The sequence below is a fragment of the Miscanthus floridulus genome, chromosome 9, assembly GCF_019320115.1.
Source record: "Miscanthus floridulus cultivar M001 chromosome 9, ASM1932011v1, whole genome shotgun sequence".
Classification (NCBI taxonomy): Eukaryota; Viridiplantae; Streptophyta; class Magnoliopsida; order Poales; family Poaceae; genus Miscanthus; species Miscanthus floridulus.
This window is the reverse complement of record NC_089588.1, coordinates 105,682,411-105,751,986: the sequence shown is the minus strand read 5'-3', so window position 1 is coordinate 105,751,986 and position 69,576 is coordinate 105,682,411. Positions and strand designations below refer to the sequence as shown.

The 69,576-nt window shown below is 45.4% G+C and overlaps 2 protein-coding genes, 1 non-coding gene and 2 pseudogenes across 3 annotated transcripts; 4 read left to right on the top strand and 1 right to left on the bottom strand.

Moving 5' to 3' along the window:
• Positions 1–18,615: 18,615 nt before the first annotated feature.
• On the bottom strand, positions 18,616–20,992 carry LOC136480497 (uncharacterized). Its single transcript, XM_066478023.1, has 2 exons — positions 20,759–20,992; positions 18,616–18,852 (listed from the first exon to the last, which is right to left on the bottom strand). Exons 1-2 carry the CDS (start codon positions 20,990–20,992, stop codon positions 18,616–18,618), a joined length of 471 nt encoding a protein of 156 aa, XP_066334120.1.
• Positions 20,993–22,613: 1,621 nt separating this feature from the next.
• LOC136480496 (vegetative cell wall protein gp1-like) lies at positions 22,614–23,222 on the top strand. Its single transcript, XM_066478022.1, has one exon. The coding sequence runs from the start codon at positions 22,614–22,616 to the stop codon at positions 23,220–23,222; it is 609 nt and encodes a 202-aa protein (XP_066334119.1).
• A 1,987-nt stretch (positions 23,223–25,209) lies between these two features.
• Positions 25,210–25,291, top strand: LOC136484546 (small nucleolar RNA Z196/R39/R59 family). The gene has a single exon (XR_010766062.1). It is a non-coding gene; the product is annotated as a small nucleolar RNA Z196/R39/R59 family (small nucleolar RNA).
• Positions 25,292–25,350: 59 nt separating this feature from the next.
• Positions 25,351–25,498, top strand: LOC136484633 (small nucleolar RNA F1/F2/snoR5a; annotated as a pseudogene).
• Positions 25,499–29,150: 3,652 nt separating this feature from the next.
• Positions 29,151–34,331, top strand: LOC136480495 (F-box/kelch-repeat protein At1g26930-like; annotated as a pseudogene).
• The last annotated feature ends 35,245 nt before the right edge of the window (positions 34,332–69,576 follow it).

Sequence of the window (69,576 nt, the reverse complement as noted above, 5' to 3'; positions counted from 1 at the left end):
CGGGCCAGGGGGTCACGCCCGGGGCATGGCCTTGTCCCCTTGGCGCCGCGCCCACGCAACCACGCACGGCCGTTGGATGAGATGCACGCCTCCGATCCTCTCCAATCTCCAGCCGTCGAACGTCGGGCTCCTTGGCCGAGCTCGGCTATAAGAGCCCCCGATCCCGGTTGCCCTAGCGCTCATCCCATCGCCCCGCCGCCACTTGGTGGCCAACCACTTCACACCGAGAGTAGAAGGCTGAGGAGGAGTTCGAGAGAGGAGAACGGAGCCACTGCCGGAAGGAGGACCGGGAGCACACCAGAGTTCGGAGCACCGCCGCGGATCAAACCGGAGCGGACCACATTGCACGGCACTGCTTCCGGAGCTACACGGACGCAACTCGTCACTGCACCGCCATCCTCTCTTCCACAGCACCCACGGTGAGCCCCCGATTCTTCCCCTGCTCACCGCCAGACCTTGCTACTTCGGCCATGGCGCTCCATACCGTGAGCGCGTAGGCCAAGGTCATCCCCGGTCTCTAGGCACACAAGCACAGCACACCCACACGCACGTCGCGATCACCCCCGAGCCCTTGGACGCTGTAGACCTCTCCAAGTCCCACGAACGCCGTAGCCGAGCACGCATGTCATGATCACGACGCCGCCGTCATGGCGCAGCCACCACCGGAGCACCAGACCACCTCCGAGCACCAGACCACCTCCGAGCACCAGACCACCGGTCCGAGCACCAGACCACTAGTCCGAGCACCATACCACCAGTCCGAGCACCGGACCACCAGTCCGAGCACCCGACCACCGGTCCGAGCACCAGACCATCGGCCAGAGCACCGACCACCGTGGGCAGTACTGCTGGGAGCGCCTGGCGCCTCCTTGACTTGCCCGTCCTGTTCGCTAAAGCCACAGGTAACTCACGCGCATGCTGTGACCGCCCCGCTGGAGCCCCATAGTGACCCGCGCGCCTCGCCGTCGTCACCATGTCGCCGTGGCCGCCGGGAAGACCCTACCAGCCACCTGGAAACCGGAAGTCCTGCCCTGAGCTCTGGACGCCCTCGCCGCGTCCACACGGATCCGTAGGAGCCTACACCCCCCACTGTGACGCCCCTCCAAGGCCATAGCCCCCACACTGACGCCACCGACGTGATGGGAAGACCGCCGCCGTGGCCAAAGCCACCGGAGGCCCTGGAGGACCCCTTGACCTGCCCAACATGCCCGCTGGAGCATTGTGGCGCCCACGCGCACCATAGAACCAGCCAATGCCGCTGCACCCGCGCCATTTCTGCATGCTGGTTGTGCTCGAGTCGCCATTCACCGTGACCAGTGACTTAGGAAGCACCATCCGTCGCCCTGACCCCACCGTTACAGTCGCCATGGCGCGGGGAGGCTTTTCCCCACCTCAATTGGATGCCTGAGCCATTGCGGGAGCTCGCCGGTGAGCACGTCGCCGGTGGGAGCGCGCCGTGGAAGAAACAGAGAAGGGGCGAGTTGAGCAGCGCAGCCCTGCACTCGGTGCACATGAGCCAAGCCAAGGGGAAATGGCAATGGACTCGGTCCACCATGGACCCTGCTTTGGGTCCATGGACCGTGAACCACGATCACGCCCACAGCCTGGAAGCAAAGCCTAGTAGGAGCCCATGGCGGTGACGTGGCAGCGTCACAGCTTGCCACGTGTCCGGCCCGGCCCGGCCCACACCGGCCCAACACGAGCCCACCAAAGCCCGTTTGAGACCTGGCCTGTATTGACCATTAACCGGTCAAGATTGACCGTTGACCTGGCCCCACATGTCAGTGACACGGACACTCTGGACCCACACATCAGACGCTGACGTCAGCTGGGCCCCACCTATCAGTACCAGAACCGGGAAGATGACGTCATGCTGACGTCATCATGCCACGTGGACCAGTCACAAGCGTGACACGTGTCAGCCCCGAATTAATTCAGCCTTTTTCCATTTTCAGAAATGAATTAAACTTCAGAAATTCATAACTAATTCATACGACCTCAGAAAAATATGAAACCAGGACCAAAATTCATCTATAATCAAGCTCTACGCAATAAACCCATGTTTGAATGCATTTGGCTCTTTTGAATTTCCATTGCTTCTTTGTGCTATTCTATAGACGTCGCTAACGCGACTATTATACGAACGATGCAGACTCGGAGGAGAACCTGATGGACGAGGACCGTGAGTACCATGAGGAGAACGGAGACGGCTACACTGAAGGTGCCACATCCCACCCAATCTTGTAGCACCTATTACGCATGGCTAACATAGAACTGCTATCGCTTTACTTACTGCTACAATCATATTATGTTAGGACTTGCATGGTAGTATGCTTGCTTGATGGCCTTTACCTTGACGCAACCTTACCCCTGCATACCCTGTTATTAGGCTAGACACACGTTTACTGCTATATTTCAAATGCTTATACTTCTACTATGCTTATACTACATTAATGTGTGGTGGAAACGGGTGTTATCTGGATTACGGGGAGAGTGCTGCGTGTGTGACTTGGGTGTGTGGAGGGTGAGGGTTGTGTCGACCAAGTTGGAGTATACGACGAGCTTGGGGCAAGTCTTGCCGTGGGGTGCTACCTGGGCGCCCCTGAAATGGATACTTGTGTTGGGTAAATGTTATATGAGATGGTTCTGGGTGTGAACCTATGATGGGAGGAGCCCGGGATGGAGGTGCTGTGGTGGCACGATAAATGGAAACCCTGATGAAGACATTCTAGCTTGGTCAACCCTAAGGACTTACTAGTACTCAGATTCACCGGGAAGCCTTACGTACCACTCGCCCTATATGGTGCGGGACGGCTGGACTACTTGGTAGGATATTGCCACTACTGCTAGGTTGATAGCGGACAGTGTAAGGAGGTACGGGGCACGGAGGATTTCCCCCACACCCTTCCGAGACTTCATGGAGACCTTGTGGACCCGGCTCATGACTCACAGTTTCAGCCACCCTAGACTGGACTTGGGGTGTACTAGGGCTGAATGGTAGAGTGGCATTATCCTAAGCTAGCAAGCGGCCGGAATCAGCCCAGTTGACGACGGTCAGCGAGGAAGGCAGATCTTGTGGTTATGTAAAACCTCTGCAGAGTGTATGGTTGATCGAGCGATACATGCGCCGACTTGTCGGCTATGGACCTTTCCTGGGTTTCGCTTAAACTAGATAGTGAGATGAGTCCTTCTCTTCTTCCCCTGGGAGTGAGTGCTCGGTCGTAGCCAGGGGCTACGGGCCTTGAGACAGTGCCGAGAGGGAGTTGGCCTATCGACTGAGCGATGGTATGGTTATGGTATGGTGATGGTGTGGAGATGATGGTAAATCGATCCCAGGATCGAAACCCGGCTCGGAAAAGGGAATGAGGTGGAGTGTGTGTGAGAATGGTGTTAAAACTTGACAAACTATTATTATTTACTTGATATGCTAATGCTTAGGAAACCCCAGCTTTATAGGTTCCTTTGACTATGTCCAACTTGCATCCAATTTCCACAAAGCAATGCTCATACGGATGGGAGTGGCCAGTACAAATCGTACTGATAAATTTTGGCACATAGGTTCTGCTGAGGAGTATAGCTCCAAGGAGTTTGACGGATAAGGGGTTCGTGCCTACGCTTGAGTTTGGCGATCTTATCTTCAAGCTGTTCTGAATGAATGCTACTTTTGATTCCGCCAATGCGGCGATGTAATAAATTATGTAATTCTGCACTATTTGTACTTTGATGTTATCGTTGTATGGATGTGATATTCGACTGGAATTTGGGTAATATGATCTACAACAGTCTTATTACACATCAACGCTGTGGATTTCCCTTCACGGAAATCGAGGTCGTTTCAGTTGGTATCAGAGCCATACTTGACCATAGGACGAAACCCTTAGAAATGGACGATAGAATAGGACGTGAATAGCCCTTCTTTTGGTTATATACCGACCCTGCATTTACTTTTGTGCAAGGCTTATCTAAAATGGACCTGCTAACACCTATCCCTTAAAACATGCAGATGGCAACGAACGTCGACTGGCCGCCTCTAGGACCGCTACCTCTGGACCACGCCAAGCTTACCTTCGACCTACGTGAGCTCGGGGGTTTTGCACAGACCCTCTGCCGAGTTCTCGTCACGTTAGGTGTCCCCGACGAGCTTGTCAAGGTCACCTGCACCGGGAAGCCAGCTCAGGAAGGAGGAATCAAAGGACCGATTGTCACCTCAGTCGAGTTCCCAGCAAACACTACCTTACCTTCTGTCCCAGCTTCCACCGAGTTGACTATAGAGGACACAGTCGAGGAGGGACTGCGAGCTATCTCACGCAAGGCACTTCGCAGAGTGATGAGGGACCACTACGAGCACCTGAAGATGACAGAGTTCCGTCTACTTCCCCAGGCCCTCGACCTCAGCCTTACCCCTAGTGAGCAGAGTTTCGTAGCAGGCAGAGTTATCCTTGCTGAGGAGGATAGATGCCTTCGTGTCTTAGTTATTCACCTACTAGAGCAGGATAGGTACGTGACCCAGCTAGAGCAGAGGAGACGTCAGGACCAGGCCCTTCAGTGGGAGTACTAGGAGCGAGACTCGCAGGGAGCATAGGAGCGAGCTAGTCTACTAGAGATAGTTGCCAAGCTACAGGATGAGCTCAACCATCATGAGGAAGTCCACAGAGCCGAGGTCGCTGACTTATAGGACAAAGCAGTCGACCTAGGCAACAGGAACTGCTACCTCAACAGCAAGGTATTGGAGTTGCAGAGAGAGTTGGACGACAAGAAGGCCGAGTTCAACCGTAGAGGAGACAGAGAGAGATCCAAGGGGATAGATATGCTGAAAATCCAATCCTAGAACAAGACCATGACTCAAGATCTAGAGGAGTTTAGGAAGAAGGCCGTTCATAACCAGGGTCACCTGATCGAGGCACTCAGGCAGACCGAGTACCTACAGGACAAGTGTGAGAGGACATGGCAGGCTTGGCAGAAGTCTGACAGGAAGCGCCTCAGGGAGATGAAGGGTATGTGGGATCAGCTACCCAAGGAGATTCGCAGCAAGACAAAGCCTATGATAGAGGAGTTTGAGTTAGCCCCGACTCACCTCAACCTAGACGCATGCCCTACCCTACCTGGAGCCAAGCCTACTGAGGAGCTCGCCGAGGCCTTGAAGTACATGTCCTGACTTCACAAGTCTAACGAGGAGATCGAGATCAAGAACAGTCGTATCCCAGCTGCGGTGTACGAGTTAGAGTAGATGACCCTGCGTGGTCATGAGTCATGTCAGTAGCTTCCATAAGTTGTACCCCATGATGTACCCCTTATGAGATGTAATATGAGACATTATGCGTAGTACGATTCTCGCACATCTTCAAGTGTAGCTACTGGAGATGATGCTATGTAATAAAACCCATGTAATGAATGTTTTGGATCTTATTGCATCTTATGGATCTTATTGCTTCTTTGTAATGAGTGTTGGATAGTATAAATGTTTTTCTTTAAATCGTCAAAATCATGTAATCATATCAAATTATAAGCACTCATGGCACAAGCACTAAAGGTTCTCTATGATCCGTGTTGCAGATGCCGAACCGCCGATCCAATCGCCTAATGAACCGTGGACGTGCGCCCACCCCTGAACCAGTGGAACCAAATGGGGAACGTGGTGGCAACAACCGTGGCCGTGGTCATGGCCGTGGACGTGGAGGTATACCCTTCCACCTGGAGAATACCCCGCTGCCTGAGGAGAACATTCCGCCACCACCACCACTGAACCTAGCAGAAGTGATGGCACAACAGACCCAGCTTCTTGCAGCTCTTATTGAAGGAGCAAACCGTCGCCAGGGAGGTCAGCAGTATGACTTCCAAAGGAAGCTGGAAGGATTCCTGAAGCTAAGACCACCTACCTATGATGGCACCAACCCTGACCCGCTTGTAGCCGATGACTGGCTCAAAGAGATGGAGAAGAAGCTTGACCTAACTACTTTCATCGATGATGAGTGTGTTGGAGCTACCACACACCAGCTCATAGGTGCAGCACGTGCCTGGTGGGACAGTTTCAGTGATTCCCATGAGGACCCTGCCAACATCTCGTGGGATGAGTTCGCCGAAGCATTTATTGAGTATCACATTCCCAAAGGTATCATGGAGGCCAAAGCTGAGGAGTTCCGCAACATCAAGATGGGAAAGGATAGGGTGATTGAGTACACTACTCGTTTCACCAACCTTCTGCGATATGCACCTTCCTATGTGGTGAACTCTGAGAAGGAGAAGCTATACTATTACCACAAGGGACTGAACCCACACATCAAGCTGAAGTTTGGCGGTATTGAGAGTAACACGTTGCGTGCTCTGGTGGATCGCTGCATCCAGATTGAGAAGGACCGTGCTGAAGCTGGAGAAGAGTACAGGGAGAGGAAGCATAAACCTGAGGAATCTCTCCGTGGTCGTGATCGTAAGAGGTTCCGCAGAGATGCACCATTTAGGGAACGCTCTCGCCACAACAGGGATGACAACCCTGGATCGAGTAGGGGAAGTGGAGGCTACACCGCCAAATACTCCTGCCCTGCTCAGGAGCGATACACTCGAGACCACTACACTCAGGACTGTTTCAACCGTCCCCCCTCAGCGAATGAACGCCCAGCATAGAACCGCTCCGCGCCAAGCACTGGAAACTGGAAGGCACCCGCGCCAACCCCTACAGGCGGTACGCCTTTCACCTGCTTTGCTTGTGGCCAACCAGGTCACAAAGCCACTGAGTGCCCTCAGAACTCAGCTGCTCAGAGTCTCAGATCAAGGGATCTGCTACCCGTGGACGTCTCAACCATCTGGACGCCGAGGAAGCACAGGCTGCCCCTGACGTGGTGTATGGTATGTTTTTAGTTAATGGCAATACTGTATCAGTTCTATTTGACTTAGGAGCAACTTGTTCTTACATATCATCCAAGTTTGCACGAGAGCATGACCTGCCTGTAACCCCACGTGAAAAGCCTATCATCACCAGCTCGCCTTTAGGAGACCTAAAATGCACCCACATCTATAAGGGAGTGAGTCTTACCATTGAGGGTCTTATCTTTAAAGCCGACCTAACCTTGTTACCTTCCACCAACCTAGATGTCATCTTAGGTATGGATTGGTTAACCCTTCACCGAGGTATCATATCATGTTCACCTAGATACGTCCAAGTGACCCACCCATCAGGCCAAGTCAGTAGATGTGAACCCCAGTCCGGAAAGTCCACCTCTATCTTGTGTGCCCTTAAAGCGAGTTCAGAATCGCAAAAAGAGGAGAAGACAGTTCATGATGTGCTGGTGGTCAGAGACTATCCCAATGTATTCCCTGAAGAATTACCGGGTATGCCACCAGACCGTGATGTAGAGTTCATCATTGATCTCTTGCCAGGAACAGGATCCATTGCCAAGAGACCCTATCGCATGTCAGTTGATGAACTGGCCGAGCTCAAGAAACAGCTTGATGAGCTCATCTTGAAGGGATATATCAGGCCCAGCGCTTCACCCTAGGGATCCCCTGTTCTGTTTGTTAAGAAGAAGGATGGCTCAATGAGAATGTGCATTGATTATCGGAACTTGAACGCAGTCACCATCAAGAACAAGTACCCCCTGCCAAGGATTGATGATCTGCTAGATCAGCTTTGAGGTGCCAAGTATTTCTCCAAGATTGATCTCAGATCTGGCTATCATTAGATGAAGATTCGGGAGAGTGACATCCCGAAGATAGCTTTTGTGACTAGGTATGGGCAGTTTGAGTTCACCGTGGTGTCCTTTGGACTCACGAATGCTCCCGCATACTTCATGAACATGATGAATAAGGTTTTCATGGATGATCTGGATAAGTTCGTGGTGGTATTCATTAATGACATCCTTGTCTATTCATCCACCGCTGATGAACACGAACATCATCTGAGAACGGTGCTTGAGAAACTAGCCCAACATCAGCTCTACACAAAGTTCAGCAAATGCGAGTTTTGGCTACAGGAAGTTGCCTTCCTAGGCCATGTACTATCAGCTGAAGGTGTTATAGTTGACCCAGCTAAGATTGAAGCTGTGAAAGAGTGGGAACAACCCCGTAATGTGACAGAAGTCAGAAGTTTCTTGGGATTGACTGGATATTATCGCCGATTCATTGAGAACTTCTCCAAGATAGCCCGTCCAATGACCAACCTTCTGAAGAAGACTAAGGAGTTTGAATGGACGCCCGAGTGCGAACAAAGCTTCCAGGAATTGAAATAGAAGCTTACCACAACTCCTGTGCTAGCATTGCCTGATATCAGCAAAGATTTCGTGGTCTATTGCGATGCATCCCGTCAAGGACTTGGTTGTGTACTGATGCAAGATGGTAGAGTGATAGCCTATGCTTCTCGACAGTTGAAAGAACACGAGAACCGTTACCCAACTCATGATCTTGAATTAGCAGCAGTTGTGCACGCCTTGAAGATCTGGAGACACTACTTGATAGGCAACAAGTGTGATATCTATACAGACCACAAGAGCTTGAAGTACTTTTTCACTCAGGAAGATCTAAATATGAGGCAACGCCGATGGCTAGAATTGATCAAGGATTATGACCTGGAAATTCACTATCATCCGGGAAAAGCTAATGTAGTCGCAGATGCTCTCAGTCGCAAGAGTTACTGTCACACTTTGATCACTGAATCCGTACCACCTGAGCTCAAAGAAGAGATTGATGATTTTCAACTAGAGATACTACCGCATAGCTTGTTGAATGAGCTCCGCATATAGTATGATCTCACAGATCGCATCCGTCAAGCTCAGAAAAGTTGTGAAGAGATTGAGTATCTCCGTGGTCTGATGAAACTAGGCTACAAGACCAACCACCAAGAAGATGAACAAGGAACCATCTGGTTCAAGAACAGAATCTGTGTTCCATCTGACCGAGCACTACGAGAGGAAATTCTGTCAGAAGCTCATGATTCCAAGTACTGTATTCACCCTGGAGGTTCAAAGATGTATCAAGACCTGAAGAAACACTTCTGGTGGAAAGGTATGAAGATAGACATTGCAGGACATGTGGCACGTTGTGACACCTGCAATAGAGTCAAGGCTGAACATCAAAGGCCTGCAGGTTTGCTAAAGCCTCTTGACGTTCCCGAGTGGAAATGGGAGAGCATATCCATGGATTTCATAGTTAGATTGCCCTGATCACAGAAAGGCAATGATTCCATCTGGGTGATTATTGACCGTTTGACCAAGATTGCTCACTTTGTACCAGTTAAGACCAAGACCAATGCAGAAAAATTAGCAGATCTATATGTTGAGCATATTCTCAGACTGCATGGAGCTCCCTCAAGTATCGTATCTGATCGTGGCCCTTAGTTTGTGTCCCGATTCTAGGAAGCTCTGCACAAGTCCATTGGAACCAAACTTGATTTTAGTACCGCTTATCACCCATAGACTGATGGACAGACAGAACGAGTAAATCAGATCTTAGAAGACATGCTTCGTGCTAGTGTACTGAATTATGGCTCTGATTGAGAGAAATGCCTACCTTATGCAGAGTTCTCTTACAATAACAGCTACCAAGCCAGTATCAAGATGTCGCCATTTGAAGCTTTGTATGGCAGACCTTGTAAGACACCTTTGATGTGGTCCCAACCAGGAGAAAGATCGTTCTTTGACTCCGCCAAGATTCAAGATGCCGAAGAAGGAGTTGCTCAAGTGAAGGAGAACTTGAGAATTGCTCAAAGTCGATACAAGAGCTATGCTGACAAAAGGAGAATAGAACTTGAGTTCAATGTGGGAGACTTCATCTATCTCAAGATATCCCTGTTACGTGGAACCGTCAGATTCCATGTGAAAGGAAAGCTTGCCCCTAGATTTGTTGGCCCATACAAGATTTGCAAGAGGATTGGGAAGCTCGCCTACAAACTTGAGCTACCTGAGGAATTGGCGGGTGTACATCCCGTATTTCATATTTCATAACTACGCAAGTGTTTGAGAGTGCCCGATGAAGTAGTTCCAACAGATACACTTGACGTTCAAGATACACTTGAGTATAAAGAACATCCTATCAGAATTCTGGGCAGAGATACCAAAGAAACCCGAAGCAAGACTATTCCTATGTGCAAAATCCAATGGAGCAATCACACTGAGAGAGAAGCAACATGGGAGAAAGAGTATGACCTTCGGCTACACTATCCTTATCTTTTTGAAGAGTATGTTATGCTTTAATCTCGAGGACAAGATTCTGTTAAGGGGGTAGGACTGTAACAACCCAAAAATCCATACACTAAAAATGCCAACTACAAAAAAAAAATTTCTGAAAAACTCCCATGTGTTGATGACTGTCATGTATAGAAACCCAACATAAGAGATGCATTAGGTCTAACCCCAACCTAAGTCATAACACATAAGCATGACATGTCATTAGTTAATTATGTTTAGTTAAATTCTAACAAATAAAGTATTGCATACATTGTTAATTCAAAATGTGATTTGGATTTCCATTTGAGTTATGATATGCTTAAAAACTCCAATAAATTAGGTGCACCAATTTGGAATTCAAGATTCTAGAACCAAATTCGAATTCAAACAAAAGAGAAGAAATGAATAACAAAATAGAAAAAGAAGAGAAATGATGTAGGCCTCGCAAGCTGCCTCGGCCTGCTCGGCCCATGCCAGCCAGCCAGCCCAACCAGCCCGCCAACCCTTCCCGTCTTCCCAGCACGCGCGCGGCCCACAAGCCAGCCCAGCGCGTCGCCCACGCCCGCGCACCCGTCTGCCTCACTCGCAGCCACTGCCTGCTAGACCCCGCATGTCAGCCACCCCCGTCTATAGTGTTGTCTTCCTCACCCACGCCTCAACCGCCTACGCGACCGGCGCCCGACAGCGGTGGCAGGGGTGGGCCAGGGGGTCACGCCCGAGGCATGGCCTTGTCCCCTTGGCGCCGCGCCCACGCAACCACGCACGGCCGTTGGATGAGATGCATGCCTCCGATCCTCCCCAATCTCCAGCCGTCGAACGTCGGGCTCCATGGCCAAGCTCGGCTATAAGAGCCCCCAATCCCGGTTGCCCTAGAGCTCATCCCATCGCCCTGCCGCCACTTGGTGGCCAACCACTTCACACCGAGAGTAGAAGGCTGAGGAGGAGTTCGAGAGAGGAGAACGGAGCCACTGTCGGAAGGAGGACCGGGAGCACACCAGAGTTCGGAGCACCGCCACGGATCAAACCGGAGCGGACCACACTGCACGGCACTGCTTCCGGAGCTACACGGCCGCAACTCGTCACTGCACCGCCATCCTCTCTTCCACAGCACCCACGGTGAGCCCCCGATTCTTCCCCTGCTCACCACCGGACCTTGCTACTTCAGCCATGGCACTCCATACCGTGAGCGCGTAGGCCAAGGCCATCCCCGGTCTCTAGGCACACAAGCACAGCACACCCACGCGCACGTCACGACCACCCCCGAGCCCTTGGACGCTGTAGACCTCTCCAAGTCCCACGGACACCATAGCCGAGCACGCATGTCATGATCACGACACCACCGTCATGGCGTAGCCACCACCGGAGCACCAAACCACCTCCGAGCACCAGACCACCTCCGAGCACCAGACCACCGGTCCGAGCACCAGACCACCAGTCCGAGCACTCGACCACCGGTCCGAGCACCAGACCACCAGCCAGAGCACTGACCACCGTGGCCAGTACTGCTGGGAGCACCTGGCACCTCCTTGACTCGCCCGTCCTGTTCGCTGAAGCCACGGGTAACTCACACGCACGCCGTGACCGCCCCGCTGGAGCCCCATAGTGACCCGCGCGCCTCGTCGTCGTCATTATGTCGCCGTGGCCGCTGGGAAGACCCTACCGGCCACCTAGAAACTAGAAGTCCTGCCCTGAGCCCTAGACACCCTTGCCGCGTCCACACGGATCCGTAGGAGCCTACACCCCGCACTGTGATGCACCTCCAAGGCCATAGCCCCCACACCGACGCCGCCGACATGATCGGAAGACCGCCGCCGTGGCCAAAGCCACCGGAGGCCCTAGAGGACCCCTCGACCTGCCCAACATGCCCGCTGGAGCATTGTGGCGCCCACGCGCACCACAGAACCGGCCAATGCCGCTGCACCCGTGCCATTTCCGCACGCTGGTTGTGCTCGAGCCGCCGTTCGCCATGACCAGTGACTTAGGAAGCACCATCCATCGCCCTGACCCCACCGTTGCAGTCGCCATGGCGCTGGGAGGCTTTTCCCCACCTCAATTGGATGCCTGAGCCGTTGCGGGAGCTCGCCGGTGAGCACGTCGCCGGCGGGAGCGCGCCGTGGAAGAAACAGAGGAGAAGGGGCGAGTTGAGCAGCGCAGCCCTGCACCCGGTGCACATGAGCCAAGCCAAGGGGAAATGGTAATGGACTCGGTCCACCATGGACCGTGAACCACGATCACACCCACAGCCTGGAAGCAAAGCCCAGTAGGAGCCCACGGCGGTAACGTGGCAGCGTCACAGCTTGCCACGTGTCCGGCCCGGCCCGGCCCACACCGGCCCAACACGAGCCCACCAAGGCCTGTTTGAGACCCGGCCTATATTGACCATTGACCGGTCAACGTTGACCTGGCCCCACATGTCAGTGACACGGACACTCTAGACCCACACATCAGACGCTGACGTCATACTGACGTCAGCTGGGCCCCACCTATCAGTACCAGAACCGGGACGATGATGTCATGCTGACGTCATCATGCCACGTGGACCAGTCACAAGCGTGACACGTGTCAGCCCCGAATTAATTCAGCCTTTTTCCATTTTCAGAAATGAATTAAACTTCGGAAATTCATAACTAATTCATACGACCTCAGAAAAATACGAAACCAGGATCAAAATTCATCTATAATCAAGCTCTACGCAATAAACCCATGTTTGAATGCATTTGGCTCTTATGAATTTCCATTGCTTCTTTGTGCTATTCTATAGACATCGCTAACGCGACTATAATACGAACGATGCAGACTCGGAGGAGAACCTGACGGACGAGGACCGTGAGTACCGTGAGGAGAACGGAGACGACTACACTGAAAGTGCCACATCCCACCCAATCTTGTAGCACCTATTACGCATGGCTAACATAGAACTGCTATCGCTTTACTTACTACTACAATCATATTATGTTAGGACTTGCATGGTAGTATGCTTGCTTGATGGCCTTTACCTTGACGCAACCTTACCCCTGCATACCCTGTTATTAGGCTAGACACATGCTTACTGCTATATTTCAAATGCTTATACTTCTACTACGCTTATACTACATTAATTCGTGGTGGAAACGGGTGTTATCTGGATTACGGGGAGAGTGTTGCGTGTGTGACTTGGGTGTGTGGAGGGTGAGGGTTGTGTCGACCAAATTGGAGTATACGACAAGCCTAGGGCAAGTCTTGCCGTGGGGTGCTACCTGGGCACCCCTGGAATGGATACATGTGGTGGGTAAATGGTATATGAGATGGTCCTGGGTGTGAACCTGTGATGGGAGGAGCCTGGGATGGAGGTGCTTTGGTGGCACGGTAAATGGAAACCATGATGAAGACATTCTAGCTTGGTCAACCATAAGGACTTACTAGTACTCAGATTCACCGGGAAGCCTTACGTACCACTCGCCCTATATGGTGCGGGGCGGCCGGACTATTTGGTAGGATATTGCCACTACTGCTAGGTTGATAGCGGACAGTGTAAGGAGGTACGGGGTGCGGAGGATTTCCCCCACACCCTTCCGAGACTTCATGGAGACCTTGTGGACCCGGCTCATGACTCACAGTTTCAGCCACCCCAGACTGCACTTGGGGTGTACCAGGGCTGAATGGTAGAGTGGCATTATCCTAAGCTAGCAAGCGGCCAAAATCAGCCCAGTTGACGACAGTCAGCGAGGAAGGTGGATCTTGTGGTTATGTAAAACCTCTGCAGAGTGTATGGTTGATCGATCGATACATGCGCTGACTTGTCGGCTATGGACCTTTCCTGGGTTTCGCTTAAACTAGATAGTGAGATGAGTCCTTCTCTTCTTCCCCTGGGAGTGAGTGCTCGGTCGTAGCCAGGGGCTACGGGCCTTGAGACAGTGCCGAGAGGGAGTTGGCCTATCGACTGAGCGATGGTATGGTTATAGTATGGTGATGGTGTGGAAATGATGGTAAATCGATCCCAGGATCGAAACCCGGCTCGGAAAAGGGAATGGGGTGGAGTGTGTGTGAGAATGGTGTTAAAACTTGACAAACTATTATTATTTGCTTGATATGCTAATGCTTAGGAAACCCCAGCTTTATAGGTTCCTTTGACTATGTCCAACTTGCATCCAATTTCCACAAAGCAATGCTCATAGGGATGGGAGTGGCCAGTACAAATCGTACTGATAAATTTTGGCACACAGGTTCTGCTGAGGAGTATAGCTCCGAGGAGTTTGACGGATAAGGGGTTTGTGCCTACGCTCGAGTTTGGCGATCTTATCTTCAAGCTGTTCTGAATGAATGCTACTTTTGATTCCGCTAATGCGGCGATGTAATAAATTATGTAATTCCGCACTATTTGTACTCTGATGTTATCGTTGTATGGATGCGATATTCGACTGGAATTTGGGTAATATGATCTACAACGGTCTTATTACACATCGACGCTGTGGATTTCCCTTCGTAGAAATCGGGGTCGTTTCACCAGGAAGGCGCTAGTCCTTGCGCCGTCGTCTCCGACGCAGCCGGCATGACAGGAGAAGGAGGCAAGGAAGGTGCTGGTCCTTGCACCGTCGTCTCCATGGATGACGCAGCCGGCACGAGAGGAAGGAGGCCAGGAAGGTGCTAGTCCTTGCGCCACCGTCTCCATAGACGACGCAGCCGGCATGATAGGAGGAGGCCAGGAAGATAATTTGTCACCATCCCTTGCACTAAAGTGTTCAGTGTCAAAACAACTTCTTGTTCAGTTGGAGAAAGCCATCGATAATTTGGATTTGGATGTGGATAATTCTCTAAGCGAGGAGCAAGAAAAAATATATGAGGTTCCTTTAGTTTCGACTAACTGTGACACAGACACATTGAAAGGACCAATATCATTTAGAGTTCCTCGGGTCGTAAAAAGCGTAAAGACTAAACGGCTCCAAAGCGCAGTTGAAAAGAACAAGGAAGAAGAAGAGAAGTGCAAAGAAAAAAGGTGTTTCTCCTACCCATTGTTAGCTCCTTTTGTTTCTGTCATGACTACTTCTGAACTGATTTTTTTAATTTCATTATATATATACATATATATATATATCTGCCTATAGGAAAAACTCCAATTGATGTTGTAGAAAATACAGATGGTGCTGATCCAGATCACCTGATCCTAAGACATGACTTATTTTTCCATTCCTTTTTTTCTTAACTTACTTCGTGGCAATTTTTATGTACAGTTTCATATTCTTTGACACAGGGACTTCAACCTGCTGCTATCGACATATCTCATCCTTTGATCCAAGAAGAGTATGCTAATGCCACAATGCCAGACTTTCAAATTTATGGGAATTCTTCTACAATGGACGCTCCTTATATCCAAGGAGGATATACAAATCTCTTATTTGGAGTTGATGAAGCTGCTACAATGCATTCAACTGCTAGGAAATTACATTTTAGTGGAGTGTCAAATCATGAAAATAAGTAACATATCTGTGTTGCTTTGTAAAAAATTATGGAATGTTAGTACTGAATTGTTTATGTTTGTTTCCAGTAATGCTACAGCTTTGAACTGTTTTTGTATCAGTAATGTCAGTCTTGTATCTATTTCACAAATCAATATCACATTCCAGACTTGACAATCCAGACTTGAAAACCATTCAACATGGCATGTGTATTTCACATTCAGAAGAACTACATTGCACACCAATCATGTCAGACCATTTACAGATAGGTCATTTGACACAACAGGTATCAACACTGATCCTATCAGTGCAAATCTATATCTATTTTGCACCATATTTACAGATATGAGATATCTCTATTTGACACAACAGTTATCAACACTGAGACCTTGCAAACCTCTCTGTATACAGAACCTGACTCCCTTGTGCTCTGTCCAAGTATACCAGTTCAGTAAGAGAAGCTGGGAAGATATTGGGAATTCCAGATATTGAGCTCTCATACAATTATTCTTGTTCAGTTATACACCCGGAAAGACTTCCTCCCTCTGTACAAAAACTCTCCACTGCTCCCTTGTGCTTATAGCAACATTTTCTCAAGCTATCAAATTGACAGCTTTTTTTTTTTACAAAAATAACTGTTGCATAAATCTTAGTACTACTAGTACTATCCATTATTTGCATCACCAGTCTTCGATTGAGGGCAGGCCAATTCTTCTTTGGATTGAAATCTCAGACTGAATCAATCTTACTGCTACTAGAACAGCTGCACGGAGACTGAATCGCTATGATTCAGTTTAAGTCACCTGCAGTTTTGAAACAAAATTTCAGAAATCCATCAGCTAACATGTAGAATCGAACTAAATGGAAGCAGCGGAGGTAGTCGGAGAGGACTAAACAAGATGGATCCAAACGCTGCTCCAAACGACGTACGCGACGGGAGCGGATGCAGAGGCAGCGGCGACGTACGGGAGCAGATACTGCGACGGCGGCGGCGACACGAGCGGATCCTGCGGCGGCGACGGAGGCCGTGCACGCCGCGTGCTCTGCGTAGGAGCCGAACCCCGTAGGACTGGTGAAGCCGAGCGTGATTTGAGGATGGAGCCAAGCTGAGCGTGGGACAGGAGGAGACGGCTTCCTGGTCGTTGCGAGCCGAAGAGTTGACGAAGCCAAGCCGAGCGTCCGAATTTTTTTTTGTTTTTTAGCCCTTTTTTTTAAAAAAAAATTTCACAAATATGCCCTTGTAGGTATGATTTCAAAATCTGAACCCTTAGCTCGACACGGAGTAATGGGTGTCGAGCTTATATGTCTCGACGCCATAGATTTTGACGCCTAGGTCTTGGGCTCGACGGGGATATGGCGGTGACTTGGCAGGCAACTTGGCGCCATAGATCTTGGCGCCGAGCTTGGCGCCGTAGATCTTGACGCCGAGCTTGGCCTTGGGGTTATTGGCGCCAAGCTTGGCGCCGTGGTTATTGGCGCCGATGTGGTGTTTTAACCCCGCGTCCAATATTCCTGCCCGAGTCTTCTTCATCTTCTGTCTCCTCTCTCTCGGGTTTTTTCTTTCTCCACTTTGCCCTACCTCACGAATCGGCATATTGGACTTTGGAAACTTTGATTTGATCCGTAGATCTTCGAGGGCAAGGTATCCTTGCTCCCTCCTAGTTTTTTTTTTCAAATCAATTCGGTATATATTAGTCGGATTTTTTAACTTAAGAATCGTCATTACTTATGGTTTCATGCACTTTTAATATTTATATTATACAACCGTATGATATCAAGGCGTGGAAAAGCTACCAAACCAAGGTAACCTCAGCGTACGTTGTTATGATATGGGTTCATTGTTGTGGATCAAATAGGAAACCCTAGGTGTAGGGTTTAATGTTAATTGCTTTCGGTTCTTAGAACAAAAATGGCTAAATTGTAGTTATGGCCGGATGACCGAAAATACCTTCGACCCATTGCTTCTGCTTAGTGGTGTTCTAGTGGTCATGTGCTTTTGCGGCGATCCTTGCAAGGTAGCCAAGTCTGATGAAGAGGACATGTATAGACAAAGGTATTGGATATGTTCCAATTTTGCGTTTGAGCCTACACTTCGTTAGCGTCGCATTAACAAGATGGTGAGGAATTGATATTTATGTCATATGACATCTTGCATGATTTTTTTTGTTTTGTAACAATTGCATTTTTTGCAAATCCCTCCACCGCTCTATAATTTTGAGCGGTGGATCGACACTGAGATCAAGCCTGAAGACAAGGAATAGATGCAGAACTGTTGCGGTGGGAGGCAGAGGACAAGGAGATGATGAAGAAGAAACGTGGAGAGGAGGCTGCAAAAAAGGAGCATAAGGAAGAGAAGGAAAGGAGGCGTATTGCTGCGTACAGGGAGGAGATGGAGAAGAAGCTTGAGCGTGCACGCTGAGCGAAAGCAGCGATGGAGAAGAATTCCGATGCCTTGAGGAAGGAAAAGTGGCCTCGTTGCACTCAGTAGTCTCCATTACTTGCTAGTTCTATGGTTTATTCATAAACAATGTTGTTTACTGTTGGACTTTTTATTGTGTTGTCATGTAATGCACTTTAAGTATGGGCATGCTTAGGTCATGTACTACGTTATTTAGTTTGTCGGCACATACTTCTAGTATTATTGTGTTGTTTAATGTGTTATAGTATTGGACTTTTTATTATGTAGTTGTTTTCATTATTTTTGGTCATAATATTCAGTTTAATATTGCAGACGTAATGAAATGTGATCACGTGCTGCAAACAAAACCTAACGAAGTAGGGCATTATATAATTCAACACACAAAACACATAAAATGGCATGTGAGAACATGTACCGAACTAGGGTACGGAGGTCCTGAGCTAAACCTAACATGCCTTAGGTAATTGAAGCGAACAACAAGCACACGAAATGGCATGTGAGAACATGTACCAAATAAGGGTACATAGTTTTTTAGACTATACCTAATATGCCTTAGGTAATTAAATCAAACAACAAACATATGGATGTGCCATGTGAATAAGATAGGGTCATCCTAGTAGTGTGACCACATAGCAAATTGTGTTGCACCTTCTCCACAGTAGCCTTCCATTGTTGGTGGTGGTGGTGGTGGCGGGGGTGATGGTGGAGGCACCTTGTTCTTGAGATTAGGGCAGGTGCAATATGGATCATTGCAGAGTACCTCCTGTGAACTTGCACCATTGTTTTTGTCGTCATCTTCATCTTCCGTGTACCCTCTGCTAACTTCCCTTTGTAGATCGAAGATTTGGTCCTAGAGGTAGTAGATGTACAAGTAATTGACACAATTACAAGCATAAATTGAGACATGCATAATTAATAGAAATGAATACGACAAATATGAAATAATAAAAATAACCAATAGTCGCACCTCACTAATCTGCCAATGGCAAGTGCGTGAATTGTGGCCCAGTCTACCGCACTTGCCGCACTCGTATTGCTTGGGGTCAGTAAGAAATGGGGTTTCTCTCCCACGCCTCGTTCTTCCGGGTATTTGATCCATAACCATCATGTGCCTCGTCCTCTTCCTTGATCCACACTTGTTCCAATGGTAAGCTGGATCATCAATGTACTTTGGCCCATCATATGGAGGCCATTCTCCAGGGTCCCGGAAAGGCACGAAGCGGGGGCTCCATGTGTGCACAAGCGTGTCGACACTGAACTCGTGAGGTATCCTGCTCTCGATATTAAAGTTGCGATGCCTAGCTGCTGCCACCAAATGAGAACATAGAATGTGGTAATGCCTTGGTTTACCACAAGTGCATGCGAAATCTTGGAGGATTACCACATGCATCCTCGACTCTCGGACCTCATCGTCGGACGTTGTACCGCCCCTATGCTCAACCTGATAAGTCCCTATGGCGTGGTCAAAACATGTAACCTCATGTGTGCCGGCCCTTTCATTTTTTCTTCTCTAGGTGTGCCTTTGGTTTCGGAGCCCATATCTCGCTATCACTCCGCAACTTCAATGTATGGGTGTGTCTAACGTTGAACCAGGCAACAAGCTTGTAGAAGGTGAATTGAACGATTGCATTCACGAGAATACCACGTATCCCAAATAGCAACTTATTGAATGACTCCGCCATGTTGCTGCACTGAAACTCATACCTCCATCCACCGGTGTTGTGAGCTCTTGTTCATTTCTTCAAATCCATCATCAAACCTGTGAGCCATTGTCTACCTTCTACATTTGATGCGGTTCTGACCTGCTCCAACTTTGGAACTGGCACTTCATAGCCGATCTCACATAGTTCTCCCACTGGTCAGCACACCCAATTGGGATCATCTTCCTTAGGATGTTGGGAGGGGAATCTAGGTGAAGTACACCCTCCACTGCGATGCCATCATCATCATCAGCTTTATGGCAATGTAGCTCCTCCCGAGCCCTCATAACCAACTCACTAAATGAAGGCTTCTTATTGAATAACACAGGCATGCTTTGCATCTCAACAAACTCAACATATCTATAGTGATCTCTTTCCATGGTACCTCCATGATATATGCTCACTAGGTTGTCCATCTAGTTCATACACATAAAGACGCACAATTCCTTTAGTCCAATATAAATGAAGCATACTAAGTACAAGGCCTCTAGTATGTAATAACTAACTAAATATATACTATCAATTCACTACTCACTACTAAGTACTACTAACTAACTATGTCAAGTAACTATCTAACTAACTATGTAACTAAGTAGATAACTATTTAACTAACTATCTTACTAACTATATAACTATGTAACTAACTATATATCTAACTATGTAAAGTATCCATCAATCAACCTATCAATCTAAATATCTTTCTACCTATCTAAATCACTACCACACTAACCAACTAATAACCACTGTTAAATAACAAAATTTAAAAACTAATGTACCTCGAGTGCAAGGGAGGCACACCTAGTCGACAAGAGGCAGAGACGGCTGACGGGGAATATGTCGTGCGCCCACGCGTGCACCCGGCCGGCACCCGGAGTCACCAAGCTGGCAAACGGCACCCGCTGCCCTTGTGGAGCGGGCAAGGGAGGGCGATGCAGCAGGGTCCAGCGCGGTCACGACCATCCAGGTTCGACGACAGGTAGGGCGGCGCAACAGTCGTGGGTGGGGCACGGCGCCTCGTGTCTCGACGTGCGGGTGGGGATGGGCATGGCTGGGTACTCCCAGCCGGCGCGGCGCGGCACGACGCGCGGGGCTTGGCGGCTTGAGGCTCGCGGGGCGGGACGCGGCTCGCCGACGAGTGGGATGGGGCACGACCCGGGGCGCGCAGCTGGCCGGCGCGTGGGATAGGGCGTGGGCCGCGGCGACCACGCGTGGCGGGGCGCGGGACGGGGCGCGCGGGACGGCATGGGGGACGGGGCGGGGCGGGCTCGAGCATGCAGCCGACCGGGGCATGGGACGGGGTGGGGCTGGGCGCGGCTGGTCTCACCTACCCGCTCGGAGCGGCTGGTGCTCGGGGCGGGCTCACCTACACGCTCGGAACGGCGCGCCGTGCGGGGACAGGGCGTGGGCCGCGGCGGCCGTGTGGATCGGGGCGCGGGACGGGGCGTGGCGGGGCGCGGCTGCCCATGGCGCCGGTGTGTGGGGTGGGCTCGGGCGCGCGGCTGGCCGGGGCACGGGACGGGCAGGGCGGGGCGTGGCGGGCCGCGGCGCCAATGCTCGGGGTGGGCTCGCCTACCGGCGCGGAGCGGCGCGGCGCGCGGGAATGGGCGGGCTGGCCGCGGCGTCGGAGACAGAGGCGTGAGAGAGAACGGGAGAGGAAGAGAGGAGAGGAAGGAGGAGAGAAAGAAAACCGCCCCACCTGTAAGGCCAGAACGGTGCCAAAATATTTGGCGCCCGGCTTGGCGCTAAGATCTGTGGCGCCAAGGTGCCTGCCTGGTCACCGCCACGGTTTCATTGACGCCTATGTGGCCCCAAAACCTAGGCGCCATATGCACTGGCGCCGAGACGTGTAAGCTCGGCGCCAATTACTCCGGCGCCGAGTTAAAGGTCCAGATTTTGAAATTATACCTTGAGGGACATATTTGTGAAAAAATTTCAAAAAAAAGGACAAAAAAAAATCGGGCCGACCGTCCTTCGCCGCGAGCGTCTGATGCGTCGGGCGCCGACGTGTTGTACCCGTCGCTGAGGCTGCGTATGCAGGGGATGCAGATTGAAGACGCCATGCAGCGAATTTTTTTATCCAGATGGAGTGCAAACCTCATAGTGTTGAGGTGTTTGCATTAGACTTCAGCACAAGCCCTTGTGGAGTCACTCAGATTTATAACTTCCATGGCGACTGTATCTTTGTCCAGAAAAGTGGTTGCAGTCCCTTTTCTGTTGGTTTGCGTGTTGGGGTTCAAGGTGACCTTATCTACTTTTCTGATGGATACATCGACGATCGTTTTCCATATGTGTACAGCATGAGAGATGATGGTACAGTGAAGCGTTTTGCTGCCGGTCTACCTCTACCCAACTCAGTGGTACTAGAGGGGGCACTACTAGAAACTCGAATTGCCCTGTGGGTGACAAATTTTTCTGTACGTTTTTTTTGTACACACAGAAAAATTACGATTATTTTGTCGGTTCTAAAATATCCCGACAGAAAAATACGAAAACCCACAGAATAATTGTATGATTTTTCTGTGCGTGACAATATACACACAAAAAAATCAGGATTCACAGAAAAATACAATTTATTCTGTCGGTTCTTTAAAAACGCACAGAAAAATATATGCACGCACAGAAAAATATAAACACACATAGGATAAATTAAAAAACAAACAAGTCCTAACCCTAACTTGCCGGCCGCCGCCCCCAAACACCCTCGCACGCATGCACTCGTGGACTCGCCTGCTCGGCTCTCCTCACACACGCACGCACACGCTGCACCGCCGTCGCAGCTACGCACGCACGCCCGCCCCGCCGCCTTCTTCTTCCCTGGCGGGCGGCCGCCCATCCCCTCCCCCTTCTTCACCCGGCCCCAGCGCCCCTCCTCCCCCGCCGGCGCCCCGCCCCTCCCCTATCCTCATCCCCGATGGGCGGCCACCCCTCCCCTCCCCCTTCTTCACTCGGCCGGATCCGGCCCTCCCTTTCCCGGATCTGGCTGGTGGCTGCGGTGGTGGTGGTGGTGGACGGCGGCTGGGCATGGTGGTGGTGGTGGCCCTCCCCTCCCCCTTCTTCTCCCCCTCCGGCTCCCCTCCTCTCCCCCTTCTTCTTCCCCGGCGGGTGCCCCTCCCCTCCCCCCTTCTTCACTCGACCGGATCCGACCCTCCCTCTCCTGGATCTAGCCGGTGGCGTGCGGCCGGCGCCTCCCCTCCTCCCGCCGGCGGCCGGCACCTCCCCTCCTCCCGCTAGCTGCCGCCCCCTCCCCTCCCTCTCTTCCCCGGCACCTTCCTCACCAGCGGCGCCCCTCCACCGGATCTGCCGCCCCGCCCCTCCCTTCCCCCAGATTCGCCGCCCCGCCCCTCCCCTCCCTCACCGGCGGCGTCCTCCCCCAAATCCACCGCCCCCTCCCTCCCCTCCCTTACCGGCGGCGCCCCTCCCCCGGATCCGCAAGGAGGCCCGAACGCGCAGCGCGGGCGTGGTGGTGGTGGGCTGGTGGGTGCGTGAGGGCGCGGCCGGGCGTGCGCGGCACGAGCAATAGTCTTCGGCGGCGCGTGGGGCCGCTGGCCGCGGCGGCCGCTAGGTGCAAGGTGGCTGCAACATCGTGTGGGGAAGCAGGGCGCATGGGGTCATTGGGTGCACCGCCAGCGGGCTAAGAATGCTCAGATATCCTACATCAAGAACGCCGCCGTCTCCCCTGTGTCTCGCTCATCTTCTCCGCTCCGTCCCGGCCGCCAAGAACGCCTCCACCGACAACCTCCTGGCTGGCTTCGTCCCCGGTGACCGCTCTCTCCCTGGCCACAGAGAAGGTCGTGACCGACAACTCCATCCCCCGCAGCCAGGTGATGTCTCTTCTCTTTCAGTTTCCTCCTATCCTCTGCCATGTCGACTGATGCTTGCTTGTTCACTTATTCCCTAGATTCCCAAGGTTAAAATCTGTTCTTTGGGTGTGCATGACCACAGATCCGCTTCCCCTCATTCTTTTCCCCATGATCTGCTCAATGTTTGGCTTCCAAGTGCTCCTGTTGTGGTAAAAGAAAATGAATAGATCCCCTCGTTTCCTCTCTCACTAGAAGTCAACATTGCATACTTGTCAATGATATCACGTCAGTTAATTTGAGCATACTTGTTACTGCCAATGATGTTTTGGAAAAGCTATGCTGCGATGATTATTTGCTTCCTTTTCCTCTAAGGCATGGGAATTATATTGTGATTCTTATTTACTTTCTTATTTGCTGAGGCTTTGGGAATTATGCTACGATGAATTACATTTTCCCTATAAATGAGGCTTTGTGCATATGCAGTGGGCTGAGGCTTTCTTATTTGCTGAGGTTCATTTGTTCTTTTCTTTGGCTGCTATTTTTGGCTCAGATTTCAGAACTGTTGCTATGTGGTTTCACTTCTCCACGTAGCTGCGCAATCCATTTGATTGCATCGACAAAACTGAGTTAGGTGTAAGAATCACAAGGTCCTTGATTTAGAGGTTTGTGACTTGCTTCATGCCACATTTGTAACAACGAATTTTTTAGTATACAGATTGTCACATATATAGTATACAGATTGCCACATTTGCTTCATGCCACATATATAGTATACAGATTGCTACGTTCAGAAAATTCAGATTTGTGTCATACTTAAAATTTATTCACTATTTTGTTGGATGATATGCTACGCCTGATAAAATTATTCTTTTGACAGTATGGTGACCAGCTGCTACCTCTGACAAAAATGGCAGTGGAAAATCTAATCAACGGTTCCTGCCTTTCATTTTCACCTTCTAATTGATATTTCAATGCTTCATCGCATTACTGCTTCTATTGAGATATTTTGCTATTTTTCATATGGATCAATTTTTACAGGAATCTCTTTACAGGAAATTATAATAGTTTAGTTTCGGTGTCCATGGGTATGTTGTGATGTTGGACCTATCTATTTTTTTTGATACCTGGTGCTTTTTGTGCTGCTGCTCTCCTAGGCTGGGAAAATACTATAGTTCAAATCTGCAGTCCCTCTCATCGAGCGCTACCTTTGGGTTCTTTAGGTTCAAAATTCTAATGTCCTTCTTTACAGACAATACTGAGTGTACCTGCTGTCTGAAACTTGGTTGTTTTTCCACATTTCAATTATTGATTTTTTGGCTTCCAAAGTGCCTGTTCTGTTTGTTTTCTCATGCAGACTTTAGGCTGAGTGCAATATGTTCTATATTTTTACCTTCTCCTTACATGTCTACATTTGAATTTTTCCTCTTGCCGATTCTGATCACCTCATGCTGATTCTGATCACCTCATGTTCTATAGTTCAGTTTCGGGGCAGTTTGGCACACACCCCTCCCTCTTGCCGATTCTGATCACCTCATCTTTCAAGTAACACATCCTCATACAAAGACATAACAAATTTTAGTTGCGATGGCCACCTTCTAGCCAAATTAGATCCAGAATCTTTGTTCTTGTCGGTTTAGTACAGTCTGGGTTTTACATTAATAGGTTGCAGCTACACTGAAATTATCATTGCCTTACTATGATTTTATGTGCAATCTGTGATGCAAATTCCCATTTCCTGAATCACTGTGATTATTGCAACAAAAATCACCATCTTTCGGCTGAGATTGCACCGCAAATTTAGTTTTTATTGCATTCAGAGTATGTTTTTCTAGTGTAATTTGTTGTAGTCAATGCCATTTGGTATCTGACTTGTAGTCATTCTTTGTGATTGTGTGTCTCGAAACATGGCAAAATACAAGGGGGAACGAATCTTACTGGGCCATAGCTCCACCGTGATGGGGTTGCTATCGCCGTGGAGCTGGAAGCTTTTACATTCACAGACAGTGGTTGGCATGGCCAGGAATAAGGAGGCGGCGGCGACCACGGTAGTGGTGTCACGCAGCGGCCTGCATGGGTAGAGCAGCTCCGGGTGGAAGAACCACTTCACGGGCATCTCCCTCGGGGAGGCGGTGGCCGCAGGGCAGGGGGCGAGCACGTGGAGAAGCCTCTCCTCCCGCTTCTCCCTGATCCTCTCCATCTCCCTGAACCTCTGCTACAGCAGGGCGATGGAGGAGAACATCACCTGGCCTTCGCTGCTCTACACCCCCATGATTACTGAGGAGAGGGAAACTGAAGTAGTGAAATTCATGAACTACTGAGATGAGATGGTAATGCTTTTGAATGTATTGATGCTGGAACATTTGGACATCATCTACATATAGCCTGGATGCTATGAATGAATGTGCTGAACATTTGGACTCCTATCTTTATATGTTGTGATGAAATTACTGTATGGACAGTCCATATTTTAATATGCTGTTGCTACTGTTTTCAAATAATTATTGTATCCAATTTGCTGCATGGGTAAGCGTATATTATTCTATCGGTGGTTTGTTAACACCTGACAGAAAAATATAATTTTTCTGTGCGCTCACCTAACCCGACAGAAAAATATAATTTTTTCCTATGAGTGCACCTCTGCAACTCTGACAGGACAACACTAACAGAAAAATGATTTTTCTGTCGGGTTTTTATTTTTTCTGTGAGGAATAATACATAGAAATTTTATTTTTAATCTGTCTGAACACAATTTTTCTGTGCGTGTAACACCTACAGAAAAATTGTATCTGACGGTGAACACACAGAACAATTAAATTTTTCTGTTATTATATTTCCGTGTGTATTTTTCTGAGGGTACACCGTCAGAAAAATATTTTTCTGACGGTATTCACATTTTTTTGTGTGTTTTCGCACAAACAGAAGAATGCGAGTTTCTAGTAGCGAGGGCTACATTGGTCTTCTCCCCATTTGGATTTTTCCTTCTTGAACTGGATCGGAGGGGTCGTTTTATATATTTCAATTTTCTTGTGCAGTGATAATGTGCTGACGTGCAGTCTTGTACATCGATTGATGTGTGCTTTGTTTCAAACTTCCTATACGTAGGTGAAGGCTGAGGGGAATTGCAATCGGTGGAGACTTTCAGTTCTGATCTGCGACGCTCATGTCTCAAACACTCTAGGTGAAAAACATTGATGTGGCATGTTACTTGCTAGCCTTATTGTTTCCCCTTCTTTTGTTTTTCCAGCATTTTTTCAAAGTATTTTTCCAGCATCGAAGAATATCTGCTATTGTTTTAGTTATTACATATCAAACTTGATTAGAATGTTCAGCTATTGTCAGAGGTGCTATTTATCTGAACCTTGTCTATGGTATGTTTCCGTTAAAAAAAAAATTGTGACCTGTTAAACAAGCCAGTTTTACTTCTGACATCTTTCATTGTACTGTTATTTTTTTCCCCTATGACATTCAGCTTGCTTTTTTCTAATTGACTGAAACATGACACTGGCATGGTCTTGTTAGCTCAGTTCTTACTATGAATCACTAAAGTTATAAATAGCTTTATATTGGACCTTAAACTCGAGAGACCAATCTTTAGCTATATGAAATTATTTATATACTAGCAAATATGTCTGTGTCTTGCAATGGAAGAAATAAAACTATCAAACGTTAATGAGAAACGACGACAGGAATGGTACATATCTATTATGTTTTATCTTTTCTATAAAATTTGAAATCTATAATTTATTTTATGATGACCATGACATCTACAATGTAAGCTAATTATTGAATTAAAATATAACATTAACAATTTGTTCTCCCATTATTAAGAGCAAAAATATTTACATAATATATTATAACTTTACTATCCGGTGTTGTTAACTTGTTATAGTTAAATTATCAAGCTTCGGGACTTTCTTTAAGATATATTAATAAGTAATTTTAATCTCTAATTAAAGTTGACAAAAAGTTAGTTGCCGATGTATAAGGATGTGTTTGTTTGTCGATAATTATGTCAGAAGACCTCTTTTGATTTTTTTTCACATGGCAGCCTCATCGAGGACTACATATATTTATTTAGACTGGATTACACAATAAATTGTTGACAGTGGAAATAGTTCTTTTTAGGGAAACATCAATGGTTGAAAGACCTATAATTCTGTATTTATTATTTGCTTTGACGTTTATGAGAAAAAACCCAACGACCTGGAGGAATGGGCAGGAAAAAGATTAGACCCAAAACTTATGATGGATTTTGGGAAAGCTTTGTTGAGGTTAGAGTATTGAATGTGCCAGACTTGAGCACAAACCCTGTGGCTGTGAGATTGACAGCTTGGAGGGCAACGGCATCTTCATCAGCCCATGCAGCCGTAAGTCATTTCGTTCGTGTCAATTATAGTGGAGGTGAAGGTGAAGGTATCATATCATTTTTGGTCACCGCTGCCTGAAAGATGGTACAGTGGCACCATTTGCTGCAGACATACCAGAGGACAAAGTTCATGCAGCAGATGGTAAGCTGATGGATTCATCAACATTGTTATTACCTCCTGATTGAGGTTCTGCAGATCAACTCTGTTAGTCTTATCCTAATGAATCTTAACGTTAGAAGCACTGGTGCCAATTGGGGCCAGGGGCCATGGTGTTTTATTTCTCAGAGCTGAAACAAGTTTTCTGTTTCTTTATATATATGGCCTATTCCAGAGTTTTTTTTGTAGTAAACTTATGCATAGTTATTTTTGTTTTCAAGTCCCAATGTGGGTTTTTAGTGCTTTTATAATTTGCACTTGTAGGAGTCTTTAATTCCTATCTAGATGAGATCGGGTTTTAAGATTTGCTGGACACTATTATGCTGCTATTCCTTCATATCAATGTCTCTTGTAATTAATGGTTACCGTGTGCTTGGTGTTTCTGGGCAGTTTGTGGAATCGTATCCTCTAATTCAAAAGAGGATGTTTGAATACAGGTGAGATGTGATATAGTTAATCGAAATGGAGAATGCATGGGAACTTTTACCTGGTCAGCGGTGCATTTTGTATTTCTTAGTATGATATGGATTACAGGAAACTGGCACATATGATTCCTGTTAATTGTCAACCTTAGTCTTCAACATACAACTTTATTGTTTTTCCCTAATACATGGAAATATAGGTTTAATGCCTTAATTATGAAAGATATTCCACCCGTTCCAAATTATAAGTTTTGACTTTTTTAATACATCGAATTTGCTATATATCTAGACATAACGTAGTCTAGATACATAGCAAATTCGATGTACCAAAAAAATCAAAGCGACTTATAATTTGGAACTGAGGGAGTAAATTATATATATTCGCTGTGAATTATTGTTATTTTTATAGGTTTAATGCCCTAATACATAGCAATATAGGCTGGCATTATCTGATGATGCATATCCGGTGTGTGGTGGGCTCTTCTGACATCTGGCTACTGGGCCCGAATTTATTTATTTTTTAGTCCTTTTCTGAAAAATTTTCACAAATGTGCGTCTGAAGGTAAGATTTTAAAATCTGGACCCTCAGCTCCGTCTCGGCGCCATTGTTGCTGGCGCCAAGCTCTTGGGCTCGACGCAGATATGGCGGTGACATGGCAGGCAGCTCGGCGCCGTGCTTACTGGCGCCAAGCCTGTCTTACGTATGGGCCCTCCTTTCCTTTCTCTCATGTTCTCCCTCTCTCTCTCGCACCGCCAGCGCCCACCCGAACCAGCGCACCGCCGCTGCTGCCGCCCGCGCCCACGCCCTCTCCCGCCCTCGGCCGCCCGCGCCCGCGCGCCCTTGCCCTCGCTCGTGCCCGGCCTCCCTTCCCCGCGCCCTCGGCCGCGGCTGCGGCGGCCACCACGCTGGACCCCGTCCCCGCGCTGCGCACTCACCGTGCCCGACCTCGTCCGCGCCGCGCCGGCGCCATGCCCACCTTGGCGTGACCGTGTCGTGGCCACGCTGCGCCCGCACCGTGCCACCCACGACCGTCGTGCCGTGCCGCCTGCGCCTAGCCTCGCCTGCCGTACTGCCCACGCCCTCCGTGCCGGCCGCACCCGTCGTGCCACTGCGCGCCACTGCCGGCCCCGCTCATCGGCCTCACCCACGCCTGGCGTCTGCTGTGACTCCATTGACATCTGCGACTCCGTTGCCGGACAGGTAAAAATTATGAATATGCAATGTACGTACTTAGTTAGCTTTGATTGTAGTGTAGTAGTTTTGGCATTTGTTATTTACTAGTTAATGTGATGACTCAGGTAGTTGATTTAGTTAGTGATGTAGTGAGATTACTTGCCTCCCCTTCGGTTCATCCAAGAACTTAGCTTAACCATCATAACATTCCCACCTGCATTTCCTAGTGCTCTGTTCAAACGAAAAATTATATCATATATGTCTTAGCAAAAGAAACAAAATACGATTTCATGTTTACCACAAAAATAATCAACCTCATCATAGTCAACCATATGGCCACAATAATGGCCTATTCCAAGCTCCAAATGGACTAGACCGTAGTTGAATTTAACACCATATTCGCACTTGGCTAGAGGTGCTTTGTAAATTAACCTTTCTTTCTTCTTTTCCTTTGCCTTTGGTTGCTCCGACCATTGATTCTTAGGACCGTAGAGCCACTCATTGAAACGACACTTCGCAAATCCATAACGCTACAAGAGAATACATTAGTACACGCACACATATAGAGATAAATATTTAAACAGATACACTTTCCACTTACTTCGTGTTTGTTCGGACACACAAACTCCAACGTATTCTCAGGGTTTATCACAGCTCGATCTCCGCATTCGCACAGAGGAGGTTCCTTGAGTCGTCTAACTGCGGCTAGGTGCTTCTCCTTAGCCATCATTGGCGGAGGATTAGGGGGGTGGAACCCAACGCTGGAAGTGCTCACGTAGATGTCTCCCTCTACACCAATCGTCGAAAAGGAGGTACCTAGGGTCAAACTTCTCTGCACCGTCGATCCACTGAAAGAAAAAGCACCTCTCATGGTCCTACACAACAAGATTCCAATAAAATATTAGTAGCCTACTTACACAAATAAAGAAAAAAAGATAGTGGAAACAATTACTTACATTAAAACGACTGCATGTGTAGAAGCAACGCGCCGCTGTGTCTGGATGTCTCGATTAAAACACGTCAGCCGGGAAACCACAGTCACAGTTAGGGACAGGGAGGTCAGGAGGGACGGGGGCATCTTTGCTAGACGCGTCGGGGTATAATTCTCGAGGACGACCCTGTTTTCGCCAAAACTCCTCCCGATACATTTCTTGCATCTAACAAAACGGTTGTAATTTAACAAACAAAAATCAAAACATCACTAATTAATGTCAATGAGAACCATGCGTGTACCTGCAGTACTTGAATCTGTTGGCTGCAAGCAATGCGAAGAGGACGACGTCGATGGAGCAGATCTACAACTCGTTGGGTTTAGTGAGCTAGCTCCACAATACTTTCACCTAGGGAGCTGAAATGAATAGGAAAGAATAAATCAATTATGTCTGCTTGTAACACTGGAAAACAACAATCTCTTAATATTACTAAATATATCAAGGCCTTGGTAATTATAGGATGATCTCTTGAACTTAGACATGCTGGATGTACTCAACTATAAGTGAAATGAAGCATGTTTAGAAAGCATGTAAATTAATTTCTTCAGTAGCTAGCAAAAAAATTTGATGCACAAAGTTGCACATGTGCTGCATCCTCAAAACTTTTACCATACATACATACATTTAGAACTCATAGTTAATTTAGGACACAAATTTCTCGGGATGGTTGTTCAGTAAGAAACAAATATAGAAGCCCCAAAAAATTCCCAGAATAGTTTTGGGCTTACAGTAAGAACAAGTACATAGACCCCTAATTATTTTCTGAATGGTTTCAGTAAGAAGGAAACATGGGATTCAATACATTAACCTTTGACTCTTGTTGATGGTAAGATTACAACAAAAAAAGAAGAGCACAATTTACCCTTATAATTCATCTTCTTCATGCTAGTTGGACAAGGCATAGGGCATAAGGTATGAGGATTCGACGGGTAGTGTAATTGCTGGCCCATCGTAGCTCCAATTTTTTTCTAGACAGATACATACTAGAACTAGCAACGGATGGAGAAGAAAAATCTAACTATAGATGTCGAATATCCCCAGCCTAAGAGCAACTCCAAGAGATGCCCAACCATAGCCCAAAACAAAATTTTAGAAGCTGAGGTATAAATTCCGCCTCCAACAGCTCCCTTTTGTTTCACCCAAAATTACCGTACCTCCAAATTTCTCCCCAGCACCCTGCATATGTGCAACACGCTGAAGTTCCCCCAATCCTCTCCCGTGCTTGTTCGCTGGCCCTTTGCCTGCTCTATGTAGGTCTCTCGTGAGTGCAGCGGTGGCACTCCTCGGTCAGTGATTGCTGTCGGCGATGATGCAGATAAAAATACAAGGAAATATTACCAGCTGCCAATATTTAATTGCAATGTGGCTTATTTTTAGCTCCTGTAAAGGATAATCGTACTCCTGTAAAGGACACCTTGAATCAGTAGACCCACCAAAAAGAATCCTACTCCAGTCAAGTTAGGACCCTTCACACATGTTAATTGACTAATCGTCTACTACTGAATTCCAGCGAATCCTACTCTAGTCGAGTTACGCATGTTAATTTGACTAACCATCTACTACTGAGCCGAGGAGTTGGTGATAAAAAATACAAGGAAATATCACCAGCCGGCGATGAAGCTTATTTTTAGCTTTCAGCACATGAAAGAAAGAGGCAGGGGAGAACATTTGGACATACCAATGGATCTGCAACAGAAGCACGAATTGGAGTCATGGAGAAGGCGGAACCACTCCCAGTCATGTGCTCCACCAGCGAAGTCACGGAGATGGCAGAACTGCTCCTACTTGCGTGCTCCACCATCGCGTGCTCCAGGTGCGGGGTAGGCGGCACCAGGGGGTCGGTAGGGCTCCAAGCGGCGCTCCCGCGAGGACAGTTAGGTGGGGCCGGTGGGGTTCCTAGCGGCGTTGTAGGGTGGGCGGCGCAGTAGCGTTGGGCGGTCATAGAGCGGGGCGGCGTGCTGAGTCGCGGCGCGGGGCGGTAGCAATTGGGGGTGGGCGGGATTTGGAGCGAGCAGGGCGGCGGGCGCACAGCTTTGGGCGGGGCGGAGCGCTGGATTTGAGTGCGGCCGTGCGCTGAGAGGGAGAGGGCGACCGACGCGATTTGGGATGGCGCGGCAGGCGGGAGTAAGGCAACGGCGGCTAGATTTGGGATTGGAGTGGGGGTGAGAAGCATCTAGGGTTTGTCAATTGTCACTGTATTTGTGGGCCCATGCTAAAATTTTGCGTGCGAACTCAAAGCAAGCAGGCGCGCGAGCTCAATGTAAGTCCGGTGGGCGAGCTAGGTGGGGGCCACTTCTTTTTAGCGTCACATAGATTGACGCTGTATATCCTTTTAGGGACAGACAGATTGACGCTATACATGATTATCTATAGCGTCAGATAGTAGATCTCTAAATGAGGATTCAGTGACAGATTATCTATTGGATATCTTTAGTGTCAGATCGTCCATCGATAAACAAAATTTTTAGCGTCCAATGTCTGACGGTGTTGCGGTGTAGTGAAATAAAATGGTTAACTATTATGGATAGCGTTGATAATTAATTATTAAAAGATGAAAATTGAATTTCACATGATTTTATATATGTTGTTTCATACCATCCAAAGTATTCAATATCTATCTTGATCTAATTACCGTGTCCTTTAGGAAATACACAAGGTAGAGGAGCGTGGCGACAGGAATCAACAACTATTTGGTGCGATTGGTCGTGAGCTGTCCCTCAAGTGCCTTCTTCGACTGTCCCGGTCGGACTACAACATAGTGGCCTCGCTGAGCCGGAACTTCCGGTCTCTGGTACGCAAAGGGAAGATCTACCGATCGGGCTAGCGGAGCATTGGATCTACATCTCCTGTGATTTGGTAGAGTGGAACGCATATGACCTGGAGCGCAGGCGCTGGATGCGAGTACCCATTATGCCCGGAGATGAATGCTTCAAGTGCAGTGACAAGCAGTCGCTCGCTGTGGGCACAGACCTGCTTTTGTTTGGAAGGGCCTATACGGAGCACATTCTGTTAAGATATAGCATCCTAACCAATTCATGGATTCAGACGACTGATGGGACGAACTATCCGCTCTGCCTATTTGGTTCAACAAGTGTGGGGCAAAAGGCCTATATGGCCGGGGGCGCAGATTACAACGGCAGGGTCACGAGCGCCGCAGCGATGTATGATTACGAGGAAAAAGTTTGGGAGGCTCTCCCAAGCATGAACAGGGCTAGAAAATCGTGTTCAGCAGCATTCATGGACGGGAAGCTGTATGTGATTGGTGGGGTGGGCAGCAACAGAGAGGTACTGACATGCGGGGAGGAATACGACTTTGAGCAGGGGTCGTGGAGGGTGATCGACAACATGTCTGAGGATCTCATGACCAACGCACAGGCGGGTTCTGCTCCTCCTCTTGTTGCAGTTGTCAATAACGAGCTTTATGCAGCTGATTACAGTGTGAGGAATAATGTCAAAAGGTATGACAAGCAGAACAACAGATGGATCACGCTTGGAAAATTCCCGGAGAGTGTTAACCACATCAATGGATGGGGTATTGGTTTCAAAGCATGCGGTAACAGGTTGATCGCCATTGGAAGTCCATTGCGTTCTACTCATTGCCTTGGCAGGGTTGTCGAGCTTTACTCATGGGTCCCCCAATGAGCAACCGCTTGCTTGGAATCTGATTGCCAGGCATCCAGGTGCTTTCGTGTATAATTCCGCCGTGATAAGTTGCTGAGTACGTCCACTGAATAAAGTGGATGTTTTAAGAAAGGTACAGCTAGCATGGCAAAAAGCTAAGGGAGCTCTGATCCTTAACATCGTTTCGCTTCCTGCCAGCTACCCAATTTCAGGCCTAAAGCATGTAACCTTGAGTTCTGATACTTGTATCTTTCTCGGAATCCTTTTCTATGCATGTTGTATTTGGATTTTCGATGAACTGCGAATGCGGGACAGTGTTACATTATCAAAGTATAAACAATTTTCAGAAGGCTTTTCAAGCTTTCCAAAAGGGCCGCTGGGCCTCTCCTGTACCTTCAAAAAGGGCGCTCTTCTTTCTTATGTTTTACTGCTTCTTGGGTACTCTTTACTGACTTATACCTTGTAATCATCTTGTTTACATCAATAAATTTTCAATAGAGGCCGCTGGGCCTCCCCTGTTCCTTAAAAAAAAAGCTTTCCAAAAGGACGCTTTACATTCTTCACCTATTGTCCAGCTGTTTGCTGTTTACATCAATAAATTTTCAATAGAGTCCGCTGGGCCTCCCCTGTTCCTTAAAAAAAAAAGCTTTCCAAAAAAAGCCACTTGTTAGAAGCTGTTTGCATGTCGGAATTAAAGGCAAGCAGTGGCCTAGTGTTTTTTACGAGCATTACGGCCCTGTTCACTGAAAAGCCATGGCTAACGGTATTGTTTGAGAGAAAAACACTGTTCGTTTGCTGAAATAGTATAGCTCATAAGACAAGCGAACAAGGCCTACAAGTGTGTGATACTTGTGCTGTGCAGGCAGTCCATTTGGACAATAATCCTGCTGGGTTTCTATTGCCAGAAGTGCCGAGCTTTTATCTATATCTAAACTACTATTATCTCTACTAATATGAAGATCAAAGAAAAGCTTCACGCATCTGCCTGCCCATCGTCCACGCTCAGCCCCACAGTCCGCATGGTGAAGATCGTTTGCCCCCACCAAAGAGCTTAATGAAATCATCCACACCTAGCTTCATCTCGCGCCTTCACCCCTCACCAAAGTGTGTTATGATTTTTACAGGCGATTTACGTTAGTTAGTTGTCTCTAAAAATTAATGAATAAATTCAGTTGTATTACATGAACTGGCTATGTACTCATTTACGCAGGTGGTTGGTTTAACCATACCGCAAGTGTAAATTGATTAAGCTAACTATTAGTGTAAATTTATTTGTACTAGTGTTCTCAAGTTGATGTCAGAGGAACGTCACCATTTCTACTAACATTTTATATTTTATATTGGTGGTTCCAAAAACCATAAGTGCAAATCAGAAAAGTATCGCTAGTAAAATCTGTTTCTGTACTCAGTGCTCCCTTCAAGAGTTAATTTTTTTTTAAGTTTGACTAGATTTATAAAACGTTAATTATAAATATTTCTATCTTTAAATATATTTATATTGTAAATTTACCTGTTCGCTTTAGCTTGTTTCAGCTTATTCTCTCGTACTATTAAAACAGCCGAAATGAGCCGGCTAGTCTACCAGCGAAATGATGGTTCTTGAGTTGTCCTAGTGTCAGGCGCAGTCTTCTTCAAGTCCGAGTGATTGTGCTGGACATCTGGACATGCCCATTCGAGCATCTAGATAAAAGTAATACCTCAAGATTCTTTTAAAAAGTTATTTATGTTTGTCATTAATTAAACATCTGATGCGGGTAGTTTTGTAGGACTATAAACGTAGTCCGATGCAACGATAGGCACTGTTCGGCTTACCCCATATTCGGCTTGTTCGGCTTCTTTTTTCAGCCGGAACAGTATTTTTCTCTCACAACAATTCAGCCGGAACAGTGTTTTTCAGCCAGTTTTAGTCAAGTTGCAGACCAGCAAACGGGGTCTAGTATTAATTACTATTTATTACTCCGTAATATCACAGTGAAGTTCACACAAGTCATTAACAAAAGCCTACTAAATGGGCTATAGCTCCGGGTCTTTTTACCACGCCCACTAGCACAGACAAGGTTTGGCCCAATTGATCAGGGCCGATGACTGCCACTTCTCTTGGCGGGCTTAATTGGGAAGCAAAGTTGCCAGCCCAAATGAATCACAGACCCAACCCTATGTCCAGCCTACAGCTTTTTCTGTAGTACCTTGCTTCGCTTGGGTAGATGGGTTTGCCTGCCAGATCAAGAAACCCCGCCACGAAGGTCCCCAATGCCAATGGCGACGGATTCCTGCACTGAAGCCACTGATGAATCCCGTCTCTCATGCACCGCATCTCACATGGCCACCGGCGGTAGTTGCTGCGGAGCATCGCCGCCGCTGGTGGTCGTCTCCGGATCCGCACGCGACGTGTTGGACGAAAGTGTCTACGAAGGAAGTGAGCCGCCGCCGCCGCCGTTGTGGGCGAACGTTCCGGCAGACATCCTGGGCACCGTGCTCCGCCTCCTCCCCTGCCTCGCCGACCCCGCCAGCGTGCGATCCGTGTGTCGTCACTGGCGCGCCGCCGCACGCGTCCAGGCCCTGAGCAGTATACGATTGATCCGCTTATTATCCCATCCAATCCCACTGGTTGGATGAGGTGCAACATGGTGGTATGGCGTGGAAAGCAGCTATTAATCATCAGATTCTTCAGTGATTCCACGTACAAGAAGATGGAGTGCAAACCTCATAGTGTTGAGGTGTTTGCATTAGACTTCAGCAGAAGCCCTTGTGGAGTCACTCAGATTCATAACTTTGATGGCGACTGTATCTTTGTCGACACATATGGTTGCAGGTCCATTTCTCCCAGTTTGCATGTTGGGGTTCAAGGTGACCTTATCTACTTTTTCTGATGAATGCAGCAACGATCGTTTTCCATGTGTACAACATGAGAGATGGTACAGTGAGTTGTTTTGCTACCGGTCTACCTCGAGCGAACTCAGGGGTACCAGAGGAGGGCTACATTGGTCTCCCCATTTGGATTGTTCCTTCTTCTTGAACTGGATCGGAGGTGCCGTTTTATATATTTCAATTTTTTTGTACAGTGATAATGTGCTGTGACGTGCACACTTACATTGATGTGTCTTTTGTACTTTTGTTTCAACCTTTCTTCCTATCCGTAGGTGAAGGCCGAAGGGAATTGCAATCGGTGGAGACTTTCAGTTCTGATCTGGGATGCTCATATTTCTCAAATGCTCTACATGCAAAAACATTGATGTGGCATATTACACTCTAGCCTTATCCTCTTCTTTTGTTTTTTCCAGCATTTTTTTGAAAGTCTTTTTCCAGCATCGAATATACTCCTATTGTTTTAGTTACATATAAAACTTGATTAGAATGTTCAGCTATTGTCAGAGGTGCTATTTATCTGAACCTTGTCTATGATATGTTTCTGTCAAAAAAAACTACGTGACCTGTTAAACAAGCCAGTTTTACTTCTGACGACATCTTTCATTGTAATGTTATCTTTTTTTTTTCTATGATATTCAGCTTGCTTTTTCTAATTGACTGAAACATCAGCAATTGTAACAAGCAAGCATGCTGATGGTGATGGCAAATTAGTGCTTCCTGGTGAATGTCGTTCTCTCACACGATCGAGTTGGTGGTCAGTCTAGCCTAGCGAGCCCATCTGCTCGCCTGGCCATGCCAACTATTCTGCTTGTTTGCTCCGACCCAGTACGTGGTCTGTTTGTACTGGCACATGTGGAGAATAATGGGTGTCAATTATTCTGTTTGTTTGCTCCAGTGGTCGTCTACCGAGCCCATCTGCTCGGCTAGAGACTCCACGCATCTCGTAAGTATCAATGGCGTGGTTCGTTGTGGTGCCAATGATGGGTTAGATGGACATTATTCAATAATGATCACTCCTGAATGCGTTACTATCAGCTTCACCTGACTCAGGTTCTGGGTGCATAGGTGGCTGTTTCCATGGACAATTCTAGTACTTCATCCGTCTCAAAAAGAAAGTCGCTATAGGGTTCGTGCTGATCAAACCTTTATAAATTTAGTTAGATTTATAGAAAATATTAGCAACATTTATATCTCTAAATGAGTTTATTATGAAAATATGTTTAGCAATTTATTTAATGATACTAATCATGTTAATGTTTTTATATATATTTAGTCAAAGTTAAAAATATTTGTCTTCTCACGAAGTGAGAATGACATTCTTTATGGAATGGAAGCGTACGTCTGGTGGAGTCTTGTTGAAATCCGAGTGATTGTGCTGGACAACTTCTGCACATTTGCTTTCGATGTACTCACAAAGTCACAAGCATTTGGGAAAAAAAGGTACTCCCTCCGTTCCAGATTATATAAAATATTTTGGTGTCTTGAGATACATTGTTTTGACTATGTATCTAGGCATAGTGCATATCTAAGTGAATAGCAAAAAATACATCTAATTTGAAATGGAGGGGAGTACAAAAGTTCATACCTCAAGATCTTTTTTATAAGAAAATATATTTCTGTCTGGAGTTTTCACATATCTAGTGACGCATCTTCATTAAAAATTACATGATCAGGGTAGTTTTGTAGTCCATAATAATGGAAGGATTATTCATGTATGACAGAGAGTGAAGTTCACACATAAGAGTTCAATTAGCAAATTTGCCCGTGCGTTGCAACGGGTGAAAAAAAATTCTATGTGTCATAGTTGACATCTTCTATAGGATGGTACACGAGATTCAAGGAAGGCCAATGTCCTTGATCATGGCTTTAGCCATGCTTACTGCACCTCGGTTGAGTAAAGTTTTATCTAAATTTGTCAATATTTTGGAGATCATTGCAAATTAGTTATCTGATGGAATATTCCAGTATTAAGTGTGTAGTTGCAGAATACAATAGACAACATGATGAATATCTTTATATTTAAGTAGTGAAATTGCCCAATATTGTAATTTACGCATTAGTTAGTTGGACCATTGAGTTATCCAAATTTTAGTAAGAGTAGGTTCTGTTCTTAACCAAAACTACATAACAATTTTTGGGTAGAAACTTTGTTTCCTGGAAAAGGGTCGATGATAAAATGTTTATAATATTACATTTATTTATTACCCAAGAAATCAGTACGACGTATTGAAAATAGAAAACGGTCCAAACAGACAGAAAAATTGGAAACCCAACAAATCAAAGGGAAACGCAAAAGCAGGCGGACTTAGTGGACAAAAAAAATCTATGGAAAACTAAAATCGGAGCGGAGAAAGAAACGTGAACAAAAAAGCGGCAGAAACTGAGCACGGAAGAATAGGAGTTCGTGAAACACGAAGGGACTGGAGTTTACGCTACTCTTGGTAAAACAAAAAAACAAACACAGGAACAATGGAAATCTATTATCTATTACCTAATAATAATCTAAGCACCCTCCCACTCTTTGGTAAAACAAAAAACGAGTCTGTCTACTACACAACTATGTGTTTTATGTAGTTTCAACACATGAATTTTTTTGTACCATAGGATTAAGATCCAACAGCCTCTACCCTTCTTCTACCTTCAGCCTCCACAGATCACATATCACAGATTATTTTTTTTTCTATGGAAGGACAAATCACAGATCCGCCGCCGCCACCGCCGCTGTCATGGCCGGCGCGGGTGCGGGGAGGCGCCGCCACCGCCACTGCCATGGCCGGCGACGCGTGCGCGGTGGGAGGAAGGGATAGGAGCCGCTGCACGGCAGGTGCGCCCACCACCGGGTGCTCGGCCGCAGCAGCGTCGGACAACAGCCACCGTGGGGCCTGGCCGCTGCGGCGCCGCATCAAGAGACGGAGAGGGAGAGAGATGCACGCGGAGGGAGGGGAAGAGAAGAGACTACAAGGACTCACCCGCGCAGGGGACAGAGGGGGAGGGGGGCCGCCGGTGTGCCGGCGGGGGCGACGGTGGCGGGAGCGGTGGCATCGCGGGAGCCATGGCCACGCCTCGTGAGAGACCGAGAGGGAGAGGGAGGGGACGGGAGAGGGAGAGAGATAAAAAAATTCATATATTTTTTTATGTTAAAACACATATGTGTTGTATAGTATTTCTGATTGTTATTATTATTATTGGCGTCCAATCGCCCTCCCACTTCGGTTTTTTTTTCCTCCGAGGGTCCTTGACTGTTGCTCGTAATATCGCCGAATACGATTTGATTTTGATTTTGTTTGACAGTGTGTCTCCAACCAGGACTTGTTGGTCTGCCGTACCATGGCCGGATTCTTTCCATACATTAAATTAATATATCTTCTTTTTTTAGATTTGTTTTTTTTTCATGGTACGACGGCCTGCCGTGTAGCACCGTGGCTGCTGGGTGTAGCTATAAAAAACATATCTGTACGTTTCGATGGGACCCGATATATATTCGAATCTGACTCATCACTAGAAGCGAAATCTGACTCATCGGCAGAGTTGTTCTAACACGTAAGCATGGCTTGTGAGTCCAGGGCACATACACGATTCAATACGTGTTAAAATCGGGACTCCGTATCGCGATAGACAAGAGCTATTCTAATTCGTATGAGCACAAGTTATATATATAAGTCCGAACGGAAGAAACTCTTCATTGTCCAGTAGTTAGGGGGAGACGGATAAAAAATAGATGAACAAAGAAATAGACTGAAATTTTACCTCTTTATTAATATATATATATATATATATATATATATATATATATATATATATATATATATATATATATATAATGGGCCACATCGCCAGGTCTTTTTTAAAAGGAAAAAGTCCACTTTAGGTCCCTCCATTCTTGCGAAAGTTCGCTTTTCATCCCTCAAATCTAAAACCGGACAAAACACATCCCTCAACTTTTGAAATCATGCAAATTACATCCCTCAACGGGTTCATACGATGGTTGCTACAGTAATGCTGGTTTTGCTACAGTATGATGGTTTTGGATGGTGGTTTTGAAAATCATAGTAAATAAAAAAAAATCGTAAAATAAAAAATCCAATCTTGTTGGACTACACATGAGTAGATCTACAGTAACACATAATATAGTATGCATTAGTCCAACAAAATAGCTATAGAAGCTACAACTATGAATTATTCTAATTAATTATATAAAAGCATAAATCTAAAGTTACAGCAAAAACTTTGTACTAAAGCATACCATATTATATGTTCACTGTGTAGATGTATTCATGTGGAGTCCAACAAAATTAAAATTTCCATTTTATGATTTTTATGTGATGTACTATAATTTTTAAAAAATTCAGCCGAAATAAATAAAAAAAGATGAAACAAAACCACCTTTACTATAGCAAACCATCATTACTGTAGCAACCACCATCCAAAACCGCCGAGGGATGTAATTTGCATGGTTTCAAAAGTTGAGGGATGCATTTTGTCCGGTTTTGAAGTTGAGGGATGAAAAACGGACTTTCGTGAAAATTGAGGGAGCTAAACTGAACTTTTTCCTTTTTAAAACTGCGCTAGCCCAGACAAGGTTTGGCCCATTGATAAATTAGGCATGCCGACTGGCACTTCTCTTGGCGGGCTCGCGTAGCAAGTTGCCAGCCCAAATGACAAAGATCCAACCCTAATCCGTCTCTACTAGAGCTTTCCTTGTTCCTGATATATATATGTTAAAAAAACCTCCTTTTTTTTTCTGAACTGCCTCGTCTGGTAGACCATGGATAGATGGGTGAGGTCGTGTCCGCACGCGACGCGTTCGATGAAAGTGTCTACGAAGGAAGCAAGGCGCCGCCTCCGCCGCCGCCGTTGTGGGCGGACGTTCCGGCAGACATCCTTGGCGGCGTGCTCCGCCTCCTCCCCTGCGTCGCCGACCGCACCAGCGTGCGGTCCGTGTGCCGCCACTGGCGCGCCGCTGCGCGCGTCCAGGCCCTGCCCGTGCTGGTGCTCCCCAGATTCATCAGGTTCTCTTGCTTGACCTCCGATGGGGGCGCTGACGGCCGCCCGGCGCTCCCTGATGCCCGTCGTGACGGTGGGCGATGATGTCCGGATCCTGGGCTCTTGTGATGACTGGCTAATGGCCGTGAAGCAAACCGGTGACCAGTGCTCCTTGGTGAACGCCTTCTCCAGCGAGGTGGTTCATCTTCTGCGTCTGCAGCAGAGCCCTTGCAATTACCATTGATTGGATGAATCCACAAGTGCTCGTCCCATCCCAAAATTCTTTAATGGCACCAAAGAACAAGAGTCAGGGCTGTTGCTTTCCAGTGCAGTATTATCTGCATCACCTAGCTCAGGATCCAATTACATTGTGGCTGCTTTGTCTTGGCACAGGGGTGCACCTGGATTGGCTCTCTGGCAACCTGGAATGACCTCATGGTATCTTTGTCGAAGCGCTCGAATTGATTCTTTGAGCGCTGGTCTTGCCTTCTATCAGGGGAAGTTGTACGTGGTTTGGAAGTCCAGACCTAGAATCTTAGCTTTTGAGCTTAGGGAGGACGAGCACGGTGTCAGTTTGTCCTTTGCTGAGCATTGTAAGATTAATCGGCTTATCCCTTCCAAGACCATTGATTCAACGAGGTACAACCTGGTGGTATGGCGTGGAAAACTGCTATTAATCATCAGATTCTTCAGTGATTACACTTGCATGACGATGGACTGAAAACCTCAGTATTGAGGTGTCTGCATTAGACTTCAGCACAAGCCCTTGTGGAGTCACTCAGATTCATAACTTTGATGGCGATTGCATCTTTGTTCAGAAAAGCGGTTGCAGGTCCTTTTCTGCTGGTTTGCATGTTGGGGTTCAAGGTGACCTTATCTACTTTTTAGATGAATGCATCATCAATCATGTATCTTATACATGTGTGCACAACATGAGAGATGGTACACTGAGGCGTTTTGCTGCCGGTCTACCTCTACCCAAGTCAGGGGTACCAAAGGAGTCCTGCAGCGATTTCCCCGTTTGGATGTTTCCTTCTTGAAGCGGAGGTGCCGTTTGCTATCCGTGAGTAGCTCTGCTATGTTATAGGTTCCCAATTTCTTTTGCAGTGATGAACTGGTGTCAGATTTTGTTTTGAACTTCCTATCCGTATGGTGAAGGCTGAGGGGAATTGCAATAGGTGGAGATTTCAGTTCTGATCTGCCATGCTCATATTTCTCAAATGTTCTACATGCAAAACATTTCTATGGCATGTTACATGCTAGCGTTATCCTCTTTCGTTTTCCAGCAATGAATTTACTGCTCTCGTTTCTAATTAGTTACATATCAAACTTGATTCGAATGTTCAGCTATATCGTCAGTGATGCTATTTATCTGAGCGTAGTCTATTTTATGTTCCCGTTAAAAACATGTGATATGTTAAACATGCCATTTCACTTCTTACATCCTTCACAGTAATGCTATCTCTTTTCTTCTCTTTTTGAACATAATAAGAGATGCTAAACCAGTTTCATGCAGGGTATTCGACTTGCTTTTTATAATTGAAACATGACATTGTCATGGTCTTGTTAGTTCAATTCTTAGTATGAATCACTAAGGTTGTAAATAGCTCTATCTTGGACCTTATATTAAACTCAGAGAGACCAATGTTTAACTATATGAATCTATATATGTGTGTCGTTGGTCTCCTTAGCGATGTTGCACAGTTTGCCTTATCTAGTAACTACAAAAATGTTTAGACTGTTATGGAAGACATGTATACAGTATCCACAAAGCAAATTTTGGAGTTCCACTTCTCACTAGATAAAAAGCATATTTTTTTAAGTATATGCTTGAACTAGGAGGGATATAGCAACAGACCATGTTATTTTTCAATACTGTGGCCCTCGTATATTCCTAGATGAGATTGAATACTTTCAATTACCTTTCAAAAAAATACTTTTTAGGCAAAATTTGCTGTGGGACATCAGAGAAACGCATTATATGCTGACGGACACCGCCAACTCGGAAATATGCTCAATACCATTATAAAATCATGTTTTTTTGCCGTTAGACACCGCAACCATTAAAAATATTAATTTTCACAGTTTGGGAGTGAGAAAGGGTAGTGTAAAGACCATATTGCCCCTGTGGTCATCTTCACTCTCGTGATTCCATCACCAGTGAGGTCTGTCCATGTCCTCCCCATCGCCGGCGGCCAGGAATCGCTCCGGCCAATAACTCCAGCACCGCCTGGGCTGCCGAGTTAGCCATCACCCCATCCGAATCTTCCGCCGCAGTTTCATCTGCCCGCCATGCCCGTGCATGCCTCTGCTGATTCCCAGGAACGCCGTCCGAAGCGGACCTCGCGCAGCTCCGGACTCCTGGCTGACATCGATGCATTCAGGGGCTCTGTTATGCGGTAGCGACAGTACCCGTGAAGCTACAGTAAATCGGGGTACTGTTCACGCCCACAATTGTGGCGGCTAGGGCTGCGAGGGAGGCTGGAGGCCGGCCGGGGACCTTGCCCACGGCCGAGCAAGAGGGAAGGGATTTCCTTCTTAATTCTTGCTTAATTAGATTGATACATCTCCTCTCCTTATATAGAGAGGCTTACTTGACTCCCAAGCAAGGCTTACTTGACCCTTAAGTAAGCGACCTTTATCTCTAATTAACCCTAACACTAATGAGCTATACAGCCAACCCAGGCCCAATAGGCCCCTGACGTACTCTAACAGGACACCCCACCTGGACATACAACTCGTCCTCGAGCTGCAACCTAACGAACTTATAACGCTGACTCGACGGCACCTAAAAAAACAAGCCTTTTACATATTGGCTTATTTTATTATTCTCAACCTGAAATGGACTGGGACTCTTTATTTTTGACTCCTGAACATAAGGTGGACACCATCCGCATGACAAACCTGCATGTGTACAGCCTCTTGGATCCCATGGACACCATCTAGACGAAAGGGGTGCATGTGTATGGCCACCTGGAAGTGGTCGCAACAGCAACCAGTGGAGGCGCCCTTGCGGCGGCCAGTGGTAGAATGCGACGGCGCTACGCGGTGCGCTCTCGCTGGTGACCCCATGCCTTCTCCCCGCCTGACGGCTGCTGGTCTACACCGCACAGAGAAGAGCGGAGGGCTTTCGATGGAGAACGAGGTGGAGGGATGCGCCTCCCCAACCGCCGCCCGTAGGGAAAATAGCATCTCCGCCGCCCGTGGGGGAAACCGCATGCCCAAGATCCCCGACGCAGCGGACGAGATCGAGGTCCTCCGCGCAGCGAAGCGCAACGTGGAGGAGCTGTGAAGGGGTGCAGGGCTGAATCAGTTGCAGATCGCGCATCTCCCGCACCCGCCGACATGCTAGGAGGCCGCGCGTAGCAGCCTGCAGCCGCACCGCAGCCGACACCTGGCGGGTAAGCATCTTCCCCGCGAAGGGATCCGGCAGTGGCTCATCGGAACCTGGCATCGGGAACTCCAACTTGTAGAAGCGTGGAGGGTGAGCGCCGTGGCTAACACCCGGAGCGACTGGTTCTAGAGCAAAGGCTGCGGACGACGAGGCGCCGTGGTGGTGCTGCTTGTTGCCGCCGTAGAGTAGAGGGCCATCAATGCCTCCATAGAAAAAACCCTCGGTGTAGGAGGGCTGTTGTACCGCCCCACCGTAGTGGATCATGGCGCCTGTGGTAGGGGCCAGGGCAGCCAACGTCATGGTCGCCGGAAACATTGCCATCGTATACACCGGCCCTGCCGTCGGGGCCAGGGCATAAGATGGGATCGGCGATGGGGAAGGCGGCATCTGGAGGAGATGGATGGGAACGCCCGTCGTGCTGGAGTAGGGCATCCCATACGGTAGCACCGCTGGCAGGGTGGTCGCAGTCGGTTCCAGCGGCGGCGGTGGCGGAGGTGGCAGGTGGGGCTGCGGCTGGGGCGCATAGGGCCCGACGAGGAAGGCCCTGATGCCCGCCACGACCTGCCCTAATTCCAGGATTGCGGCCGTTATCTGCTCTGGGGTGAGGACGAGGGCGGACGGCACCGGGGCAGAGGGCGCAATCGCCCCTGGGGACGCCAGCGCGCCCAATGCCGGCGCGCCTGCTGTGTGGGGCAGCAGCGCCGACGAAGACGCTGGTGGCGGCGGGTGGGTGTGCGGTGGCGGCGGGTGGGAAGAACTCAGTAGAGGGCTGGACGCGAAGCTACTGTAAAACCAGGTACTGTTCACGACCACAATTGTGGCGCCTGGGGCTGCGAGGGAGGCTGGAGGCCGGCCGGGGGCCTTGCCCACGGCCGAGCAAGAGGGAAGTGATTTTCTTCTTAATTCTTGTTTGATTATATCGATACATCTCCTTTCCTTATATAGAGAGGTTTACTTGACTCCCAAGCAAGGCTTACTTGACCCTTAAGTAAGCGACCCTTATCTCTTATTAACCCTAACACTAATGGGCTATACAGCCAACCCAGGCTCAATAGGCCCTGACGTACTCTAGCAGGTTCCCTCTCGGCGTCCCACTCCGCACTTCTCTCCTCAGTGGTCCTGCTGCTCGCCTCGCTTGAGTCCTTCCTCGCTGCGCGCTCGCTCGTGGGGATCCTCTCCTCCGTGCTAGCCTCCTCCCACCGGTGCGTAAGGCTGCTCGTGCTCGCGGTGCGGGCGAATGCGTGCACCTGCAGTCACAACGCACTCGGCGGACCAGGTGGTGTTGGAGTTAGCCGGAGTGATTCCTGGCCACCAGCGATGGGAAACGAGGACGGGGAATGCTCTTGTGTTGCAATGGAAGAAAATCTATCAAGCATACATATTGGGAAACGAGGACGGGGAATGCTACATATCTATTACGTTTTCCCCTTCCTATGAAATTTAAGAGCTATAAGTATATTCTATATTACGATGCATTGAAACTGAAATACATCCTTGATAATTCTTTTATCTCGTGAATGATGAAATATTTGCTCTTATATATATCATAACTTTAATTTTTATACTATCCCTATGTTAATACTTAGTACAGTTAAATATCAAGTTACGTGACTTTCTTCGAAAACCCATAAAAATATGTAATTCCAATACATGATTCAAATTGACAATGAGTTAGTTTGCTAACCTGTCAAAGATCGATCTATCCTCTTATGATTATGATGAGATCTCTCTCTCGATTTTCCGTGTAGTGGCCCTTGTCTGAGATTTGCACTGGTGCATGCGTATAGCCTAGAGGGACATTTATTTGGACCCAACTTGACTGTTCAAAATCTCAGTTCATGGTTTAATTAGTTGAACTATTAGTCTAAAACAAAATTCTAACAAGACAAATTTTGTTCCTAACTAGAACTGCAATAACTTGGTGGTGGATATCTTAGGGGCTCAGGATTAAGGAAGGGTTAAAAGCTCATAGACCCATGATGTTTCATTTATTCTTTGTTTCTTTGTTTTTGGCATTTATTATTATTATTCATCTTCCTAACTCCTTTTTCCATATTTATCAGAACATGGAAAAAAACAAACAAAATCAGCATTCATTCTTTATTTCTTTTGGTCCATTGGGCTGCCATTAATAGGAGCTGCTGCTGGTATGGTTGTACAGTAACTCATGAGCGAGAACGCAGCGTGCAGGAGCGGTGTACGTAGTGACTGTAGAACAGCATGTCGAACAGGCCTATTTTTTACATTTATTATTATCATCATCACCATCCTACTTCTATTTCCACGTTTATCCAAACGTCCAAAAAACCAAACAAAATGAAGAGAAATAATGGTCAACCTGAAAAATTGCTTGGAGAAATCTGAACTTGGAACACAAAATGAAAAATAAACACGTCACAAAAAAACCACGCGTGACAAAAAGAACGCCCCCCCCCCCCCCCCAACACATGGATCAGGAGGTGAACGGGAAAAAAAGTGCTCTGGGTTTCATATTTGGGATAGATTATACTATAATCCAATAGTTTCTTGCTTTTATCATGAACCATATAATGTAAAAGGTATTGCTATATATGTTCAATCAAGAAACAAAGATATATAGTTTGTTAGAGTGGTCATATCTTTGTATTTTCTATAAGAAACAAAGTATTGATTGAAAATATAGCAACTAAAAGGATACTCCGCGCGTTGCTGTGGAAATTATAGATGAAATTATACTACTTATATTTACTTATATAAACGGATAAATATCATAATGCATGATAATGGATGACGTAGACTATACGGACAACTAAATATATTTTAGTGAATGATGTTGCTTAATGATGTAAATAGCTTGAAGGAAGACATAATTGCACTGCTAGTGGGATGTGCCAATGAATACTGACATGGTCAGCTTACATGGCAAGCTAGATAGAATGCTAGTAAGGATGATTGAAAATATAAGATATATAATTATAGACACCTTTTATGGCCACCTATTGATATGATGATTCATCATCTCTCACCCTTATGGCGGGCTATATTCATATAGATTGCCCACTATAATACTGACACAAAGCCATATTTAATGATTTTTAAAAGCATATATAATATTGCTAAATTATAAGATACAAATTTAGAAAAAAAAAACTCCATTCCACTATTATGGACTTACTCATTTACTCCAAGCATCGCCACTTGCTGAAAATTAAAGTGCTCGGTGGGTGGCTCATTTCGTCCCTCTATCCTACAGGAGGCCTGGTAACCATTTTAGGTCCAAAATAGATTTAGCCTTTTCGGCTTGTGTCTAGCCATTATAGCTGAAGCAAAAGGATGCCCTTTTCAAGAACGAACAGAGCAATCCGAATGAACCTCGTCACAGCTAGAAGTCGCCATATCAATCTTTTGCAACTCACTAGTTATAAGTAAACACACTCATCGATCGAGTTAGAAGCATTACCCTCTTTGACTCTTAAGCAATAATAACGAGATTTAGAGTGCCTTTGGTGGGTTTTTTTGGAGATGCTTTTGCTTCTAAAAGCCAAACGCCAACCAAAGGGACCTACTTTCTCCCAAGTTCTACAAAGAAAGCAGCTTCTCCCTAGTACAAATTTCACAGCACCCAGGGACCTGCTTACGGTGGCTATGGGATCGCAAATTTCACAAAATTACCCATCGGCCACTGGTTACGCGTACCGGTCCATGTTTCAAAGGCGGCTAGGCGTCCAGGCGAGTGTTTGGTACGCCTGGACACCTAGGCGGCTCCTAGGCGACAAGGCGCCACTGTTTCCCAAGGCGAGCTGGGTACGCCTAGACGCCTAGGCGTCGCCTAGGCAACGCCTTTAAAACATGGGTACCGGTTCGTTTTTTTACGATCCCTCCTCCATCAGCGTGAGAAACAGGAGCCACCGGTGGCGCTCCCTCAAGGCCGATGGCAGCGCTCCCTCAGCTCCAAGACTACCGGCCATGGACCCCTCCTCCTCCATCGGCTCCAATACCGGCGGCCGGAACCCTCCTTTTTGCAAGCCGCCCCCTCCCTCGATGCTGCACATCAGCGGCCGGAGCTGCCTCATATGTCGTCGTCCTCGACATCCTCCACTGCCACTGCAGCATCCTCGGGCTGCAGTGACTTGGTCACCGGTGGCGCCGAGGCCAAGGAGCGCCCTAGCGGTGGAGCACTAGACGGCAGTGCAACCGCAGCGCTCGTGCGCGGACCACTGGCTGAGCTACGACCTAGCACGCAGTACGAGGGATGAGGCGGTAGTGGTGGCCTCATCCTGGAGGGATGACGGACGAGAGCACACTGGAGACGACGTCGGAGAGAGAAGAGATTGACATGTGGGGCTTCTAATAACAATTTTTCTAAAAGCCACAGTTGTTCAACCAATTAAATTTCAGGTTTATCACAACCCACAACCAACAATAGCTTCTTTGCAGCCCATAGTAGCTTTTCCACAAGCCATAACTCAACCAAACACACTCTTAGTTCTGCAACATGCTTCACTTGAGAGTATGATGGATGTGCTCATTGGATCAAGAAACCCTTGAGGAAGGGAAGGTCCCCATTGGTGACAGATTTTGGCTTCGAAGTTGCTTATGAGTCCTATGACAACCCTTCATAGTCACGTTAAACCAAATTGCCACCTTTTGATTAATTACTTGATTTAACGTGACTAATAATCTAATTCTTCCAAGGTTTGCTTCATCCGTGCTATCCACTACGCACAAAACTAGGATCCATTGCTAGAGGAGGAATACATAGCTCACAGAAAAGCTTTAGTTAATCATCAAAGGTAGTTAAGTTATAACATCATTTGCTATCATCATTAAGTTCACAGACTCGAGTGCTACAATAGAACCGTAATTGTACAATAGTTTTAGAGATCCAACTCATGGACCATCCAACATCCATGAGCTAACCATAGAGCAAGGCCATGTCACCTGCAAAACTTAAGTGTAGCACTACGAGTACATAACTGTATTCCCTAGGACTTAGCAAGGTATAAACTTGTTTTACATAAAAGCATTTGTGCATAAAGTAACCATTATCTAACATCTACATCTAGGCATAGCAAGTGGTATAGCAGAAGCATGAGCATTAGAATAAGGTGGAGCTTGATCTTCCACAAGTACTTTCATCTCAACAATTACTCTAAAGCTAGAAGTCATGAATGTGCTGATAACTAAGATCGTAACATTTCGAAATGGTCAATACAAGCCAAATTTTATAGAGGGGTACAAGTTTTACCGACCAAGGGATGGAGCATTGCCCATACAACCCGTGGTTCTGTAAAAGGTAACTCATCACCTCAACATCTCTCATCCTAGGCAAAGTCACCCAATAAATGAAACCGAGATGCACCAGAATACTAGCTTTCTAGCTACTATATGTACCAAATTGCACCTAGCCCATGGTGTTACATGGCCAAGCATAATACTAGGCTTACCAATCCCATATATAGTAAGTGATCCGTATAGCAGGTGGTGTTCAAGACTTGCTATGACATATGCAACTCTAGCAGGAGCCCTTAAATCAAGGCCCCAACTTTTGATTTGAGGGCTTCACTTACTTTTGAGGGTTTATTTTTTGCATATACTCCAATAGGAACCTTCAAATCAGGACCCTCAAATCCATTCAAGTAGCCATTGGCATATGGGACTCACTCATCATTTCTCTATATCCACCATCATTCCAATCCACTAAGCTATGGGGGTGCGATGACAAGGATCTTTGTTCAAATAGACTGAGCCGCTCATGAGCCAAAACGAGCCAAGCTAAGTAACATGCTAGCAATTTTAATCAGCCCATATATCCCTTAATACATGGCCCAACACGATAAAACACTAAAAGCCTAGACCAATACACCCCCACGGCACCACCAGCCCACCCCCAAGGCAATTATGTTCACGTGACATTGCGATAATGCTCGTAGTTCTTTCCCCTCACAAGCCTCTGCCATCTGCCTCTCTCTCTCTCTCTCTCTCTCTCTCTCTCTCTCTCTCTCTCTCTCTCTCTCTCTCGCACACGCGCGCGTGCGAATTGGGGATTCATGGCTAGGGGTCGCCTCACTATTGTCGTTTCACCTCGCCATGAGATGAGTCCTCTGCCCCCTCCAGTTCATATTCCTCTTCCTTTCCGTCTCTAGTCTCCACATGACCACGCACAACATGCCGACATCTCCTTCTCTCCTTCCCATCTCAATCTGCCATGAGTGTTCATGGAGGATAAGGACAAGGTGCTAGAGATGTGTTGTCTACATATATGTAATAGGCTACAAGGGAGAAGAGAACCATGGACACCATTATAAAATTCGTATGTACTTTGTTTATTCCATTTTAAGCATGCATGTTATGTGTTTGTTGTTGACTTGTTGTTATTATAATCTCTATGTATTATGTTTTTGTCTTTTGGCTCGCGAGCGAAACGAGCTAGCTCGATCTTGCTAATGAGCTGAGCCAAGCTAGCCTTCTAGCTCATTTTTACAACGAGCCATAACGAACCGAGCTATAATGAGCTGAGCTATAACAAGTCGAGCCATAAATGAGCTGAGCTGGCTCGATATCCATACCTAGGGCTGAGTGAGGAGATTTTGGGGGCTCCATAAAGTAGTGGCTTGAGTCGAGTCCGAGATTAAGTTTTTTTTTTGCTCTAGCCCCAAAAGGTACAGTAGGGGCACTGTTTAGGGCCCTGTTGGAGATGCTCTTAGGACCTTTAGATTTAATCTACCAAGGTGCATTGTAAATATGGTGCATAGGTGAAGCTCCATGTCATCAATTGTGATTTTACGAAGTGTAAGATAACTGTATAGGGTGCACAAAGTATTTGAGGTGAGATTCCTCTACTTCAAGCCTGATGTGGTTGTGGAAATCGATCTTGATGGATGACTTGTCCCCATTTTCTCCGCTAACAATGCAAGGGGATGAAAGCACTTCTTGCTCTCCCATAACAATGGTGATGGCCTAAGGATGGTGGTGCTTGGGATGTCCTCCAACCCTTCTCCTTACCTCCTCTGACTTCCTTTACTCTTCTTCTCCTTGCTTCTAGGTTCTAAGTGTGTTCTCGATTGATGGCCTAGCTTTGACTATATGTGTCAAGTGACCAGCCCCCTGGTGTTCACCATATGATCCATTAGTGATTCAAAGACACCTCAGTAGATCATATATCGAGGCCCTAACTTGAATGTGTGTCAAGTGGTGAAGTTACTAGTGAGCACCTTATGATCTAGTGGAGAATACGTGTGTTGGCGGTCACTAAATGCCTATTTTGACCATCAACATTGCACCAAAAATGGGTCTAAACAACAACACAAGTAGTGATTTATGTTTATAATTCACTAATTTCCACTTGTACTTGGAGGTCTTTACTCATGCAGGAAAACTGTACAAAATTGTCAAATATCAAGCACTAGAAGGCAAGTGGACGTGGCAGGAGGGTCTGGGCCCACTTGGTGCCGCCCAGTGCCCCTTGGTCCCATGCCACGTCACTGATCCACCCCAAGTGCCAAGAAACACACTCCCAAGCCTTCTCCACCATTGATTCCGAGTCAGTGCGTGATCAAGGGCCGAAAAGAGGCATCACATGGATTGTTGACTCACCATCTGGTATGTCGGGTGCTCAAATGGACAAATGGTGTTCATACCCACACTCTACTACATCCAAAGGGGCCCCACACCAAAGGAGGAGGACCCACTCAATAGTGGGGTCCGGCTAGCGCCCTACCTACACTGCCCGATGCCCTACCTACGCCGCCCGGCGCCCCTCAGTCACTCTACCGCCTCTCCTTCGGACACATGCAAGGAAACACACTTGGGAGCAATCCTATGCGTTGATTTATGGCGGTTCAAGGTCAGTTTGATCCTAGGGCAAAGAGAGGATGTCACGCGGATCACTGACTTGGCGATGGAGTAGCCCCTACTCTAACTAGCACTATAAATAGGACCCTCACCCCTCACTTGTAACACACACCTTCACACCTACACTACACAAGAGATGTAGCTCTCTCTCTCTACTCTCTCAATATGTAGCTCTTCTAGTAGTAGCTAGGCTTGGTGGGAGCTCTTGAGCGGTCTTCAGGAGTCTGGTATAGCTTTGTCTCTCTTTTGTAAGTACTTTATTTATTAGTATGTTATTTTCTATGCAAGTATTATTTAAAGTCTTTTACTTTATGTATTAGTCTTGTTCTCTAGTTATACTTTGGTTATGCGTATACCCCTGTGATAAGTGGGCTCTCTATAGCATGGGTTGTTCATCACTAGTTGATGCTCTAGTCTTAACGTGAGGCTAGGGTAGTACCAAATAGTGTAAGCGTGGTGCTTATACTATCGGGTACCTTGCAACGTGGCAATGTCTCCAGATGGATTGGGGTTGTTGGCAGGTGGTGACAACCCTGTCCATCCTATGTATTCCCCCATGATAGATCTAGTTTGTTAAATCATATGGCAGAGGTGCTTTGTGCTAAATCAACCCTCTGGGTGAGTTTGGGCCGGGTATGTCCGAATTGTTATTGCATCCTACCTTGCATTATTCTGGTTTATCTGTATAGCCACAATCACTAGCTAGAGTAGTGCTTGAATAGAAGTAACATAGGATTCTAGTATTCTCTTTATTATTGTCTGTCTACTTAGTTATGTTTCCAATTTACCTTTTCATGATTGGATCCTTGTATGTCACCCCACTTTATTGTTTATCACTTACCCCCACTTTAGTCTAGTCGGTATATTAGTTGGTAGATACGTGATGGTTAACTATCACCATCTTTAACCCTTGCTTCCCTGTGGTAAAATATAAATAGCAATACCTGGAATACTCCCGAGTGAAATGCTATAATGATATTCTGTGCGTTTGCGGAATTACCTACTTGAGCATAAGAAATATCAACACGCATTTCTGGCGTTGTTGGTTGGGATACAAACTGGTAGCGACACTAAGAAATGTCAACAAGCATTTCTGGTGTCGTTGCCGGGGAATACAAAACCTAGTAGCGACGCTAAGAAATGTCAACAAGCATTTCTGGCGCCATTGCCGGGGAAGCAATTGGCGTAAAGATTTTGATATTGACCTTGATGTCTGCTATTCTAGTTTACCACTAGCTTTTGTGGGATTATAGTTTCAGTGCTTTCTTTGGGTAGCTCCTAGATTCTGAACTGTAGTCGAGCACTGTGCCTAGTCTAGGTAGATGGCATTTTCATTTGTTATCTATCTATTCAGGTTCTTAGTCTAGCTTCGTAGTAGACGTAAGTTAAATGGGACCAACGGATCCATATGTCGGCTATGCCATTCGGTATGATATCGACTGATGGTTCGTGCTATGGAAAAAAGCTAAGGGCTAGACATTTATGCTTAAGCATTCATTTTGTTAGCTTTCCTTTCTAAAACCATAGCATGTTTGTTTAATTGGTTCACCATTAATATTCTTATCTCCGCTTGAATGAATCTTAATGTGCTTTCATGCTTCCTCCCATTTATGCTAGTGTGTTTTAGTTTGGAAGTATTGATCATACATCTATAGCCTTTAAATTAAGCATGGTGCCTAGTTTAAGGTTTGGATGCCTGATCACATTTCCATAGGCTTTTAAATTAAGCGTGGTAGTTAGGTTAAATAGCCTTCCTTAATCAAATTAGACATGGAGTCTAGTTTTGTTATTAAACTAAAACTAGTTATGTAGATATTGGTTGCATGTAAAATTGTAAATATGAATGGGTAAGTCTTTGAGATAAATTCAAAAATGGAGATAGAGTCTTGTGATACACTTCAACAAATTTAGCACATCATGAAAGAGAGTCACCTCTCATCTTTGAAGGCGGTGTTGTAAATATTTAAATCTTTCTTTTGTGTCATGTTGTGCTTTGTGAAAGTTTTTGCAAGAACTTGGTGGACAATAAACAAGAGCTAAAAATAAAACATGGGAAAAACTATCCATGCTAACTAAAAAGGAGTGCCAACTTGTCGTTACAGTCACCCTTGTTTCTTTGTGAATTCCTTTGGGTATGTGTTGTCCACTAAACTTTGTAGGAAAGAGAAATGAAGATCAAGATGATGTGGCAGAAACAAGAAATTCAAGCTGGATTCAATGGGGAAGCCATGTTTGACTTACACAATAAGACCTCTCCGACAGGTAAATCGGTATGTATCCCATATATAATTTTCGCATATCTTTTAAATTTTAAAATCTTTCATATTTAGCTTTAAATAAAATCCCTTTTCTTTCATGCATAGTAAATTAGAATAATTATGTCTTAGGTTAACAAAAAAACTAAAAATAAAATAAAAATAATAAAATAAGGATTTACTCGCATGGTTTCTTTGCATAATAAGCTTGCAACCACTCCTTGAATAAAGGCTCCCTTAAAAAAGAGCAATGAGGGAAATGCTTCTTGGAAATGTTTCTTTGGTTATCTTTGTTCACTAACTGTTTTAAGATTAAAAAGAACAAGGGGAGTACCATGTCCAAGAACTCTGAAAAAATATCATGTTTAGGCTCTTCTCTTTGTTCTCACTCGAAAAACATGAAGTAACTTTGTAAAGTGAGAACAAAAGCATCTCGTAGAACTTGTATCCTTTAGGTATTTTTTGTTGCTAAACCTTTCAGGTTGAACACAAAAAAATGAAGGGCCAAAAACAAGCAAGGTGGCAACAACTTGAATGAGACATCATGGGAGTACACTCTGAGGGATGCCCCCAACATCTACACTAGGCTTTTAATGTCAAGTGACATAAAAGTCCTAGTGTGGGGGAGGCTGCCCGATTCTTCTCTCAGGCCTCCGTCATTTTGGCACGCTGGTTTGCACTCCCTCTACTCACTCTTGCTTTATTCTTATATTTTTATGTGTTGAAAGATGCTATATACTAAAATCAAACTTAAAATGTGAATCATGCCAAACTATGAACATGAATTTATAAAGATTGGCTAGCATAAACTTTATTCCTGGTTCATATACTTGTTACTTGTGAACATATCTTTATTAGGAAAACATGTCAACTAAGTTGTTGTGAAGTGAGATATGGTAAAGACTAAAGAAATCCTATCTACCTGTGTAAGCTCTTGGAGATTTCTGTTTTGATAAAATATCAAAATCAATAGCATCATTTCTCCTCAATGGTGAGATTTCCTACCAAAGCTAAATATCATGTTATATGTTGAAAACCTTCCACATATGCTACTTGTTTTTGTATTGAGCTTTGTTAAACTTTGTTGATCATGCTCTTAAGATCAAGGTCACATATACTCCACCAAATTTATGCTATGCTTCTACTCTAGAAGTAGGCAAAAACATGCCTTTCCATTTCCACCAAATAAATACTCTATGTTTGCTAGCATGAATTTTCTCCATCATTATTCTAAACAAGGCATGGGCTATAGTATTGAAAAAAAGAAAAAAATGTGGACACATGAAGGTCCATAAAAAATGTGAGGACACATTTTGGTCCATAGTCGAGCAAAAAAAACTAGCCCTGCTCTCATGTAAAGGATGGAAAAAGAGTCATTGCTATGGAGTAAATGATCATCCCATTTCCACACACATGCACACCTTGATCTGAGTGTATGATATTTTTCTCCATGGATCCATTGTTTGACTTAGCAATATATGCATTGCAAGTGTGCTTTACTCTTATCCTACCCAAACTCCACACAAGCCTATTAGAAGTAGGAAGGAAGGCAAAGCATCAATGCCTTGCTGAGGATACAAACACCATTGAGTGACTTGAGAGTACCATTTGAGGACAAGTATGACCTAAGTTTTCAATTGCAAAAGTTATAAAAACTCCAAGTATGCTTCATTGGGGATAGTGATGACTTGGTGTTAAAGTTGCTCCACTTTTCAAGCACTCAAGGCAACATGGTAGACACTTTAAAATCCACAAGGTATGAGGTATGACTTGGTATATCTTTTATGTTTGCATCATATCTTTTGAAGTCTTGTTTCATATCATGTTGCACCTGAATCTTTGTTTTCCTGCTTTGCTCGGGATGAGCAAAGGTTCAGTATGGGGGAGCTAGTTGATGGTCACTAAATGCCTATTTTGACCGTCAACATTGCACAAAAAATGTGTCTAAACAACAACACAAGTAGTGATTTATGTTTATAATTCACTTATTTCCACTTGTACTTGGAGATCTTTACTCATGCAGGAAAACTATACAAAATTGTCAAATATCAAGCACTAGAAGGCAAGTGGATGTGGTAGGAGGGTCTAGGCCCACTTGGTGGGGCCGGCCGACCCCACTTTGCACCGCCCAATGCACCTTGATCCCCTGCCACATCACTGATCCACCCCAAATGCCAAGAAACATAGTCCCATGCCTTCTCCACCGTTGATTCCAAGCCAGTGCGTGATTAAGGGCTGAAAAGGGGCATCACATGGATTGTTGACTCACCATCCTGTTTGTCGGGTGCTCAAAAGGACAAATGGTGTTCATACCCGCACTCTACTACATCACAAGGGTACCCACACCGAAGGAGGAGGGCCCACTAAATAATGGGGGGCTGGCCGGCGCCCTACCTACGCCGCCCGGCGCCCCTCAATAACTCCACCGCCTCTCCTTCAGACACATGCAAGGAAACACACTTGGGAGTAATCCTATGTGTTGATTTATGGCGGTTCAAGGTCAATTTGATCCAAGGGCAAGGAGAGGATGTCACGTGGATCGCTGACGTGGCGATGGAGTAGCCCCTACTCCACCTAGCACTATAAATTGGACCCTCAACCCTCACTTGTAACACACACCTTCACACCTACACTACACAAGAGATGTAGCTCTCTCTCTACTCTCTCAATATGTAGCTCTTCTAGTAGTAGCTAGTCTTGGTGGGAGCTCTTGAGCGGTCTTTAGGAGTCTAGTATAGCTTTGTCTCTCTTTTGTAAGTACTTTATTTATTAGTATGTTACTTTCTATGCAAGTATTATTTCAAGTCTTTTACTTTATATATTAGTCTTGTTCTCTAGTTATACTTTGGTTGTGCTTATACTCCTATGATAAGTGGGCTCTCTGTAGCATGGGTTGATCATCACTAGTTGATGCTCTAGTCGTAACATGAGGCTAGGGTAGTATCAAATAGTGTAAGCGTGGTGCTTATACTGTACCTTGCAACGTGGCTAGGTCTCCAGATGGATTGGGGTAGTTGGCAGGTGGTGATAGGCCTGTCCATCCTTTGTATTCCCCCATGATAGATCTAGTTGTTAAATCATAGGGCAGAGGTGCTTTGTGCCCAATCAACCCTCACTACTAGAAATATCCACTTCTATGACAAAAATCTTAATGACGATTCTGAAACCATCATAGAAGATTGCTTTTTATGATGATTTTTTTGTTTCATCATAGATCAGTGTTGATGATCCTTCAACCCTCCCTATCTATGATGAAAACAGGCATCGTCACAATAAACGTCATAGAAGAGTACAGAGTTTTGTCACAGATCACTCACGCGACTCATCTATGATGGTCTCCTTTAATACTATAACAAACAGGGCTTCATCATTGAACTAATTACACATCTGTGATGAACAATATTCAATCTATAATGAATGGCTTCATCATAGATCTCCACATGGTACTTTCTCCATCCGACGTGTACCTATGGGACCTATAGTTACTCATCCATGATGCTTGCAATTCATCATAAAAGTCTCCGCTCGATCATATCTCCACGCAACGTGTACCTGTGGGACCCTTTCTCCATCTGACATGTACTTGTGGGACCTACAGTTACTCATCTATCACGCTTGCAATTTGTCATAAAAGTCTCCGCTCGATCCTTTCTCCATCCGACGTGTACCTGTGGGACCCTTTAGCATCCGACCTATGGGACCCGATGGCTTACATGTCATGTGTACCTGTGGGACCGTTCTTCATCTCCATCCGACTAGTTGGACCTGACGGCTTGCGTGTCATGTGTACCTGTGGGACCATCCGACCTATGGGACCCGACGACTCATGTGTCACGTGTACCTATGAGACCTTTCTCCATCTCCATCCGACCTGTGGGACCCAATGGCTTGCATGTCACTTGTACCTTTTGTGCCACCAAAGCCTAATAAATTAAAAAAAACCTCAATGCCTGGGGGTCAAACCTGAGACCCGAAGGAAGGAATGCACGGTCTTTACCACTACGCTAGATACCTAGTTGTATTGACATGTCTTCGGAGTCGTTATAGTATTATATTCTCTGTGTGGATGGCCTACATGTTGACCTATATTGGATATTTCCCCTTCATGTGGAAACAAATCTATGCCCGTTAGACTAGCGACGACAGTGGTGGAGGATCCCTGGTGTGCTGTGGTGGCTCCGGCGTCCTTTTGGAGGCTAGGCGGCAGGGCCTGCCAGTGGAGCGCGGCGGCATTGGCATCTATGTCTGTTGTGTGCCACCATAGAGGCGATAGATCCGATAAGCAGGTCTCCTTTCTCACCTTTTCATGTTCGCTTCACTATTTTGGTCCTTGCTGGAACATGAGGTATAAAAAACATTCTAGAGTTGGAGATCTGGTTAGGCTATTGATATGATGATGAAAAGAACTAGGAGGTGGCATTGGTTGGTTTTCTGCTAATGTCTTGGTTTTCTGCATATGTTCAGTTTTGTTACTGTAAATGCCTGTGTGCTACTAGGCCTGTTAATTGTCAAGTGCTTGCTTGATTATACCTATCTGTCGAGGCAAACAAACAGGCCCATTGCTTCTACCTTCAAAACTGTTGAAATTATCGTCCTCTTAATCTTTGTCTATTTCCTATGGAAGAAGCTCTGAGCTCGTGTACTGATTGTAAGTGTGATGGATAGACTTGATTTAGCTAATTGTACTGTTGGTGGTCGCAATATGTCCGAGTTTTCAATCTGGATCCTAGAAGACTATGGTACTAATAATAAATGGACATTGAAGCATAATATGAGCCTACATAAGTTGGGTTACTTTGATTTTCAGTCGTGCTACAGAGCGGTTATAGTTTACCCAGAATGGAATTTTATTTTCTTTGTTGGGGTTGGGGTGGAAAGCGTTGTCATCGCATATAACATGGACAACAGAAAAGTTCATGTCATCCCTACACATTACATTCAGTATGGTACATGTGACATCCTGCCAGTAATGAACGGCAGACCTACCAATCTTCTTTGTGTTCCCTTGTTCTCGGAGTTGGAGTCATTAGCAAAGTAGTAAATAAAGCTGCATTTGATATATCTCTCTGTCATGACATGTTTAAATGGATCAATGTTGTTTGATTGTCTATGCATATGTTCAGTGTTGTTACTGTAAATGTGTTGATGGTAGTTAACAACCAATATAAACCATCAATTAAACATGGATAAGGGCATAAATGTAATCACCAATGACGGTTTAGGGGTTTAAACTAATAAATTCCATGAGTTTTGGTGAATCTGTGTTTTCAGTAGGGTTTATCCAGAAAACCGCCAAGGAGGACCTAATCGTTAAAGAAAATTACGGGATTCAACCGTGGCACCAATATGGGATGACTCTAGAAGGGTCCAAAAGGCAAATCACCAAAGCGGGGCTCGACCCACTACCATTTGGGGCTGGCCAGCCTGTAGGTGGGGCCGCCCGACCCCTGTGGACCTCACCTGTTAGCCTGCTTCATATATCGGTTCCCCACTGCCTTTGACGATGCATCTAAGCCGCTGCTTAAATCGGTTTGATCCAAGGGCTCACATTGGACCCTCAAGGCTATATATACCAGCCCCTTCCCCCTCCATCAGTAGAGATCCTGAAACCCTAATTCATATTCTCCCCGTGAGGATCAGAGCTAGCCATCAAGAGAAGATTAGTCCTCCATAGGATCTAGTCTTTAGAAATAGAGAGATGGAGAGTGAGGGAACAGTTTGGAAGAGATGTCGGCCTGTCGGTGCTCTCTTTATGGCTTGTACCTTGGCGGAAGTTAACCTTGTATCTAAGATTTCTCTGGCAATCAACTTTTGATTTAAGTAAGTAACGTGTTTATATTGTTCTTTTGGTTTGTGAGTCTCTTTTGAGTGCTTTAATCTATTGGCCTTATGTTAAAGTATTATTCGTAGTGTAAGCATGGTGCTTAGACTCAGGTAACTCGTGGATGTACCGTACATTCTAGATCGGTGGTAGCCCACGGGGGTGACTCTTATAGCCTCATTGAATCCTCTATAGTCCACTTCCTATTTGTAGAACTAGCAGGATTTAGTTATTATAGGAAACATACTCTGTCTGTGTTTGCCTTAGTAATATCCCTAGTTGAATAATAGAAGACATAGCTTATCGAGAATAGAACTAGAATACCTTAGCGATCTCCTCTACACTCCTGACTTTCTTAAGTCTTGTTGCTACTCCGTGTTAAGTTGGACTGTAGTTAACCTCACACATTTCCCTGTGGATATGATACTTGGAGTACACTCTGGTGAAAGCTACAGCAGTATCCGTGCGCTTGCGGATTTATCTGTGTACGTTAAATATACCAACAAGCTTTCTGGCGCCGTTGCTAGGAAACGGTTGCTGAATTAACTACGAACCTAGCTTAACCTTGTATCATACTCTTTTATCTTTTTATTCCTTCATTCTTCTCTTTTCTTTTCCATTATGAATTCCACTCCTATCTATCAATACACTAAACCCACGAGTGTGAGCTTTGGGCCACCTAAATCTGTAGAGCCTATCCTAAATCCTAGCTATGAGCTGCGCTCATGTTTAATAAAACTGATTCAGGATCAATCCTTCTCGGGAGAAGGCGATGAAAACTCATACTCACACCTACCAGAGTTTGAGCAGACCTGTGCATGCTTGCATATTACTGGCATGTCTGATAAGACCTTAAGATGGAAGTTGTTTTCGTTCTCTTTGATGGGAAGAGCTAAACATTGGTATAGTCAAACCGTAGGAAGTATACAAGGAGATTGAGAAACGTTATGCTTTAAATTTTGTTTACGCTTCTTTCCCATCTCTAAAGTGGTTAGCCTTCGGAAAGAGGTTCTAAATTTTAGACAACTAGAAGAAGAATCTCTTGGTACATCGTGGGATCATTTTAATGAACTCATCTTCACTGGCCCAGACCTTGCCATTCAAGACCCTGTGCTTCTTCAACATTTTTACATGGGTCTTAGCAAGGATTCCAGAGAATCCCTTGATGCAGCCTCTAGAGGAGCTTTTCTTCATTTGTCTACTAGTGAAGCAAGGTCTATGCTTAATAGAATTAGTGGAATCACCCCCTGCACTAGCATTCATAATGAACTCCCTGAGGAAGAGAAGGAATTATCTCCCGATCAAGAAGTTTTGATAGCCAAATCACAACCACTCCAATCCCAAGATTTAGCTATCAATCCTGAACCATCAATACCCCAAAATCCCCCAAGGGAAGAAGGAATTCCACCTTTAGAAATCCCTATTGAAATTAAGGATGACCTTCTTGATGTTGATTTTGGGAGAACATTAAATTCTCATCTTCATAAGAGACCTTTGAGTGAATATATTTCAAATCCTCTCAGGAAGGGATCTCTTAAGAAGCGTCCTTATTCCCATATCGGACATTTATTAAGAATTCAAGGATGGCATGTTTAGTGATGCCATAGAAGGAGAGCCAAACTATTTAGAAGCCATCATATCTTCTCCCCTTCTATGCCCACATTAGATATTTCATCTGAACCCATCCTTGACCCCGATGATCCCTCTTATGCTCTTTCTCCTCAATCTCATGATGACCCTAGAAATCCACTAAGACAACCAAAGCATAGGAGTCATGAAGGCCACAAGGAAGACCAAGAAGAGCAACAACAATGGTTGGAGGGTATTAAGAACTTATGTGTCGTTGCCATTGAATGGATAGATGAGGTTTTAGACAAGATCAACCCGAGCGTCACCAATCCAAGGGAAATCTTGGACAATAAAACATCCAATGACTGTCTTAGGCATGGAATGATGTAGACAATGTTTCCGCCCAAAGACATTCATGAAGAAACACCCTTGGAGATTGAAAAGGAAGATAACATCAGCGAACATGGAAGTTATTTCATGAACACCTCATCAAATCCATGCTCACATGAGAAATCTCCTGGACCAGTTGGTCTCTCCAACGTTGCCACACATGAGATCTTCAACCCCCTTATACTCCCTATTTATAAAGACTTTGAAAGGGTGGTTGTAGATGCATATGTTTATCATAAATATTGTAAATCTCGTAGGCATGAATCTTGAGATAGGCACTCAAAGGTTGGTGTTGGAGGGGAAACCACTTCACCAATTAGAAACACAATTCGAAGGTTTCCTAAGGACAAGCTTCTGTCCTAAAACAAACATTTTCAGGACATAACATGAGCTTTTAACCATTTTGCTGTGATGCCCTTGTGAAATAAGCATAGAAACATAATTGTGAAAATATTCCTTTGGGTATTATTGTCACTAACCATTCTAGGTCTAAAGCAAAAAGGATGAATGATGATGACCCAAGGTCTGTCCAACCAAACACCATGCAACATTTAATCGCATCCATCCAAACTTGATTTTTTTCTTACAAAATTAAGTGTGGGGGATGAACTTCTCTGAAAAATCTTATGCCATGTCGCTAATCCACCTTGGTTGTTTCTACCTTTAAGCCATGCTCAATTTGGTAGATAACAATCATGCTCTTTCATCTCTATTTGAGTAAATCTCTATAATGCTTTTATGTTACCTTTGTCTGCCATAGTAAGTTTTGGTTTGGAAGTACTCGATATACTTCCAAAGGTTTTTTAAATTAAGCAAGGTGCTTAGGTTAAAATGCCTTTCTTAATCAAATTATACATGGAGTCTAGTTTGGTTATTGAACTAAAAATTGCTTTAGTAGATATTGGATATTTTTGCTAGACTAACCCCTGTAGGAAATTCTCAATTCAATTTGGGTAAGTCACAAGATGAATTCAAATCGAAGATGAAGCAAGGAACATGATGAACTCTAATAACATTGCACAAAGAAGACATAGCTCACTCATCATGGATGAAAGAACTATAAGTATCAAAGGTCATTCACTTTTCTTCTGCTGCAAGTTACCTTTGCCTTGAGCCACGTATGTATAAAACATGATAAACAAAAACTATGCTAAAATAATTCTAACACTATTTTTTATTAGCATAGAGGGAAATTATAAAATTCTGGACAAACAACGTATATTTTAAAATTGTATATTCCTTTGGGTATGTGTTGTCCACTAATCCTTTGCAGGCATAAATCAATGAGTGAGGCAAAAGGGTCTAACAAGGTGTCAAAAGATCGAAGAGCAGAAAGATGGCATGACAAAAGGATAAGAAAGAAAGGGTGCAATCTAGGAGACAAAAAGCTCATGAACAACTCATACTGCAAGGCTAGCCAAACAAGGAAAACTTCAAGCAAATAGGAAGAACCATCATGAGTCATCTACCCTTCATCACATGGTGTTATCATGCTCCAATGACAAAGGTAACATCCTAAGGTAAATGGTTATTATTTAAAAAGCTTTTCCTTGATTCTGGTAGGCACATAAAAAAGAAACAAACATGTTCGAGTTACAACATATTTGATCCAATCTGATTAACTCAACACGTTTAGTTCTTTAAGCTTGTTCCTAGCACCACTTTCTTGATCTTGGTCTTAACCAAATGAGCTAAAATGTTGCACCTTATCTCTGGAAGATGATAGCCATAATATGTAAAGATTGATACATTATGTAGAGATAGACAATCCTTCTATGAGTTAAGCAATTCAACCCTTTCTGCCAAATGAACTTAAATGCTGCATTCATGCCCAATCTTCTGATCTTATCACCTATGATTATAATTGAACAAAGCACACAACATCAACTTCATCTTGTTAAGTGTGCCTAAGGCTAGAGAAGAATAAATAAAGTTTTGGTTCTGTTGGTGTTTTTCCACCAACAGAGCCCATGCACTTGATCTCTACCTTATCTGTATGAGCAGGACACACTTCAAGCAGAGTGCGGGAGAGTCATTGATTCCCCAATTTCGACAACTGAAGGTTCTAAACCTGCTAACCCAAAAATCAAAACTCAAAACCAAGATGGGTTTGACGGAAGAAGGTAACATCATCATTAGAGACACCATCACAAGATATGTAGCCATCCGGGTCTCCATCGTTGAGACCGGATGATGCACCCGAAAGGTAAAGGACTCTTCTCCATCTGAGTCCTATCCGGAGGACTTAAAAATCCGAACCCTAGCCGTGAGGTAACATCGGTAGTTATCCATATTTACTTTTTAGCATTGCATGAATTATTTTCACTTTTAGCATATTTATTTTTCTGCATTATCATTGCATTAAGAAAAGAAAAATAATAAAAAGTTTTTTCATTACTGCATTACATCATTGCATCATTAAAGCTTAAAGCCCCATGTGAATAAATCTATGGTGTGTAAGAGCCCGTAGGAATATTTACTGTGGTGGCATAAAAATATAAAAATACCATACATACACATTTCTTTCTACAAATAAGAAAATCCAAAAATATTAAATCGATATCCTGTGAGAACTTGGTCAACTAGGAAATCTTTCTAAACCTCCAAGGACAACAAATCTCTGAATGACTGACCGCTAACCCCTTATCCTAATGTGTGCCACAAGTTTTGGTGTTCTTGTTGGAGTATTTTGCAGGATGATCAAGAGTAACGCCATCCTTCCAAAGTATATTCTTCTGAACCGCTGCTACACCCGCTACGCGAGGAACACAACTTCTGGATGGATAAGAAAGACTACAACAACATCTAGCTTGGGGGAGGAGTATCCTCCATGTATCTAGTTAAGTATTTCTTTCTCTTTTTGGTTCTACTATTTTTAAGTTTGCTTTATAGTTGCAAAAGAAATAAAAAGATGCTTAACAAACTAAAACAAAACAAAAATTTATCTTAGCTATATATATTAATAAAGTGTGATTTTAAATTATGAAAACAAAATAAAAAATATGTGTCTAGTTTTCTATTTTTAAGAATTGAATAAAATAAGGAGGACTCAAAAAAAATCTCTTAAATAGAAATGATGAATTGTTGCTCTGTTGTAATTCCTTTCAAGTACCAAGTTTTCAGCCGCAAATTCTCCCGAGTTTTGGATACGACTGATTTGATATAAAGATTTACTCTGAACTTGAAACTCGTGGGTAGCATATGCTTGATCTAAGTCTAGGTAATTGATGGATATGATATAAGAAGGTCTAAGCTGCTGTTTATCTTATTCCTAGTGACACTAAAGTTCTAGAGATTTACTTTTTGGAAAACATAAAAATGCTACATGACGAGTTCTTGTATGACAAAGCTTGAATTCCCACTAGAGCCATACAAGTTATTTAGGCTAGGAAAACTTCCACATATATGTTGCTTGCTTTTGCATTGAGTTTTGTCAAGCTTTGTTGACCCTTGTGAGAGGTTTGTCATGCTCTTAAAATCAAGATCACGTACACACCACCCAAATATGCACTACTCCTACACTGGGGGTAGACGCAGATATATGCCTTCCATCTAGATCCACCAAAAAATGTTCTACTCCTACACTAGGAGTGAACACCAAAAAACATGTTTGTTAGGTTTTCCATCCACCAAATAAATGTTCCAAGTTCTTGTTACTATTTCTCTCAAAGTTTGTTGCAAAAAAGAGACATGGGGCTATGCAAAAGTTATTCATAAAAAAAAGAAAAAAATGGACAAGTGTTGAGATATCTAAAACAATGGGTACTTAGATGCCCGCCTGAAAAAGATGAATAAGATAGCCCCTGTTCTCTTACAAATGTTTCTAAGTTTAAAAAAGAGAGATAAGTTTTCAAGGAGCATAGTAGAATTAGGTTAGCCACCATTTATATCCATCATATATCCGCACACATGCACATCTTGATTTGATTGTATGACTCAACTCTCTTTGGATCCGTTGTTTGACTTTACATTATATGCATTGCAAGTATGCTCTAGCTTTCTCCCTACCTATGAACTCCACATAAAGCCTTAGTGGTAGGAAGAGAAAAAGGCATAACATCTTTATTGCCTTAGTGAGGATCCACAAATACCACATATATTGAGAGACTTGAGAGTGTCATACAATGGAATCTCTGAGTTTTATTTTGAAAACTTATAAAAACTCCGAGACCATGGTGGAACAAAGAAATTAAGACATAGTGCTTGACTTGATCGTTCTATCTTTCAAATGCTCAAAACCCAAGTGAAGGTTGAGAAGCCCCATGGTTGAAGGTAATACGAGTAAGTTTGAAAGTCTGATCAGTTTATTCTAATCCAAAGGAGAATTCTTGTTTGAACACATGTGTACTTTTGAGGCTTGAAAGCATTATAGCAACTCCTGATCCATTGCTGAGTTTAGCCTTGCTAAGGGACTACCAAAGGTTAAGCTTGGGGGAATTGTTGATGGTAGTTAACAACCAATATAAACTACCAATTAAACATGGATAAGGGCATAAATGTAATCACCAATGAAGGTTAAGGGGTTTAAACAAATAAATTCCATGAGTTTTGGTGAATCTGTGTTTTCAGTAGGGTTTATCCAGAAAACCATCAAGGAGGACCTAATCGTCAAAAGAAATTACAGGATTCCACTGTGGCACCGATGTGGGAAGACTCTAGAAGGGTCTAGAAGGCAAATCACCGAAGCAGGGCTCGACCCACTGCCATGTGGGGCTAGCCAGCCTTAGGTGGGGCCGCCTAGCCCTTGTGGGCCCCACCTATCAGCCTGCTTCGTAAGTCAGTTCCCGACCACCTTTGATGATACATCTAAATCGTTGCTTTTGTCGGTTTGATCCAAGGGATCACGTTGGACCCTCAGGGCTATATATACCAGCCCCTGCCCCTTCCCTTAGTAGACATCTTGAAAGCCTAATTCATATTCTCCTCATGAGGATCAAAGCTAGCCATCAAGAGAAGATTTGTCCTCCATAGGATCTAGTCTTTAGAAATAGGGAGATGGAGAGTGAGGGAAGAGTTTGAAGGAGATGCTGGCCTATCGGTGCTCTCTCTATGGCTTGCACCTTGGAGGAAGTTAACCTTGCATATTAGATTTCTCTTGTAATCAACTTCTAATTTAAGTAAATAACGTGTTTGTATTGTTCTTCTGGTTTGCGAGTCTCGTTTGAGTGCTTTAATCTATTGGCCTTAGGTTAAAGTATTATTCGTAGTGTAAGCGTGGTGCTTATACTCGGGTAACTCGTGGATGTACCCTACATTCTGGATCAGTGGTAGCTCACAAGGATGACTCTTATAGCCTCATTGAATCCTCTGTAGTCCTCCTCCTATTTGTAGGACTAGCGGGATTTAGTTATTATAGGAAACATACTATTTGTGTTTCCCTTAGTAATATTCCTAGTTGAACAATAGAAGACATAGCTTATCGAGATTAGAACTAGAAGACCTTAGCGATCTCCTCTACACTCCCGACTTTCTTAAGTCTTGTTGCTACTCCGGGTTAAGTTGGACCGTAGTTAACCTCACACGTTTCCCTGTGGATACGATACTTGGAATACTTCTAGGTGAAAGCTACAGCGGTATTCGTGCGCTTGCAGATTTATTTGTGTGCGTTAAATATACGAACAAAATGCCTATGTGCAACTAGGCCTATTAATTGTGAAATGTTTGCTTGAGTTATATATATCTATGTGGTGCCACTTTAAATTTGTTTGAGGTCGTACCATGAAAATTGTTAATGGTTGTTAAAGTTGCACGTTGGTATGAGTTGTTGACTTCACTGATGGATCTTTGTTGGATTATTTTCCTTTTTAGTGATCTCATTATTGAGCAAGCTCTCATCCTACTACACATAGACGAAATGGAGGAGGCCCCCAATAAGAGGAACACACTGGCCAGCCTCATGGATGATGCCATTGTCGAGATCCTCCACCGCCTCCCTGCCCGGTCCTTGTTCTACTACAAATGTGTCTGTCGCTCCTGGAACCACCTCATCAAGGACTACAACAACCATAAGGTGCAGCCCCGGACTCTGGCTGGCTTCTTCTATGACACTGACCAAGGCCATCAATGCTACACAAGAGTCACTGGTGAACATCGGTCCTTGTCCTTCTTGCCCTTCACCTTGGACAATGTAGCTATCTCAGATATCTACAACGACCTCATCCTATGCTGGTGCTGAGGGGCTGATGGATTATACCGCTATGTTGTCTGTAATCTAGCAACCAAGAAGTTC

Excerpts from the sequence above, each read along its gene's own strand:
- LOC136480497 (XM_066478023.1), bottom strand. The coding sequence starts at position 20,992 with ATGCCCCGGTCGGCTGCATGCTCGAGCCCGCCCCGCCCCGTCCCCCAT. Across the intron at positions 18,853-20,758 it reads CCGCGCCGCGCCGGCTGGGA|GACCAAATCTTCGATCTACA; the intron begins GTACCCAGCCAT and ends TACTACCTCTAG.
- LOC136480496 (XM_066478022.1), top strand. The coding sequence starts at position 22,614 with ATGGGCGGCCACCCCTCCCCTCCCCCTTCTTCACTCGGCCGGATCCGG.